Below are 72,089 nucleotides of genomic sequence, written 5' to 3'. Positions count from 1 at the left end.
TGGGATACTACATACCTATTTTGTCCTTTATTCACTGTGATCAGTTTTGTACCTCACATTTCCACTCAAATCATCTTTATTAAGTAAATTGACCTCCAATTTGTTAAGTTTACCTTAAAAAAAAAATACACCTGCATACATATGGAGACAAAGGGTTAATATTGGGTGTATTCTTCGGTTGCACGCTACTCTTTCGGAGACAGAATCTCACTGAACCTAGAATTCATCCATTATGCTACACCTGGTTGCTACGAAGATCTGGGAATCTTCTTATCTCTGAATTAAATCTGAGTTTGGTCTTTGTAAAATGCTCACCAATACACCAACTTTTTGTTGTTGTTGTTGTTGTTGTGTTGGTGGTGGCTTTTTTTAGTTTTGCTAGTTTGTTGTTTTTGGTGATGGTGGTGGTGGTGGTGGTGGTGGTGTGTGCATGCATGCTGATCAGCGAATATAAGCTCGGGTCTCCATGCCTACACAGGAGAAAAATTACCAACTAAACCATCTTCCAGCCCTGAAAATCAATCTTATTTTGCCCATTTGCAGAATATGACACAGTTAGTGATCTTTTCTTCTTCAAAATTTTCCTTCACTCATGGTAGTTTTCTTTCTACCAATTGTTCTCTTCCATTAATGGCTCCCACTCACCAGCTGCCTCATGCAGATTTACAAATATTGAAGTACTCTGAGGGGCTGTCTTTAGACTCCTCATTTACATGGATGATCACTCATCCTTGAAATTTCATCCCGAGGTCAATGTTTAAAAATTGCCTTCAATTGGAGTATTTATTTATTTATTTGTTTGTTTGTTTGTTTATTTATTTATTTATTTATTTAGTTTTTAGTTCCCATCTCTTTCCTGAACTGACTCATAATGGTACATTCATCAATGCCTTCGGAGGCAAGAATTGTTTTACTGTTCATTTCCAATTGAATACTTTCCAAACTATTAACCAATCAAGTAAAAAATAAAATTAGTTAATAAGATCATCGTTGTCTCAGATCTTACTTGGAAACCATGTGATGACTGCAGTTATTGGTACAGTAAAGGAGAGATGATATAAAATGTTTTGGTGATATTCTTCCAAAGGAATATTCTGCCAGGACTGTTGAGAAAGGTTGTTTCCATCCACTGTTGTTACTAAATTTGTACTAAGTTTAAGATTGTAAGAATGTATTTGCCAATTTGAGTTGGTGTTCTAATATTAACAAAAGAGTCCAGATGACATCAGTAAATAAGCTTTCTCTCTCCTTTCAGCTCTGGTGTATTGTGCTTCATTTTGTAGACACTGGTAATCCTCTCTTCATCTTTCTGCAAATGTCTGCCTCTTGAAAATTTATGATCTGGTCTACCATAAAACGCCTAGTGTTTTTCATTGATATAGTATGTGATCAGTGGCTTACATCTCAGTAGGACTACAACAGAGCCAAGTATAGATAGATAGTGAAACTTAATTTAGTTTCATGTGCCCAAATCAAGGCTTGTTTCTCCATTCCTACTTGATACTTAGTTATACTAGGTTAAATATAAAGTTAGTTATGGTACCAACCGCTGATTTTCTTTTTCTTCATTGAATTTCTATACATCCATATCAGACTTCTGAAATGTAGTTATATACTGATCACATATTTTTTTATTGATGTTCTTCCTGTAAAGCACAGTAATGAAAGCAGTCATATTTCATACCAATATGAAAAAGAACACTCAAAACAAATTAAATTGATCATTTCATATTATAAAGAGAAAAATAAGAGTATAAAATTATCTAATGGGAAATCATTATAGATTTTTTCCCATAACATATTATGAGAGAAGTATTCTTTTATATTTTACCTTTTCAAAATTAAATTAGTTTGTGTGTGTATATATAAATATAAATATATATAAATAAAAATAAATATAAATGTAAAAATATGAATATGAATACGAATATAACTATAAATATAACTATGAATATAATGATAAATAAAAATGAATATAAATATAAATCATATATATATATGAGAAATAATTATATTTCACAGTGTTTTTTCATTATTTCCTACCAAATATAAGGTCTAATTTATTTTTCATATATTGCCTCTGTTAAGACATAGTGTAAAACATAAGTCAATTAAAATATAGATAATGCCCACATATGTAACTGTAGTTGTTGTTTTTCCATATTGTTAAGCATAATAATCCATAAATTACATTTCTAAGACTATGTGCAGGACTTCTGTATTTCCACAATGAATGTAAATTAAATTTAAAATCTCATTAACAGATACTTAAAGAAGAAAATAAAATTTTCACAGATTTCTAAGAATTTGATTTAGTTTCCTTGAAGGCATTAAGTTATAGGGTTAACTGTTTAGACAAAATCAAAGCCACATATTTTTACTAAAGGATCAGACGTGATATATTTTTTTAAACTTCAGCCATATATAATTTTTAAAATGATACACATGTGGTCCTACAAATCTAACAACTCTACCCCTTTCGATTTTTCTTTTTGCAAAGCCTTTCTAATTTCTGGTTGCTGCCATTGAAAGAATCTTTCATATACATTTCCATTCATTTTTTCTTTATGTGAAGCTTCTTATAAATGTCACCTATATTAAAAATTAAGGGTCATTTTGAAGAAACTTTAGTGATTCCATGTATTCATAAAAATAGATATAGATAATAGATAAAATCCATTCAATAATGCCAAGAAAACTTAAAATTAAATGAAAGATATCACCAACATGCTTCATACTTTAGAATACTTTAGGGTTTTGTATGTTCAGATGAAGGATGTTCAACCAGTAAAGTCTACAGAAATATTCCACAACACAGAAAAAAAAAAAAAAAAAAAACACTCCATGTATTTTAGACAAGAAATATCTGATCTTATCTGAATTTTAATTTCTGTAAGTAAAATAATTTTAAGCTTCAAGAACAGTTTCCAAAGAACAAATGGACGAAACAAAGGATAAAAGGTGGGCTTTAATTCTTCATAGGGAAACATTTTTAATACAGGCTAATTCTTTTCTAAATCTACAAAAGATAATGCAACTGAAAGAACAAACTTGACTGTGGAATTGTTAGACACATTATTTAAAATATTCAATTTCAAATAAGATGGCAGCCAGGCATATTGGTTCCATTTTAATCCTAGTACTTGGAGGCAAAAACAGGCAGATCTTTGTGAGTTCCAGGTTAACCTGGTCGACATAGTGAGTTCCAGGACAGCCTGAGCTACAAAATGAGACCCTGTCACAATCAAACCTCAGTTTGAATCCTAGCACCTACATGATGTGCACAAATATCTCCAACTCCAGTTCCAGAGGATGTGATGCCCTGTTCTAAATTCTGCATGCACCATAAAAACCAATGAGAGTATTGGAAAGATAATTCAGTAGTTAAGAACACTGGATCCCTTCCAGAGATCTGAGATTGGATTCCCTGCACCCACAAGGTGGCTCACAGCATATAACTTCAGATGCAGGGGATTCAATGGTTTCATCAAGACTCCACAGGTACCAGACACACATGTTGTACACATACACACGTGAGAGCAAAACAACCATACCTATAAAATAAAATGTAAAAAAAATTATAAGGGTGACTTTAAAGAATTCAGTTTTCCACTGTGCCATATAAAGAAAGAAGCATAGAGGCATCCTAGAAAAGGAACTGACTAAATATAAAATTAAAACTGGGTCAATGAAAATATGTTTCATGTACAGAATTTTGTATACATATCACTTAAGTTTAAGTACATGGAACTGTAAAAGTGTTTACATCAATTTTTTCCTCTTAAAATCCCTTCAAAGAAGTTATGAAGATGCCTCAAAACTTGAGGGCCTACTGTGAAAAGAGGAAGTTCACAAATTAGAATCTAGTACCCATCTACAAAACCAACCATGGATGGTTGTTTCTACAAGAACAGCACTGTAGTTGACAGAGTGAGAATTGCTAGGTCTTGCTGGATGCTTGTCTACCTGCATGTTTGGTGAAAGACCTGTCTTAAGGAAATAAGATGAAAAGTAATAGAGCATCACCCAACATCCTCCTCTGCCCTCCACATGTGTATATATGTACCACAGACAAGAACATACAAAAAATAAAAATTAAGTTTCATTAATGTCACACCAAAGCACCATTTTCATTTTCTGTATCACAGGAAAAAATTATTCCACGATGCTAAATCAAAAATATTTGCAAGAGTCTTTGTCATGAGTAGACCTTGGGATCTGACTCTGCACCTAATCCCACAAGAGCCAGAGGAAACTCAACTTCCAGGTGCTCTACCACTCGCAGGATCATAGTAAAGGCCCCCACATCAGGTGTAACTGAGTCCCAAAAGATCTAGGGACAGAGGAAATCCTGCCAGGCCAGTGGCCTGGATTTCTTCCTGACTGAACCTGTACATAGGGCAGACCTGAGATCCTGGCTCAGAAACCACTCTTAAGACATCCAGAGGGAGTCCCACTCCAATGTACTTGAAGTGCCCAAGATCACATGATCACAAAGGAAGCTTGACTCTCAAGAGATGTGAAAACACACCCAGGAACACTGGAGTTCTGACAGACGATCACAGCTGAGGACTCAGCATCTTTTGCAGCACCCTGTGTAACTAGGACCACCACAAGATCCAGGGCAACAAAAACAACCTCCCAGACAGAGGCATGGGTTCCTTGTGGCTTGCATCTCTGTCCAGAGAAAACCTCGGGATCTGGCACCCCACCAAACCTTGCAACACACAGAGAAAGCTAAACTCCCAAGAGCTCTGACACAGCAGGATCTCAGGAGATTTTTCACACCAGGATTTCAGGATTCAAGAGGCAACTTGAGGCCAGCACCTGGGCACTTAGGCATGGAATCTGCAGACACCACCAAGGTTCCCACAGGACTCTCCACAGAATCTTAGAACCTCTGGTGAATTGAACACAACTTCTGCTCCAATCCAATCTCGAAGGACCTGAGACAGCATTAAGGAGGGAAGCAGAAAACCCGGCCTGACCAGAGTCACAAATCCCTTCCAGTTGGCACTAGCACTGGGGCAACATGGGCTCCGAGTCTACGGACACCCCCAAAGTCCCCAGAGAACTTTCCATGGGATCTTAGGCCCTCTGGTGAGTGGAACACAACTTCTGCTAGGAGGCAGATTTGAACACCACATATCTGGGCACCTTCCCTGCAAGAGGAGAGCTTGCCTGCAGAGAGTACTCTGACGACTAAAACTCAGGAGAGAGCTAGACACCCAGGTTTTCTGATAGAGGCTAACATAATAACCTGAGGAACAAGCTCTAACCAGAGACAGCTATAACAACTCACTCCAGAGATTACCAGATCGAAAAAGGCAAACATAAGAATTTTTTAACAGAAACCAAGACCACTCACCATCATCAGCACGCAGTACTCCCACCCTACACAATCCTGGGCACCCCAAAAAACCCAAAAAGATAGACCGGAATTTAAAAGCATATCTCATGATGATGGTAGAGGACATCAAGAAGAACTTTAATAACTCACTTAAAGATATATAGAAGAACACTGCTAAACAGGTTGAAGACCAAAAAAAAAAAAAAAAAAAAAAAAAATCCCTTAAAAAATTGCAGGAAAACACGACCAAACAGGTGATGGAATAAATAACATCATCCAAGACCTTAAAAGAGAAGTAGACACAATTAAAAAAAAAAAAAAAAAACAAAGTGAGGCAACGCTGAAGATAGAAACCCTAGGAAAGAAATCTGGAACCATAGACTTGAGCATCAGCAACATAATACAAGAGATGGAAGAGAGAATCTCAGGTGCAGAAGATTCCATAGAGAACATTGGCACAACAATCAAAGAAAATACAAAATGCAAAAAGATCCTAACTCAAAACATCCAGGAAATCCAGAACACAATGAGAAGACAAAAACTATGGATAATAGGAGTAGATGAGAATGAAGATTTTCAACTTAAAGGGCCAGCAAATATGTTCAATAAAATTATAGAAGATAACTTACCAAACCTAAAGAAAGGCATGCACATGAACATACAAGAAGCCTACAGAACTACAAATAGACTGGACCAGAAAAGTAATTCCTCTTGACACATAATAATCAAAACAAAAAATAAAGAGAGAATATTAAAAGCAGTAAGGGAAAAAGGTCAAGTAACATATAAAGGCAGGCCTATCAGAAAAACACCAGACTTTTCACCAGAGACTATGAAAGCCAGACGATCCTGGACAGATGTTATACAGACACTAAGTTAACACAAATGCCAGCCTAGGATACTATAACCAGCCAAACACTCAATTACCATTGATGGAGAAACCAAAGTATTCCATGACAAAACTAAATTCACACATTATCTTTCCACCAGTCCAGCCCTTCAAAGGATAATAGCAGGAAAAAACAAAACTAAAAAACAAACAAAACAAAATAATACAAGAACAGAAACCACGCCCTAGAAAAAGCAACAAAGTAATTCTTCAACTAACCAAAAAGAAGGAAGACACAAGAACAAAATGCCAACTCTAACAACAAAAATATTAGGAAGCAACATTTACTTTTCCTTAATGTCTCTTAATATCACTGGACTCAATTCCCCAATAAAGAGACATAGACTAACAGACTGGCTATAAAAACAGGACACAATATTTTGCTGTTTAGAGGAAACCCATCTTAAGGAAAAAGACAAACACTACCTCAGAGTGAAAGTCTGGAAAACAATTTTCCAAGCAAATGGTCTGTAGAAACAAGTTGGAGTAACCATTCTAATATCGAATAAAATCAACTTCCAACCCAAAGTTATCATAAATGACAAGGTGGAACACTTCATACTCATCAAAGGTAAAATTCTCCTAGAGGAACCCTCAATTCTGAATATCTATGCTCAAATACAAGGGCAGTCAAATTCATTAAATAAACTTTAGTAAAGCTCAAAGCACACATTGCATAGTGTGAGACTTCAACACACTTTCATCAATAGACAGATTGTGGAAACAGAAACTAAACAGGGACACAATGAAACTTACAGAAGTTATGAAACAAATAAACTTAACAGATATCTACAGAAGATTGTATCCTAAAACAGAAGGATATACCTTCTTCTCAGCACCTCATGGTATCTTCTCCAAAACTGACCATATAATTTGTCACAAAACAGTATTCAACAGATACAAAAATATTGCAATTGCCCCATTGCATTCTATCAGACCACCATGGACTATGGATGATCGTCAATAACAACATTAATAAAGGAAAGCCAACATTCATGTGGAAACTGAACAACATTCTTCTCAATGATACCTTCGTCAATGAAGGAATAGAGAAAGAAATACAAGACATTTTAGAGTTTAATGAAAATGAAGCCACAACATACCCAAACTTCTGGGACACAGTGAAAGCATATCTAAGAGGGAAACTCATAGCTCTGAGTGCCTCAAAAAGAAACTAGAGAGAGCACACACTAGTAGTTTACAACACAAATAAAAGTTCCAGGACAAAAGGAAGCAAATTCACCGAAGAGGAGTAGAAGGCAGGAAATAATTTAACTCAGGAGTGAAATCAACCAAGTGGAAACAAGAACTATTCAAAGAATCAATCAAAGGAGGATCTGGTTCTTTGAGATAATCAACAAGATAGATAAACACTTAGCCAGACTCACTAGAGGGGACATGGACAGCATCCTAATTGACAAAATCAGAAATGAAAAGGGAGACATAACAACAGATCCTTAAGAAATCCAAAACTCCATCAGATCCTTCTACAAAAGGTTATACTCTGGAAAACATGGACAAAATGGACACATTTCTAGACAGATAGAAGGTACCAAAGTTAAACCAGAATCAAGTTAATGATCTAAACAATCCCATATCCCCTAAAGGAATAGAAGAAGTCATTATTAGTCTCCCAACCAAAAATAGCCCAGGACCAGATGGGTTTTGTGGAGAGTTCTATCAGACCTTTAAAGACGATCTAATTCCAGTTCTTCACTAACAATTCCACAAAATAGAAGCAGAATGTACTCTACCCAACTCAATCTGTGAAGCAACAATTACTTTGATACCTAAACCACAGAAAGATCTAACAAAGATGGATTACTTAAGACCAAATTCTCTTATGAATATCGATGCAAAAATATTCAATAAAATTCTTGCTAACTGATTCCAAGAACACATTAAAATAATCATCCATCATGACCAAGTAGGTTTAATTTCAGGGATGCAGGGATGGTTTAATATATGTAAATCCATCAATGTAATCCATTATATAAACAAACTCAAAGACAAAAACCACATGATCATCTGCTTAGATGCAGAGAAATCATTGACAAAATCCAACACCGATTCCTGTTAATTGTCTTGGAAAGATTAGGCATTCAAGGCCCAAACCGAAACATGATAAAAGCAATCTACAGAAAACCAGTAGCCAACGTCAAAATAAATGGGGAAAAACTGGAAGCAAACCCACTAAAATCAGAGACTAGACAAGGCTGCCCACTTTCTTCCCTCCTATTCAATATTGTACTTGACATCTTAGCCAGAGCAGTTCGACAACAAAAGGAAATCAAGGGGACACAAATTGGCAAGGAAGAAGTCAAAATATCTATTTTTGCAGAGGATATGATGGTATATATAAGTGACCCTAAAAATTATACCAGACAACTCCTAAACATGATAAACAGTTTCGGTGAAGTAGCTGGATTTAAAATTAACTCAAACAAGTCAATGGCCTTTCTCTACACAAAGAATAAACAGGCTGAGAAAGGAATTAGGTAACAACACCCTTCTTAATAGTCACAAATAATAAAAAATACCTTGGCGTGACTCTAACTTCTGGGATCAAATTAAATGGAGAGAAACTTGATGCAATCCCACTAAAATAAGACAAGACAGGACTAGACAAGGATTCTCAGTCTCTCCCTACTTGTTCACTATAGTACTAGAAGTTCTACCCAGAGCAAATAGACAACAAGAGACGTCAAAGGAATAAAAAATTGGAAAGGAAGAAGTCAAAATATCACTATTAGAAGATGATAAAATAGTATATTTAAGTGACCCCAAAAATTCCACCAGAGAACCTGTAAACCTTAAAAACAACTTCATCAAAATGGCTAGATATACAATTAACTGAAACAAATCAGTAGCTTTCCTCTACTCAAAGGATAAACAGGCTGAAAAGAAATTATGGAAACAACACCTATCAAAAGTCACAAATTATAATACCTTGGTGTGACTCAAACCAAGCAAGTGAAAGATCTCCATGACAAGAACTTCAATTCTCTGAAGAAAGAAATTACAAATCTCAGAAGATGGAAAGATCTCACATGCTTCATAGATTGGTGACCCGATTAATTTAGTAAAAGTGGATGTCTTGCCAAAAGCAATCTACAGATTCCATGCACTCTCCATCAAAATTCAAATTCAATTCTTCATAGCGATAGAAACAGCAATATGCAAAATCATTCGGAATATCAAAACCCCAGAATATCGAAAAACATATCTCAACAATAAAAGAACTTCAGGGGGAATCATCCGTGACCTCAATCTGTATTATACAAAAATAGTGATTAAAAAAAAAGTGTATGGTAATGGTACAGAGACAATGGCTTTATGAAATTCACAGGCAAATGGATGGATCTAAATTATATCATCCTATATGAGGTAACAAAACCCCAAAGTAAAAAACATGGTATGCACTCACTGATAATTGGGTATTAGCCTAAAATCTCAGAATACCCAAAATGTAATTCACAGTCCACATGAAGCTCAAGTAGAAGGAAGACAAAAGTGAGGGTGTTTCGGGCCTTAGAATGGGGAACAAAATACTACTGGGAGGAAATATTGAGACAAAGTTCAGGGCACAGACTGAAGGAATGACCACACAGAATCTGCACAACCTGTGGAACCATCTCATATACAGACCCATTACAGACACCAGACCCAGTCACCATTGTAGATACCAACAAGTACTTGCTGACAGTAGCCTAATAAGGCTGTCTCCTGAGAGGCTCTGCCAGAGCTTTGTAGGAACAGAGACTGAATCTCACAGCCAGCAATCAGACTGATCATGGGGTTCCCAGTGGAGGAGTTAGAGGAAGGACTGAAGGAGCTGAAGGGGTTTGCAACCTTATAGGAAGAATATCAATACGAACCAAACAGACCATCCAGGGTCTGCCCAACATATGGATCCATCCCATACACAGACAGCAGACACATTCACTATTGTCGATACCATGTGCTTGCTGACAGGAGCTGAATATGACTGTCTTATAAGAGGCACTGCCAGAGCTTGGCAAGAACAGAGGTTGATGGTCACAGCCTGATCATGGGGTCCCCAGTGGAGGGGATGAGGAAGGACTGAAGGAGCTGAAGGGGTTTGCAACCTTACAGGAAGAACATCAATATGAAACAAGTAACCCCCCAGAGCACCCAGGGACTATGCCACCAAACAAAGAGGGGGACCCATGATTCCAGCTACATATATATTAGAGGATGGCATTGTCAGACATCAGTGAGAGAAGAGGTCCTTGGTCCTGTGATCCTGTGAAGGCTGTATGCCCCAGTGCAGGCAACTGCCACAGTAGAAATGTGGGAGTGGGTGGTTGGGAGAACATGCTCATAGAAGCATAGAAGGGTAGAATGGAATAGAAACTTTCTGGGGTGAAATCAGCAAAAGGCTAATATTTGAAATGTAAATAAACACAGACACACACACACACACACACACACACACTCACAATGATGGCTTTAAGTGTGACTTCAAGTAGGTTTATATGTAATCTCAGGATGATATAAATTTTGGTACCATTCCTGCTAAGTTTTTGATAAATTAGAGTAAATGTCTCTGCATCTCAGTCTCCAAATGAAATCATGGTTGCTTTTATCACAACCAAGCTCCTCAATCTGTTTCATCACAATACAAACCTAAAGCAGATCTAAAATATAAAGTTCTTCCTGGTTGGACAAATATTTTACTGCTACAGCAAGAAGTACTGGTTTCAAACTTCAACAATGAAAAAAAAAAAGGATAAAAAAAATTAAATATAAAAAAATAAAATATACATGTTTCCTCAGGTCCAGGTACATTTGTAAGGATGAGGACTTTAGGTTCAAGGCTAGTCCAAGCTGCAATTGAGGATTCAGACAATCCTGAGATATAGAGTTACAGCTTACTTCCCTAAACCAAAACAACATATAAATAAAGACTGCCGGGCCTAAATTATGTCTGAAGTCCCAGTACTTCTGAGGCTGAGAGCAGCCTCTGTATTTTGAGGCAGTTTGGAGACTATATATAGAAATTTCAGCAATCTGGCATTTTAACAACATGTAGAAGAAAATGAAGACCGGTCTTTAGTTTATTTATAATGAATTCCTGTTGGGCAGCAGCAGCAAAAAGAAGGTTTTAGTCTGTTGGTGTCACTAACTGACATCCAGTTTACTCACACCTCACATCTCCAGGCCCCAAGAAGACTTTCAGGGTCTGCAATACCCTGGCATTCCTGCTTTCTGCTAGGAGCTATTCTGTGCAAACTCCTGCCCTTAGTGAAGTTCTCTGTTTTTCTCAGCAGATGCCGATGGGAAAGTCAATTGTGAACTTGGAAGTAGTACCTTCCTGAGTCCAGTGAGAGTCACCTCCTCTCCTTACTCTTTTTTTTTTTTTTTTGGTTTTTCGAGACAGGGTTTCTCTGTATAGCCCTGGCTGTCCTGGCACTCACTTTGTAGACCAGGCTGGCCTCGAACTCAGAAATCCGCCTGCCTCTATCTCCCGAGTGCTGGGATTAAAGGCGTGCGCCACCACGCCCGGCTCTCCTTACTCTTGAAGTAACACGTCCACCCTTCCACCTTCATCCCAACACAGACCTCCAGCTCAAACAGGATTAACCATCTTTCAACAGAAAATTGACTACCTCCACTGAGACTTCTCCCTACCATGCTTCCTCACGCACATTTCTTCCTCAAGAACTGGGCTTCCATGACCACTACAAAGCATACTGGTTAACAGGGTTTGGATAGCAGGAAAGCAATCTCAGCACAGCCCCTTGCTGATCGGTGTTTTCACATGTGTACTAAGGGCGAGTTAGGCTTTATCACTCATCTGTCATCCAAGCAGCAAAAGGGAGGTAGTATTTTAGCTGCTACTAATACCCAGAGGCTTTCCATTTTCCAAATTTGCAATACTAACTTGAAAGTTAAAATAAATGAACCCCTAAAAAGACTCTCCTACTTTTTTTTTCAGATGAAGGGCCTCTTGATTGTAATTTAAATTGTTTTATTTTTTATGTAATGTGTTTTTGCATGTTTGTATTTATACAACCTGCATGTATGTTGTTCATAGAAACTAGAAGAGAACTCCAAAACCCCTGGATATAGAATTAAAAATGGTTGTGAGCCATTATGTGGGTTCTAGGAACTAAAACTTGGTTCTGTCCAAGAACAACAAGTGCTCTTAATTTCTAAGCCATCTTTCCATCCCTGTCCTTTGCATGTTTTAAGGTGTGCTGGATCATGTCTCTCGATAGATGTTCATTTTTACTATACAGGAGAGATCATAAAATTATGACACTTTCTTAATATTATCTATTTCAAGAAAGAAAAAAAAAACGCCATAATTTTACTGGATTGTGTAAATCTTAAAAAGAGTTTCAGCAAAAAAAATGATGTGTATATATTTCAGTATGAGTGTACACAAGAAAGCCACAAATAGACATCTACTGCATTCTAATCATATTCCAACTTACTTTAATTTTATTTTTTTATTCATGACAGGGTTTCTCTGTATAGCCTTGGTTGTCCTGGAACTCACCCTGTATACCAAGCTGGCCTCAAACTCAGAAATCTCCCTGCCTCTGCCTCCCAATTGCTGGAATTAAGGCATGTGACATCACTAGCTGACCAAACTTACAACTTGAGACATGGTCTCTCAGAATCTGCAGCTCACCAATGCCACTAGCCTTGCTAGCCAGCAAGGTGTCTCCACCTACTCAACACTGGGTTGCAGCCTGCATTTTTTAAGTGGATTCTATGTCCCCACCTTAACTCCATATACTTTCAAGGCAAGCATTTTACCAAAACAGCTTGTAGCCACTCTCTTCATTTTTCCCTCTCTCTCTCTAATCATGCCTAAGTTTAGGCTCCTAAAATGCTTAATGCCGGTTTTGCTCGTTTCCTTACAACAAATTGGGTTTCTTGTTCACTTTACAATCTGAAGTTGATTTGGAAAACTGCACAAACTAACATTTCATTGGAGAGGCTTATTGCAGTGTTTTGTTTGTTTGGTAGTTTTTTTTTGTTAATTTGGTGGGTTGGTTGGGTTTTGTTTTGTTTTGTTTTGTTTTTTCTTTTTTTGTTTTGCCCACTGAAGATGAAACTCATAACTTTTACATGGTATTTTACCACTGAGCTACACCTTCAGCTAATCATTCATTCTGAATGTTGGTTGAGAAGTCATCTCATATGGGTTTTAAAGAGAACTACAATTACTGTGAAATCTAAAATTATCCCCTATGGTATAGGGGTTATAGAGATCTGATTCCCTCTTCTGACCTCTTCAAAAATCAGGCAAAAACCTCCAAAAACACATACCTCCAGATTTATCCAACATACTGTCTAGTTCACCTCTGTTAAGAAAGGAATATAAAAATTAATGTAAGACATATCGTGAACTGGTAGGATATTTTTCTTCCCCACAGAAAACTTTAAACAGAACCTTTTTTTAATTATTTATAATAAATATATGTTTGGTTCGGAACAAATGACATATACATATAAAATACATGGTGGACTACCAAAGTGAACTTGTATGATTTACTTTTTACAATTCATACATTTACACCCCACAGTAGTTTATTCATACCTCTACGACTCCTGCTGAGACCATTCTTCTTCCCAGATGGCCCCCCTCTTATTCTTTTGATGTTTTTCCTTTTCTTTTTGTGTATACCTGGGAAGATCTCATGCAGGTGGTCCTACTGTATGAGTTGCTATGTGTTTGTGATCACAATGTCTCAAGGACCTCAATCTGGGCTTGAACACAACATATAGTAGTGTCTGACTTTGAATTGTTCATCTTCCTGAATCTACTTCTCCAGTGAAGGGATCACAAACACTACTTATGAAGTACTCTATTGAACTCTATTGAAATACTCTATTGAAAATTTTACCCCATATCTCCATCCTTTTTTATGTGAGTCGATATATTCTCATCTTTGTCAAATGCTGGGCTCTTCTTTACTGTATTGACAAGAGAAAATAGAAACATTTGAATGGATGCTATATAAGTAATAGATAATAAAGTACTAAAGATTTGAATTTCTCTCAAGAAACTGCCCATGTGAGTTTTTGAAGAGATTTTAGAAAGGAAATAATTACATCGATGAAATCCAGGACACAAAGAGATGACGAAACTTAAGGATAATAGGTATCGATGAAAAGTAATTTTTCCAAACTATAGGGACAGTGAGTATATTCAACAAAATTATAGAAGAAAATTTCCCTAACCTAAAAAAAGTGTTTCCCGTGAATATACAAGAAGCCTACAAAACTCCAAATAGTTTAGACCAGAAGAGAAATTCCTGCCATCATATAATAATCCAAACATCAAATGCAAAAAAAAAAAAAGGAAAAAGAAAAAAGAACAGAATGAAAGAAAGAATATTAAAAGCAATATGGGAAATTTCAAGTAACTTATAAAGTAAGACTTATCAGAACTATACCTAACTTAACCTCTGAGACTATGAAAGCCATAAGATCCTGGGCATATATCATACAGAAATGCCAGCCAAGGCTATAATAAACAGCAAAAATATCTTACCATAGTTTGAGAAAAGAAGGTATTCCATAAAAAAACAATATTTACACAATATTTTTGAACAAATCCAGCCCTCCAAGGGATAATAAAGGGAAAACTCCAATATAAGGAGGGAAATTACACCCTCGAAAAAGCAAGACATTTATCTTGAAGCAAACATAAAAGAAGATAGCTACATGAAAAAATTCCACCAAAATATCAGGAAGCAACAAAGACTTTTCCTTAGTATCTCTTAATATGAGGGGATTCAATTCACCAATAAAAAGACATAGACTAACAGACTGGATTTGTAAGCAAGACCCATCATACCAGAAACAAACCTCAGGGACAAAGACAGATATTACTTCAGAGTAAAAGGCTGGAAAACAATTTTCCAAGATAATGTTCCAAAGAAACAAGCTTGAGTAGCAATTCTAATATCAAATAAATTTGACTTTCAACCCAAAGTTATCAAAAAAGACAAAAAGGGACACTTCATATTCATCAAAGTTAAAATTTACCAAGATGAACTCTCAATTCTGAACATTTATACATCAAATGCAATGGCATTCACATTCCTATAAGAAACTTTAGTAGAGCTCAAATCACACATTGTACCCAAGACAATAATAGCAGAACTCCACTCCCTCATTAATAGACAGATACTGGAATCAAAACTTAAAAAGGGACTCAGCCAACCTAACAGAAGTTATGAAACAAATAGATTAGTTGATATCTATAGAACATTTTACCCTAAAACAAAATGATGCCCATTCTTCTCAGCACCTCATGATGCCTTCTCCATATAATCAGTCCCAAAACATGCCTTAACAGATATAAAAATGTTGTAATAATCCCATGCATCCTACCTGATTACCAAGGACTAAGGTTGATTTTCAATAATGTTATAAATAATTGAAAACACACATAAACATAGTAGGTGAACAACAATATAGTGAGTGATAACTTGGGCAAGGAGGAAATAGAAATAAATTTAAGACTTTTTAGAGTTTAATGAAAATGAATCTGCAACATACCAAAAGTTATGGGACATAATGAAAGCAGTTCTAAGAATGAAACTCATAGCTATGAATGCCTCCAAATAAAAATTGGACAGAGGATATAGGAGTAGGTTGACAGCACACCTAAACATTCTAGAACCAAAGGAAGTAAATTCACTCAAGAGGAGTAGAAGGCAGGAAATAATCAATCTCAGGGTTGAAATCAACCAAATGGAAACAAAGGAATTCTACACACACACACACACACACACACACACACACACACACACACACAAATCAAACAAATTAGGAGCTGATTCTTTGAGAAAATCAAGAAGATAGATAAAATATTAGCCAGACTAACTACAGGGCAAAGGGACAGTAACCAAATTCACAAAACCAAAATTGAAAAGGGAGCCATAACAACAGAAACTTAGGAAATCCAGATCAGATCTTATAAAACAAGCATGTATTCAAAAAAAAAAATGAAAATAACGAAATAAGGAAAAAATGCACACTTATCTAGAGAGATAATAGGTACGAAATTGAAATCAGTATCAGATAAATCCTGTAATTACTCCCATAACCCCTAAAGAAATAGAAGCAGTCATTAATAGTCTCCCAACCAAAAAAAGCCCAGGATCTGATGAACCCATCAGATTTCTATCAGATCTTCATGTGTGAGACCTCCACTTAGAGCGTTTCTCCCTGGAAGGTAAAGCCCCTGGACTTTCCCCAAGCTTGTTTTCCCTAATCTCTAAACATACAGCTAGAAAGAAGCTCTTTGTTCACTATAGCCTGCAAAAAGCCTTTTTTGTTTCTGAGCCTTACAGCCAGAGATGTGATAATTGTAATTTTACCAAAGACATCTGGGCAGAGAAGAACACTCCTCCCAACTCTTCCCATCTCCTCCCAACTGCACCCAGTTCCTTCCAACTCCTCCCAACTCCTCCCAACTCTACCCACCTCCTCCTAGCTATCCTCCCAACTCTTCCCAATTCCTCAGCTAGCTGTTAAAAGCCCCCCACTGTCACCACTCGGGGTTGAAATCCCCACCCTGTACGCTAGAAGGACTTCATTCTCAGCTAGCTGATAATAAAACGTCTTGTAGTTTGCATCAGGTGTGATTATCTCTCGAGTTTGCTGTCCAGCTCATTCCGGCACATGAGTGGAAGCCCAACTTCGGGAGTCTTACATGTGCGTTCTCATACACCAGGAGGCCTACCCCAGTTCTCAGAGACCCCACTTGGAGGTAGGATCCTGTCTTTGCTATGTCTTTGTCTGTCGGCTGTGTTTGAATTCAGCATTATGGTTTGCAGTTGTCTGCACTCCTGAGAGCAACGACTGTTCTGGATGGAGGGCAGGGATACTGACAGACATGTTAGTCGTAACCACTTGCTGCACTGGGAGACATCCCAGAAGGTCTGAGGGAGCTCCAGGGATGCATGGAGATCTCCAATCGAGGTGCCAAATGAGAGTGTGCTCACTTGGCTGTCTGTTTCTGTTACTGGGTGCCAAGTGAGCATGTGCTCACTCAGCTGTCTGTTTCTGTTTATATATATATATATATATATATATATATATATATATATATATATATATATATATATATATATATATAGTGTTTGTCTCCCTGTATGTGACTCTGATGATGGGACAGACTATTAGCACTACTCTTGGACTGACTCTTGAAAATTGAACTGAAATTACTACTAGGATTCACAGTCTGTTTGTAGATGTCAGAAAGAAATTTTGGAGAACTTTCTTCTCAACGAAATGGCCGGCTTTTTGTGTTACTTGGCCAACAGAGGGCACTATTGAACTGATTGTGATTTCTGCAGTTAAAGATGTTGTTGCACAGAAGAGACTAGGGTCTCAACCAGAACAAGCACCCTACATTGACATCTCGGAAATTTCCGCGCAGGAAGCTCACCTGACCCCATCCTGGTTGAAGTCTTGGGTTCAGAAAAACAAGCTTTCCACCACTCACCAAAAACAAAACAAAACAAAACAAAACAAAACAAAACAAAACAAAACAAAACAAAAAACTCTAAGATAAATATGTTGGGGGGTGAACTGCAACCCTTGGCTCCTCCCAAGATCTATCCAGAGATAGAAGAACCTCCAGAATATTGTAACACCACACCCTCATAACACTAAACGGTCTCTCCCAGATACCTCACCAGGGTACCACTGGAGACACGGGGGAGGGTCCAGCTGCTGGAACACAAGATAAATGAGCATGGAGCCCAGAGAGACTAGACTCAACAACCTTGCTGGCTTTAGGTACTTATGGCCTACTCCAGCAGACCTCGGAACTGCAGCCTCTTCATTACTGGTCTTTTTCCTTCTCTGATCTTTATAATTGGAAGGCAAATCACGCCGCCTTCTCTGAAAACCCCTCTACCCTTACAAATCTATTGGAATCTCTCATGTTCTCTCATCAGACCACTTGGGATGACTGTCAACAGATTTTAAGGGTTATTTTTATCACACAGGAGAAGAAAAGGATTCTGCTGGAGGTAAGAATGAATGTGCTGGGGGCAAATGGATGGCTGACACAACTTCCAAATGAAATAGATGCATGCTTCCCCCTCTGACACATAGTGACTGGTACCCTAACAGGCCTGAAGGTAGTGAGCAGTTGACATTTTGGAGCAGGGATACATTACCAGGAATGAGAGGAGCTGACAGACAACCCAGCAATGTGGCCAAGGTAAGAGGGATCCTACAAGAGGAAAAGGAGCAGAGTTTCTAGAGTGCCTCTTAGAAGCATACAGGCATTACACTCCCTGTGTCAGAGAGCCAGCAGGCCGCTCTGGCCATGGCTTTCATTGGGCAGTCTGCTTCTGCCATTAGGAGAATGTTACAGTGTCTAGAGAGTCTGTAAACACTATCTTTGCAAGATCTGGTTAAGGAGGCAGAGAGTGTACCATAAGAGAGAGACTAAAAAGAAATAGGAGAAAGAGAATAGAGAGCAGCTGAGGCAAGAGAAAGTAGATGAGATGGAAGGCAGGCAAGAATTTTAAATAGGATTTTGGATACATTTGCAAGTGATAAGGAAGTTTATAAAAAAAGTTGGAGGGAGAAGGCAGACAGGGTACCTGGGCAACACAGGGCCAAAAAGACCTCAGAACTCCATAGGACCTTTACGACCACCTCTACATAAGGACCAATGTGGGTACTGTAAAGAAAAGGGACACTGGGCAAGAGACTGTGCCATGAAAGAGACAGATATCAGAACAACTAAGTCCTTACTCCAGAGGATGATGACTAATGGATATGCGGCACAGACCCATTCCCTGAGACTAGTGTAAACCTAACTGTGGAAGAGACCCCTACGACTTCCCTTCTTGGTATCAGAACAGTTTTTTCAGTCCTGACAAAGTCACTAGAGAAATTGAGTAATCAGAAAAACGAAGTAATTGGGGCTACTGTTCAGAAACCATTCTCACCTTGCGTGGTAGCACACGCCTTTAATCCCAGCTCTCCGGAGGCAGAGGCAGGCGAATTTCTGAGTTTGAGGCCAGCCTAGTCTACAGAGTGAGTTCCAGGACAGCCAAGGCAACACAGAGAAACCCTGTCTAGAAAACACACACACACACACAAAAGACAAAAAACATAATCTTGGACCACTGATATGAAAATTAATCTAGGAGTAAGCCAAGTAACTGATTCCTTCCTCATCATTACTGAATGCCCCTCCACATTGTTGAGAAGAGACATAGTAGCAAATTTAAAAGTCCAAATAAGCTTTTCTTTTGAAGGAACTTCAATCCCTTGGCAAGCCTCTATCTCTATAATTTGAACTTTAAAATTAGAAGAAGAATATAGATTACATGAGCCTCAATCCCTGTCAAGAAAAGTATTAGAAGGGACCAGGTAAGGGAGATATCCTAAATGCTGGGCAGAGACGTGGGATATAAGAGAGGCAAAGAGGGTGCACCCCATCATTGTGACACTGAAAACTGATACAATACTCCATGAGCAAAGAGGCCCAAGAGGGCATCAGACCTCACATTCATAGTCTCTTAGAACTTGGTGTTTTGGTCCCTTGTCAGTCTTCCTGGAATACTCTGTTGCTACCAGTTAAAAAGCCAGGCTTTGCCACCCTGGCACTCTCTACCATACCCCCTTACTAAAGAGACTGTGACTTTCTCATGGACCCCCAAAGACCGGAAGCCTATAAAGAGATTAAAAAATCTTGCTTAGTGCATCAGCTCTAGTCCTTCAAGACCTGACCTAGCCTTTCATTCTCTATGTAGACAAAACAGCAGAAATAGTGAGATGTGTCCTGACCCAAGATCTGTGGAAATAGAAACGACCTGTGGCCCAATTGTTAAAAAAAAAAAAAAAAAAAATTAGACACAGTGGCCAGTAGATGACCATCTTGCTTAAAAGTTATCGCTGCTGCTGTGTCAGTATTTTTCAAAGAGGCTGACAAACTGACTCTAGGTCAATGAACTATAGTAGTAGCCCCTATATCCCCATGCCTTAGAAAGCATCATTAGACAGCTACCTGATTGCTGGATGACTATTGCTCACAGGACCCATTAACAGAGCCTTTTACTGACTGAAAGAGTATAGTTTGCACCCCCTCCTATCCTGAATACTGCCACCTTTCTGCCGGAAGCCTACGACTTCCTACAAGTACACCAAGGTATAGACATCCTGGCAGAAAAAAAACTGAAATTAAGAAAGACCTCACTGACCAGCCATTGCCAGGCTGCCCTAACTGGTACACAGATGGTATCCGCTTTTTGGTTGAAGGTAAAAGAAAAGCAGGGACAGCAGTGGTCAATGGAAAAAAAAACCATTGGGGACAGCAGCTTGCCTGAAGGCATGACAGCCCAGAGAGAAGAGCTAATCACACTCACCCAAGCCTTGCAGCTGGCCAAAGAGAAAAACATCAATATCTGCAGAGACAGCAAGTATGCTTTCACCACTGCTCACATACATGGGGCGATCTATAGAAAACAGGAGTTACTCACATCTGATGGGAAAGATATTAAAAATAAAAAAGAAATCTTGAACCTATTAGAAGCCAAACACTTTCGAAAAAAACCTAACTGGCCATCATACATTGCACCCATCTCCAAATAGGTCATGATGCCATAGTGAAGGGAAATCAGATGGCTGACCTTGCTGCCAAACCTGCAGCCCTAGGGGAAAAAAAATAAAGAACTTAAAAACCATTATAAACTCAAAGACGCAGGCTTGGACTACAGTCTAGAAGATCAAGAACAGAAAAAAAAATACCTCAGATATGTGTATATACTACCCAAGGAGTGGCTAAGACCCAAGATGGTCACTGGATCCTGCCCACCAGAGAAGGGTTACAATATGTAGCCAATCTACACAGGCTCCCCCACTTGGAAACTAAGAAGCTAAAGAAATTGTTAAGAGCTCAAACTACTATGTTACTAGATTGCCAGATGTTGCCCAGGAGTTTTTTAATGAATGCCAAGCCTGTGCCCTCACCAATGTCAGCCACCAGAATAATGCTCCCCAGAGGGGGGTTAAGAGGTGACGGCCTGGTACATTCTGAAAAGTAGATTTCACTGAAGTTAATTTCGCCAAGTACAGTAATAAATATCTATTACTTTTTATAGACACCTTTTTAGGCTTGGTCGAAGCCTTCCCCACTAAGAAGGAGACCAACAATGTTGTGGCAAAGAAGATCTTAGAGGAAATGTCCCTATCATTTGGCATCCCTAAGGTACTTTCATCAATCAAGTGCCCCTTCTTCTTTGCCCAGGTAAGCCAAGGGTTAGCCAGAAAATTGGGGATCGATTGGAAGTTACATTGTCCCTATAGACCCCAGACATCTGAACAGGTAGAGCAGATGAATAGAGAATTAAAAGAAACCTTGACTAAATCGGCTTTAGAGACATGCAGAAAAGATTATGAAGCTCTCCTTCACTTCACCTTATTGTGAGTATGGAACACCACAGAAAAATTTAAACTTACACCCTTTCAACTCCTCAATTGGGGACCACCTTCCTTAACAGAAGCAGGGGGAATGTTTGACCCTGATGTTCCTTTATTTGAACCCCTGCTAGCTCGCTTAAAGACCCTAGAACTGGTCAGAAAAATGCCTTGGAATTGCTGAAAAATAAAACAAAAAAAAAAAAAAGCAAAAAACAAACAAACAAACCAAAAAAACAAAAACAAACAAACAAACAAAAAACACCTACCTGCTGCTTTTGGCAAGCCCCACCACCGCTACTCCAGCAGGTGCTGGGCTCCTGCACCCAGCCCACCATGGCTCACTGGCCCAGTGCTGCTCATATTCACCAGGCAGTGCACAGGAACCTCCTCCCTCCCTTGTACCACGGCAAGAGAAACTTTTGTCTCATTCAAGTGCATTTTGAGGCTCTCAAGGTTACAAATCCTAGAGCTGTGACCTCATGTTGGCTTTGTTTGGCAGCTGGGCTAGCGGTTATTTTTCCTAGTTTCAAGACTAGAACTATGTAGAAGAAGTAGTGGGGAATGTGAGACTCCAACTTAGAGCGGTTCTCCCTGGAAGGTAAAGCCCCTGGATATTCCCCAAGCTTCTTGTCCCTGATCTCTACAAATGCAGTCAGAAAGAAGCTCTTTGTTATTTATAGCCTGCAAAAAGCCTTTTTGTTTCTGAGCCTTACAGCCTGAGATGTGATAATTGTAACTTTACAAAAGACATCCAGGCAGAGAACCACATTCCTCCCAACTCTTTCCAACTCCTCCCAACTCTTCTCCCAACTCCTCCCATCTGTTCCCAACTCCTCTGAACTTTCATCCCAATTCCTCAGCCAGCTGTTAAAAGCCCCCTTCTGTCACAGCTCAGGGTCAAACTCCCCTGCCCTGCACGATGGGAGGAGTTTGTCCTCAGCTAGCTGATAATAAAACCTCTTTCTGTTTGCATCAGGTATAGTTTTCTCTTGAGTCATTGTGGTGCTGGCCAGCTCATTCCAGGACTTGAATGGGCTTCAGTGGAGGTCCAGTTTCGGGGGTCTTACACATGGAGACCTAATACCAATATTCTTCAAACTATTATGCAAAATCAAAAGAGAGGAATACTATTGAGTTTATTCTATGAAGCCAGATTACAATTATATTCAAATGATACAAAGACCCAATGAAGAAAGGAAACTTCAGACCATTTTCCTGTATGAATATCAAAGCAAAAATAAAATCCTTGCAAACTGAATCAAAGAATACATCAAAACGATCATCCATCATGGTCAAGTAGGCTTCATCACTGGGATGGTTTAATATATGGAAATCCATCAAATTAATCCACTATAGAAATAAACTCAAAGACAAAAACAACATGCTCAACTCATTAGATGCTGAGAAAGTATTTGACAAAATGCACACCCATTTATAATGAAAGTCAAAGAAAGATAAGGAATATAAGGCCCGTATCTAAACATAAAAAAAAAAAAAAAAAAAAAAAAACAATGGACAGCAAACCAGTAGCCAGCATTAAACTAAATGGTGAGAAACTTGAAACAATCCCACTATATCAGGGACTAGACAAGTCTGCCCACTTTCTCCCTACCTATTCAATATAGTAGTTGAAGACCTATCCAGAGTAATTAGACAACAAAAGGAGAACAAATGAATAAAAATTGGAAAGGAAGAAGTCAAAATATCACTATTTCCAGATGATATGATAGCATGTATCAGTGACCCAAAAATTTGCCAGAGAAATCCTAAACCTGATACACAACTTCAGTGCTGTAGTTGAATATAAAATTAACTCAAACAAGTCAATGGCCTTTTTCTACACAAAGGAAAAGCAGGATGAAAAACAAACTAAACAAAAAACAAACAAACAAACAAACAAAAAAACACCCTTCACAATAGTCACAAATAATATAAAATACCTTGGTGTTAATCTAACTTATGAAGAGAAAAATACATATGATAAAAACTTCAAATCTCTGAAGAAAGAAATCAAAAAAGATCTCAGAAGATGGAAAGATACCCCATGCACATGGTTTGGAAGGATTAATAAAGTAAAAATGGCTGTCCTACCAAAAGGAATCTATAGATTCAATGCAATCCCCATCAAAATACCAACTTAATTCTTCACTGAGTTAGAAAGGGCAATTTGCAAATTCACCTGAAATTAAACAAACAAACAAAAAAAAACCAAACAAACAAAAACAAAAACAAAACAAGACAAAAAAGATAGGAAAAACTATCCCCAACAATAAAAGAACCTTTTGTGGAATAACCATGCGTGAACTCAAGCTGTACTACAGAGCAATTGTGATAAAAATGGCATGGTACAGGTAGAGTGATGATAGACAAGTAGATAAATGAAATAGAACTGAAGAGAGAGAAATAAACCCACACACATATGGACACTTGATCTTTGACAAAGGAGCTAAAACAATCCAGTGGAACGAAGACAGCATTTTCAAACAGTGGTGCTGGTTCAATCGGCAATTAGCATGTAGAAGAAGGCATATTGATCTATTCTCATCCCTTGTACAATGCTCAAGTCTAAGTGGATCAAGGAACTGTACATAAAACCAGACACACTGAAACTTATAGAGAAGAAAGTGGGGAAGAACATGGAACATGGGAAAAGGGGGAAAATTCTTGATGAAAAGAAAAAAAAAGAGCAGCAATGGCTTGTGCTGCAAGATTAAACAAGGAAAAATTGAACCTCATAAAATTGCTAAGCTTCTGTAAGGTCAAGGACACTATCAATAGGACAAAACTGCATCCAACAGATTGGGAAAAAACAATCTTTCCTAATCCTAAATAAGATAGGGGTCTAATATCTAATACATATAAAGAGATGAAAAATCTGGACTCCAGAAAATCAATTTTCTCTATTTTTAAAAATTGGGACAGAGCTAAACAAATAATTCCCAACTAAGGAATACCGAATGATTTAGAAGCACCTAAAAAATATTCAACATCCTTAATCATCAGGGAAATGTAAGTCAAAATAACCCAGAGATTCCACCTCACACCTGTCAGAATGGCTAAGATGTAAAATTCAGATAACAGCAGATGCTGGCAAGAATGTGTTGAAATATGAACACTCCATTGCTGGTGGATTTGCAAGCTGTTACAACCAGTTTGGAAATCAGACTGGTGGTTCCTCAGAAAATTGGACATAATTCTACTAGAAGATCCAACAATAGTCCTCCTGGGCATATACCCAGAAGATATTCCATCTTGTAATAAGGACACATGCTTCACTATGTTTATAGCAGCCTTATGTATAATAACAAGAATCTGAAAAGAAATCAGGTGACTCTCTTTAGAAGAATCAATATAGAACATCTGGTAATTTTTCTATAATGTATTACTACACAGCTATTAAAAGCAATGATTTAATGAAATTCTTAGACAAATGGATGGCTCTGGATGATATCTTCCTAAGTGAGATAACCCAATCACAAAAGAACACACATAATATGCAATCATTGATAAATGGATATTATCCCTGAATCCCAGAATGACCAAGGTAAAATTTGCAAAACCCATGAAACTCAAGAAGAAAGACCAAAGTGTGATTATGTTGTTCCTTCTTAGAATGGGGAACAAAATACCCATGGGAGGAGTTACAGAGACAAAGTTTGGAGCTTAGAGTGAACGAATCCATACACTGCCTCACTTGGGGATCCATCCCATAAACAGCCACCAAACCCAGATACTATTGAAGATGCACCAAGAGCTTGGGGACAGGAGACTGATATAGTTGTCTCCTGAGAGGAACTGCCAGTGCCTGACAATTAAAGAAGTGGATGTTCACTGACATCCATTGGACTGAGCACAGGGTCCCCAAATATGGAGCTAGAGAAAGTACCCAAGGAGTTTAAGGAGTTTGCAGGAACTTAGGAGGAAAAAATAAACATAAACTAACAAGTACCCCCACAATTCTCTGGAACTAAACCACCAATCAAAGAAAAGAAATAGTGGGGCATATGGACCCAGCTGCATATGTAGCAGAGGATGGACTAGTTGGTCATCAATGGGAGGAGAGACACTTGTTCCTATAAAGGTCCTATGCCCCAGTATTGGGAAATGCTTGGGCTAGGAATTGGGAGTGGGTGTGTTGGGGAGCAGGGGGAGAGGGGAGAGCAGGGGATTTTTGGAAAAGAAAGTAGAAAAGTTGATAACATGTGAAATGTAAATAAAGTAAGTATATAATAGAAAAAGAAATGAAATAATTTATTTGCAGGTTTTATGAAATAAATTCATGTATGGCAAAGATATTATAGGAACTATGTCAGGTTTTTCCTGGGGCAAAATCATAGCAAGTTATTGTTTCTCAACATATTGTGACTATAGTTTCAAGAGTAGGTATATGTGCTACTAAAACTTGTGTATAAAATAGATAAATATAGGGAAAATTAGAAATGAAGTCTATGAAAACTCTTAACAAAGATTTCTTCCATTTTAGGAGACTAGGTAAAGGTCTAATGAAATGCAGGACACAATTAATGCCCAACACTGGATATACCTTTAGTAAGAGATTCCTCTGAAACACTTATGTCATCTTCTTCATCATCACAGTCCAAAAGTAATAAGTAACCTTCCTTTGGTATCACCATCATTTTCTTAAGCGCCATTCTTCTCTTAAGAACTTAATAGTCCTCTTAGTTTAAAAAAAAATTAAATAAAAATTAAAAGGAAAAAAAAGAACTTAGTTATCTGAATAAAAGGTATCATTTAAATAATTAAAATACAAAAAGTCAAATAATTATCTTAGCTCAATGAAAGATCATTTCTTTTGTTTTTTAACATATAGTATTTTTAATCATTTGTCTTTATCAGAGAGTTCTGTATACATATTCAATATGGTGATGCATATATATGTGTGTGTGTATATATACACAAATATACACATACACACACACACACACACACATACACACATATACCCATACACACACACACACATATATATGTGTGTGTATATATATATATATATATATATATATATATATATATATATATATATATATATATAGTTCCCAGGAACATTTTCTCCATGTATCCTATTTATCATGTCCCTTTTCCTCACAACTTGTTTCAAAAACTTCTTTACCTTATTTAAAAAAAAAAAAAAAAAAACTCCTTCAGAACCAAAGTTAACAATCTGCCATTTCTCAGTTTAAAAAAGACATAACCTGGCCACACTTCAATATGTGATTCCTCCCCTCCTTCCAGAAAACGATGAGCAAAATTTGTTCGCCTGTAATCTTTGAGGCATCTGAATTTTGGTCGAATCTCCCATACATTCTTTTTAAACAAAACATAAGCAATTCTTTTTATCAGTTTATCTCAGTCTAAGGTAAACTCACAGTTCTATCCAGAAAGATAACGAACATGGTAACTTTATGTTCATATCAAAAAGACCCAACACTTATTCTACAAGAAACACTCATCACCACCACCCAAACATAAAGGCCTTATATTGGAGAAAATGGGGATTTGGGGAAGCCGAGGATTTCAAACATCTGAAGATTGTAAGTTCGAGGCCAGCCCAAGACAGGAAAGCCGGAACTACAAAGATAGATCCCATCCTACAGAAATAAAATTGAGAGAAAAAGCTGAACATGGTAGGGCAAGTCTTTAATCCCAATAAATGGGCAATTGAGATGGAAGGATCCGTGGTCAGAATCCATCTCAGTTGACTTATGAATCTCTTGCAATATCTCCTCTTCTTCTTTTCATTCATTCTTCTTATACAACTCTACTGTCTGCAATGTCCATAAAGTGTATATCAAAGGAACACACCGTAGACAAGACAACGAGGAGGGAGGAATCCTCAGTGTGTTTCTAATGGATCCTGAACAGCACACAGGACAAGCGCCAAGGCTTCTCACCCATGGCTCCCTGGCCCCCGACCCCTAGTCCTGCAGCCGGCTCTCTGATCCTATCCCAAGGCCCCAAGCTTTTCTCTTCAAAGGGTTCCCAATCCTCTATGCCCCTGACCTGTTCAATCCTCTTCCATGAATACGGTCCTCCACCTTCCATTCACCCTCAGATCCCAGAGGAAATGACTATCAGGAGCCTTTTCCTCACATAATGGCCACCTGGGCCTGAGATGCCCCACCCGGTAACACCTCGATTAACTGTCCAACAACCATGATCAGAGCCAACTATCACTTACAGATCATCTAAGAGATGAACACCTTCCAACCGCACCCTTCCGTGCTCAGATCCTCAAAGGAAAAAAAAAAAAAAACTGTTGTCAGGAGCCAGGCCGGGATAGAGTTCTCTAAGTACCCTTAGTGATGCCAAATGTACAAAAAAGTTCTCACCCAAGGCCTGCGTTGAATGGCTGAATATACACTACGCATGCGTACATGGAGTACCATGTACCATCACTTTGAAGTGAGTTTTCAGGAGGTGAGAATAAGCTACTGGCTTTAAGACATATGATTTCCTGTTTATAGGTTGATAAGCCCTTACAAACTTGAAAAACTTGAACAAATGTGTAACATATGAAACACTGCAAATGACACTAGTTAATTTCAACTGTAGAGGCTCTTGTAAGCATTTTTGGATTTTATTTATTTATGTGCGTAAGCATTTATTGTTGTGGATTGCTGCATGTACATACGCAAACCAGAAGAGTCTATGCTGTCCTAAGAGTTCAGAAAGGAGCATCCAGAATCCCTACAACCTCTGGTACCCTCCTGTCTCCACCTTCCTAGTATTGAGCTGGATTAGAAGAGTGTGCTAGGCAGTGCAGGCCCTCTCTCTCACTTATGTGCTTAGCCTCTCTGGCCCTCTCTCTCACTTATGTGCTAGGCAGCCCAGGCCCTCTCTCTCACTCATCCTACACAGGACCAAGGGACTCCCCTCCCTCAGATAAAGCCATTTTGTGCAAGATATGTATCTAGAGCCATGGGTCACTCCACTCTTTGGCTGGTGGTTTATTCTCTGGGGGCTCTGAGTGGTCCAATTAGTTGATACTGTTCATCCTTTGAGGTTACAATTCCCTTCAACTGCTTCAGTCCTTCCATTATCTACACTGTTATAGTTCCTGGATTCAGCCAGATGTGAATACCTGCATTTGTATTGGTCAGGTGCTGGTAGAAGCTCTCATGGAACAGCCATTTGTAGCTACTGTCAGCAAGTGTTTCTTGGAATTAGAACTAGTGAGGGGTTTTGATGTCTGCAAAACAGATGGGATGGGTACCTATGTGAGATGGTCTCTGGATGATCTTCCCTTCAATCTCTGTTCCCTTTTTTCGTCATTATCTTTACTTTGGAAAGAAGGAATAAACTGTTTTAGTGGAGCCTACAGTTAAGAGACTTTTAATTGCAAAAATACTTTGGATTTTAAAAGAGATGGATATTTTAAAGAGATTGAAATTTTAGGTTTGAAGTTCTGGTCGTACAGATATTTCATTTACTTGGTGTGTCAGAAATTTGGACCTTGGAGCAGCCTGTTCTCTCAAAACTAGTCAGAGAGTGCTTATCACTGTGAGCCCAATCCTTACTTTTTATTCTGAGAGTGGAGGGAAACTGGTCTTTCTTGTAAGGGTTTTGCAATTAGATATTCTGGTATCAGCAGGGCTTACTTGTCCCCTATTTAGGTTGCTCATCTGTAATAGCAAGGGAAGTGGGGGAGGAGGATCAGTACACTGGTGGCTCAAAAGAAGTCTAGAACACACTGAATTCTGTCCCCTTGTGGGTGCCATCCCTGTCACATTTTGAAGAGAAACAGTGCTCCTCTAGGAAGCTCCAGGTAATTGGACTGCATTGCTCTGGATGCTGTCAGACCCAGCCTCAAGGTCTGGACTGACTATCCTTAAGGACAGTCATTATCCTCCAGGCCCCTGTCCCTGCTTCTCTCTCAGTTCTCCACAAAACAAGAGACTTTCTTTATCTCATATGCTGAGTGATGTCAGTCCTGCTTCGCATATACTGATTAGATTAGTTGGGCCTTAGAAGAATTTCTTTCTCTCAACTGTTTACCAGGAAAACTGTCAGTGAGAATGGCTCAGACATCTAGTCTTAGCGTGGTTCCTATAATTAAGGGCAGGGAATATGAAGATAAGGCAGACTTATCAATATATTTCAAAAGTCTAGCTTTAAATGACATCTCTAACGCTTTGCACAAGAAACAGGAAAGTGTAGGTTGACTTCAAAGAGTAACATATGCGGTCCATGTGAAAATCAGGAGATTTCTATTGAGAAATGTGCTGGACTTTAAAGAATTTCTTCCACCATGTCAGTCCCACTATGTTCCCATCTTAACAAGTACATTGTGAAGGCAGAGGTGGTATAAGAGTGTTCTCATCAGCATCTTGATCTCCAAGGATGCTTGTCCACTCTGTGACTTCAAGATATCTGTGTCACAGTGGTAACTGGTTAGCAATGAAGTCTTTGTAGTACCACAGAGCAGGAAGTAGTGGCTCAAAGCAGGGAGTAGGAAGGATGACCATGGCCGTCCTTTCAGGATTTACACTTTAAAGCTGAGACACACTGTAAAAACTCATGTCTTTCTGACATTTAACCAATGGAATGTACAGAGATTATCTTAGTCCCTTAGTGTGATGGTTTTAGACGTGACAGGAAATGCTTTATGTTAATCTGATTGTGCTAGTAATCTTATGCCAACTAGTCAAAAACGTATAGTCACTTATGAAGAGGAAACATCAAATAGGATCTGCCTACATTAGATGGGTCTATAGGAATGCTTGTTGGGATTTAAAAAAAAATCATTTAAATTTTGTTCATATAATATGGTTTTAACAAATTCTTTCCCTTCTTTACCTCCCTACCGTTCAACTCAGAGACACAGTGAAACTTATAGAAGTTATGAAACAAATGAATTTAACAGATACCTATAGAACATCTCACCCTAAAACAAGACTACAAATGATATGCACTCACTGTTAAGTAGATATTAGATAAAGAACATGGAATACCCATGATACAACTCATTGGTACTATCCATCACCTACACCTCTGATCAGGATTGTCTTTCTGACTCATCTTTGCATAGATTCTTGAACCTTGAAAGGGAGAGCTTGATGAAGAAATCCTCTTTAAGCCCTAACATTCCAAGTATCTCACTCTCTGTGGATTTTCAAGTTGTGGCTATCTTTGTTTATTACCACCTTCTGTAGAAGAGTCACCTCCGATGAAGGCTGAGTAATATACATAAACATATGGGTAGAGCAATTAGGATTCATTAGAAGTCATTATACTGATGTGTTCATTTAGCACAATTAAAAATAGCAAACTTTCAACTAGGGTTTTATGAACTGTCTACTGTCAGATGCTTGCCTGAGATTCACTCCCAAATTAACCCTTCTTTAGTAGTTTCTTTTTTATTCTTTATACCACTGTACTCTCTTTCCCTTTCCTTAGAAGAGCTCCTCCTCCTTCATGTTCCCATACTAGATAGCTCATCTCTCTTACTCTAAATGAAACACACACATGAATAAAACTTACAAGCTAATTCCATGCATAAGTGAAAGCAGGCATTTTGTGTCTTTCTGGGTCTGTTTTGCCTATTGGACATTTTCCTGATTAACAGTTGATGGGAGAGGATCTAGTATACAGTGAGTGGCGCTATCCCTTCAAAGATGTTGATAAAATAAATAAGAAAGCAAGCTGAGGGTGGGGCTTGAAAGATGACTCAGTGTTTAAGAGCACTGGCTGCTCTTTTAGAAGGCCAGGGTTTGAATCCCAGAACTCAGGTGGCAGCTCATATGTAGCTCCAGTATCAAAGGACCATGTTCCCTATACTGGTCTGTGAATCCTGGACAAACAAGGCCCACAGATATCCACCCAAGCAACACACTCTAATAATGTATATGTACATTAATGTATATATAATGTTATTAAAATAAAAGTTAAAAGTAGCTTATATATTTTGTAAGAAGAAAAGCTGAGAAAACTGTGCTGAGAAAGCCAGCAAATAAGTAGTCTTTATCCATTTGCCCTTCCTATTGTCCGACATGAGTTCCTGCCTTGATTTCTCTCAGTGATGGAGTGCAATGTAGAAGATTATCACAAACTAAGCCTTTTTTCAAAGGGAAAAAAGGAAAGAGTGGATGGGATGGGGATTGGCTGAAGGCAACCTGGGAATTGAGCTATCATATAAAATGTAAATAAATCCCAAAATTAATGAAAAAAAATTAGTCCTGTGCAGAAAAACAATGTGCAGAACACATGAAATTGCTTACCTACAATCTCCTAAACTCACAAGTGTGGAGCTTGGGCATGCATGTTTTCCATCTGTACCTGTAGGCCACCGAAATCCTCATCAACCCTGTGGAGTTCAACCCTGACTTTCTGGCACAGATGCTCCTCAAAGTGAAGTGGGCAGTGCTTGTGCAGGCAGCAGACACCTCAGTATTGGCCTGGCCGAGGTACTAAAGAGCCAGCTGACAGCTATGAACCTGACAAGATGTTTTTGAGGAAGATGTACCCACATGTGACTTGAAATCGATGTCCTGGAGGGTGCCCCGCAATGCCCAGAATCTGGACATCTTTTCCCCATCAGCCGCAGGATCTGCAATATGATGTTGAATGATGAGGAGACAGAGAAGTAACCTTGCTAACCACCACACTGATAGATGGGAGTGGGTGCGCAGGTGGAGGAACATGTTCATGGAATCAGGGGCACAGGGGATGTGACAGGGGGTTTCTGGGAAAGTGGGAAACTGGGGAAGAGGTCAACATTTGAAATGTAAATTAAAAAATATCCAATTAAAAAAAAAAGACCAACCAAATAATTCACAGGGAGGGGCCCATGGCTGCAGTGGCATATGTATGGGAGGATGGCCTAGTTGGACACTAGTGGGAGAATAGAAGCATGGCCCTGGAAGACCCCATGCCACAGTGTAAGGGAATGCCAGGACAGGAAAGCAGGAGTGGTTATATTGGTGAGTAGGGGGAGGTGGGATGGGATAGTGGGTTTTCGAAGGGGAAACCAGGAAAGGATTTGAAATGTAAAAATAGAAAATATTTAAGAAAAGAAAAGAAAAGAAAAGAAGAGAAGAGAAGAGAAGAGAAGAGAAGAGAAGAGAAGAGAAGAGAAGAGAAGAGAGGAGAGGAGGGGAGGGGAGGGGAGGGGAGGGGAGGGGAGGGGAGGGGAGGGGAGGGGAGGGGAGGGGAGGCAGGGGAGGGGAGGGGAGGGATGGGGAGGGATGGGGAGGGATGGGGAGGGGAGGGGAGGGGAGGGGAGGGGAGAAGAGAAGAGAAGAGAAGAGAAGAGAAGAGAAGAGAAGAGAAGAGAAGAGAAGAGAAGAGAAGAGAAGAGAAGAAGAGAGTAAAATAAAACAATGAAATTAAATAAACCACATTGGGAACAATAAGTTAATACCAGAATAAAAAAATCAAAGACGCTGTGTGTGGTGATACAAGCCTTAATCCCTGCACTTGGTAGGCAGAGACAGGCGAATTTATGAGTTCCAGGTTAGCCTGATCTTCAGAATGAGTTCCATGACAGAGCGCTACACAGAGAAACCCTGCCTCAAAAAAAAAAAAAAAAAAAACAGAAAAAAAGAAAGAAAAGAAAAAAGAAAGAAAAAAAGAAAGAAAGAAAGAAAGGAAGGAAGGAAGAAAGGAAGGAAGGAAGGAAGGAAGGAAGGAAGGAAGGAAGGAAGAAAGAAAGAAGGAAGGAAGGAAGGAAGGAAGGAAGGAAGGAAGGAAGGAAGGAAGGAAGGAAGGAAGGAAAGAAAGAAAGAAAGAAAGAAAGAAAGAAAGAAAGAAAGAAAGAAAGAAAGAAAGAAAGAAAGAAAGAAAGAAAGAAAGAAAGAAAGAGAGCAAAGCACTAAAGCACTCACATGCATGCAGAGAAGCACTGGTTCCAAAGACAGCCCTGTCCTAATGATACTATGGCACATGGTTTCACAAGATGGATTCTTATCATGTTCTCAGATAGGGCATTTTACTATACTATCTAGGTTATCCCCACATGGTCACAAGAAACAAAAGGAAGCCAAGATCAGAGTCAGAAGCAGGTCTTATACTGATGCCAAGCGCAGGCTGTGAGGCACACCATGCTTTCTGTTTTCAAGCTTCCAGAGAATGTTTCTCAAACTTCCTAATGCTGTAGTTCCTTCACATATATACTTCCTTAAGCTATGGTGAGCCCCTCAATATAATTTTTTTTGCTACTTCATAACTATAATTTCCTACTTTTATAAATCCTAACATAAATATCTGACATAAAGATAGTTTTAGACAACTCCCATGAAAGTGTCACAAGGACTCACAACCTACAGGTTGCCATTCAAGGTGCCAGGCACAAGTAAAACTAGCCAGTCCCTAGATTTTCACACTTTCTGCCTTCCGGAACTGTACTAGGATAGATGTGCTCTATTTTAGTTGTCTAAGAATGTGATCATCTGTAACGCTATCTGGAAACACACATGCCCAAGTGGATGAGGGAGTCTCTTTTCCTGTCCTGGAAACTTGGCAGTGTTGAGTCAGTTCTAATCAAATAGAAGAAAAAGGATACTGGATGAATTCCTACTCAAAGGCTTTGGAGACAACAGCGATTCTGTTTTGTTCTTCAGGAGAATGGGAGAGGATTTGTGCTCCATGAAAATGGTCCATACATTCACTAATTTGATGCCTACCTGTCTATTTGTGTGTGCTTTGTACTTTTGTCTGCTGTGTGTCATGCTCTGTGTTCTTGATTATTAACTCTAGGGTCCTCACAATACCTTCAAAATGAAACTCTTCTCAGTATGAAAAACTTTCATACTTGTCCTCTGTTTACAATATGATTCTTTAAAAAATAAGTTTCTAAGCCCTTTGTACAAACAATGAGATCAACATTTCTGTAAAGACACTTTTAATTGAAAATACATCTTTTCATTCAATACATTCTGATTACAGTGCCCCCAAATCTTTCTACATCCTCTCCATTTCTCCTCTCACCCAAATTCACAGCTCTTTCTTTCTCCCTTTATTAAAATACAAGCAGGCATCTAAATAATAATGATACTAGTAATGATAATAATAACAACAATAATGATAATTAAGATACAATAATAAAAAAAAGGACAAGAATAGAAGAAAGCAAACAGAATAAAACTAGTCAAAGAAAAAGCACAAGAAATACACATGTAGACACAGAGATATACATGTTCACAAACACTCTGAAATCCCATAAAAAGATAAAACTGGAAACCATAATATATAAACAAGTGGCCCTTAATGTTTTCTTTAAAGAACCCTGCCAATACTTTATTACATAAAGAACCTCAAAGATTGTCATTAAGTTTGATTTGAATTTTCCAGGTAATGCTGAACTAGAGGCTTAGATTTAAGCATGGTTTGCATACCCAGTGATACCCTATCACTGGATATGCAAAAAAAATGGAAAAAAAATGGAAGAACATTTTCTTTTTCCTTTCCAAGCTACAGACTGGAAATAATTTCTGAATTAAAGGTAGGGGCATTTATCCCCTTTCCTCTCATTGCTTGGACTCTTTTTGTCGGAGACTTTGCAGGAACTGTGCATGCAGATGCTGCTACAGTCTCTTTGAGTTCAATGCACCTGTGCTTAGAAGGCCTTGGGGTGAGAGTTTTAACCACATCCATCTATGAAAGTAACTGGATGATAATAAATATCAATGGTTCATTGAAACTTTGGTTGCTTAATTTTCTATTCTCATGCTGGCTTGCAGCATGACCACCTTCATAGTCTCTGTGAGTTTTGACATGATGAATGAACAGGTAATCTTCAGAGAATATATAGAAGTAAAGCTCAAGGAATGTATGAGATGGATCACTGTGTAAGGGTGAGTGACTGAACTTCATCTCTGAAACATAGACATGATAGAAGAAGAGGATTGTTTTTTCCACATTTTCCTGAAATCTCTACATATATGCAGTGGTATGTGCACAGTTACATTCATATGTACACACTCAAACAGGTGTACACACAATGAGAATACATTAAAATGTATAAAATAATATAAAAACAAGCAGACCTCCAACCGGAAGTTTCAGAGCGACTATAGATATTGGAATTAGAGGGTGTTTGTTTCCCACAAACCTCCATGCAGACGGGAGGTTTTACACCTACTTTCCCACAAGTAAGACTTGCCTTGAAGCACTTGCTTGAGATTCCTAAGAGTTCGTTTTTCTCGCCACATCTGCAGAAGCCTCTGTATATTCTGAGTGCCCTAGATGCTGGAGAATCAGGAAAATGCACATGCAACATAGACTTCCCACAACTGCTGAAGGCAGGACATCCTTTCTGTCTTTTACTGAAGAAGTGTCTTTTCCATTTTCTGAACAACAGACAGTAGTAGTTTCCTTGCTAATGAACATGGCTCTGGTTTAGTTAAATAGATTTATTAGTTTCTTCTTCTTCTTCTTCTTCTTCTTCTTCTTCTTCTTCTTCTTCTTCTTCTTCTTCTTCTTCTTCTTCTTCTTCTTCTTCTTCTTCTTCTTCTTCTTCTTCTTCTTCTTCTTCTTCTTCTTCTTCTTCTTTTTCTTCTTCTTCTTCTTCTTCTTCTTCTTCTTCTTCTTCTTTTCTTCTTCTTCTTCTTCTTCTTCTTCTTCTTCTTCTTCTTCTTCTTCTTCTTCTTCTTCTTCTTCTTCTTCTCTTCTCCTTCTCCTTCTCCTTCTCCTTCTCCTTCTCCTTCTCCTTCTCCTTCTCCTTCTTCATCTTCATCTTTTTCTTTTTGTTATTAAATATTTTAAACTTAAAATTTATTAAATTTCAGTAGATGACATTCAAGAAATGTATAAAACTTTTCATATTCCACAGGGACAAATGTCTCTGCTCTAAAGCACCAGCTCTTTTTTTTCCATTTTTTTCATTATTTTATTTATTACCATCCACAGAAACTGTGACTAGGTACTGTGTTTTTACTTTATTCCTCACGATGAAGGAACAGCTGAAATCAAGAAACTGATGCTCTAAAGGGCTTACCAAGATACCTCTCTAGGCAATACTGTTATGAAAAAGTTTAAATTAACTAAAAGAGCACTGTTTCAACCAGGCTTGGAAGATGTAGACACTTTAATTAGATTAAAGAGAAAAATGTAAAGCTGTACTTGAAATATAATTATGAGTGTATGGTTACCGAGGGTAAATTTTTGTTAAGATTTGTTCACCTAGCCTGCCTTCCACTGTGTTCTATTTCCATAGCAAATGGGATGCAATTCTGCCAGGCCTTGTCTATCAGCAATAGGAGAGGATTAGTAGTCTTACTGCAACTACAATTGCCAAGACTGCGTGTTACTATGGGAGATCTACTCTTTTCTGAAGAGAAAACGAGGAAGAGTGTATTGGGGTAGCAGGAGGGGAGGAGATAACAGGGAACAGAGAAGAGAAGGAAAACTAGGTTTGGGATGTTAATTGGTTAATTAATTTAAAAAATTCAGCTCCAGAACAGATTTTTTTTCTGCTATTAGTGAAAACTCATCTCACACAATTATTAATAAAGGAGCTTATTATTCTCTGAGTTCCTGGAGTGAATTCACACTAGTGTGTGTGTGTGTGTGTGTGTGTGTGTGTGTGTGTGTGTTTGTGTGTGTTTGTGTGTTTGTGTCTGTGTGTGTGTCTGTGTTTCTGTGTGTCTGTGTGTCTGAGTGTGTGTGTCTGTGTATGTGATTTTGTGTTTGTCTGTGAGTCTCTGTGTGTGAACCTACCTTGTCACTTAAAGTATCTAGCACAATATAATCCATCTTTCATGAACTCACAAGCCTGGATTCACTTCCCTGACTCCTTGGCAATCTTTTGAACAATCCTCCTGGCCAAGCAGTTACTATTTTATCATAAACCTGGGATTCGATCTACCCTATTTCTAATGGGGATCATAAGTATAAGCTACATATGTTTCTTTACCAGACTAGTAGTGGATGAGCCCTTCTAGTGTCAGATGCATAACATGTTGGAGAGGGTACATAAGCTCCCATGCATTGCCCTTATCAGTAAATTAAATGCTAAAACTTTTCTATAGACAAACCTACTATTCTCCTATAGAATGAAGAAATCACAAAGTGGATATCCCATTAGTAAAGGGAGTGGTATGCACCTGTTTAAAAATTTTCATTGTGTGTATTAAAAGTCAAAATTTTCAATGTAACTTTACTGCTTTCTTGTTTTTCCACACAGATGGATAACTAGTATTGACAGAACTGCAAGTGGACTTCAAATGCTTACAAGTTTCTTAGGTTTGTGTTGGCTTTCAGGTCTTCTTGTGTTCCTCAAGCTTCCTTGAAAATAATCAATGTCACAGGAAAAACTCTGGGTAACAACTACAGTGGTAACACTCAAGGAAGACACAGTCTTCTCATTTTGTACATAAAGTTACCCGATTCTTTGTTTTGGTCTACTATGGCAATCAAAATTATAGCCACTGAAACTAGGCAATGAATACTAATTCTTTCTGAATTCAAAGGCCCTTCTGAGAAAGAGTGTAGAATGATACCTGACACCAGAGGATAGGGTCTTAGAAAAGCATAGCTATGGACACAGATGTCAAACAAAAACATAACTATGGACACAGATGTCAAACAAATACCCATTTCTTTTATTCCTAACAGAAACAAAAATTGTGTAGATAACACTGAAAATGAAAGACAGTAGGAAGCAGCATAGATTTTCTATCATATCATTTTTATGATATGAAATATAACTCTTCCAAATTTTCTAGACTTTTAACTTTCTTTACATTCTGCAATATGCTAATCTTCCTTAGCCTGGGAATTCTGTCTGAGTTTTCTGACTATGTATGTTCATAGTGAGAAGGGTCCATCATCTGTTACATGTATTCTCACACAGGTTACATGTATAGGGACTGTCAGCAAAGTGGGTCAGCTGGTGTTTATTGAGGTGTCATTTCTGAAGGAATAGTCTCCCACATTCAATACAGTTAAAAGGCTTCTTTCCTGTATGAAATCATTGGTGTTTTACTAAGTTTGTATTATGACTAAAGGTTTTCTGGCAGTAGGAACACTGATGTATTTTTATTTATTGGTGAGTCAGGTAATGCATTTTAAAATCTGAATTGTGTTCTTCTGCATGTGTGTGTGTGTGTGTATGTGTGTGTGTGTGTGTGTGTGTTTGAAATGTGTGCACAGCCCAAGGAGAACAGAAGACCTGGAGATACAAGTGGTTTTTATGTCTTTGTTTTTCGTCTGTTTGTTTGGTTTCGTTTGTTTTTTTCTAGACGAGGCTTGTTTGTTTACCCCTGGCTGTCCTAAATCTCACTCTGTAGACCAGGGTGGCCTCAAACTCAGAAATCTCCCTGCCTCTGCCCTCAACAATTCCTGGGATTGAAGGCATGTGTCACCACTGCCTAGCATCAGGCAGTTTTATTTTATTTTATTTTTTTAATCTATATTTGGGGCTATAAAAAGAACAGGAAATTTAACATGTATTGTTGACCATTGAGCCATCTCTCCCATCACAATGCAAAAAATAACAAGGATGAATCAGGTAGAAAAATTATGTATAATGGATATGAGCACTTATCAATAATTGTATAAGAGTTCAATAATCACAACAAAAAGTAAAACATCTTAGTCTAGACATATATATACAAGATGCCAAGTAACTTTCAACAACACACAAGAAATTCAATGAAGGAAGGCTAGAAATTTCAATAAATGATGCGGCACCAATTGGAAACGGGGATGAGTGTTCTTGGTTTTGAACTTGACTACATCTAGAATTAACTAAAACCCAAGTGACTGGGCAAGACTGTAAAGGAATTTCTTCTTTATAATTTGAAATGGTAAGATCCACTTTGAATCTGTATTTTTCAAATGGGAAAAGTCACCTTCAACCTGGCACACAGCTATATAAAAGTTCTGCAGCCTATGTAAAAGACATGGAAAAAGAAAGTTATTTTGTTGTTGTTGTTGTTGTTGTTGTTTTTGTTTTTTGTTTTTTTTCTATTTTGTTTTGTTTTGATTTTTTTTTTTTTTGCCTGTTTGCCCTCATTGGCAAGTCCATTCCTTCCCTGGTATTACAGGCCATTTTTCAGAATTACAGAAGACACTGAACATGACCTGAGACATCCAGCCTCATTGATTGAACAACTATTAGATTCTTTGAAGATCTGTTGGTAGAAAGCAATTGTTGATTCACATCATGTAACTTTAAAGTATATTTAAAGTATATGTAAAGTATATTATATAACAAAATATTACAAATGGTAGAAAATATTACATACCTCTAAAATGCTCAGCATCCTTAATCATCTGAGAAATGCAAATCAAAACAAGCCTGAGATTCCATATCACACCAGTCAGAATGGCTAAGATTAAAAATTCAGGTGACAGCAGATGCTGGCAAGGATGTGGAAAATCTGGAAAGAACTCATATGCAAGAACTCATATGGATACAAACAATGTGCTACATTTACACAATGGTGTATTCAGCGATTAAAAAGAATGAATTTACGAAATTCCTAGGTAAATGGTTGGACTTGGAGGGCATCATCCTGAGTCAGGTAACCCAATCACAAAAAACTCACACAATATATACTCACTGATAAGTGGATATTAGCCCAGAAACTTAGTATACCCCAGATATAAGAGACAATTTGTAAAACACATGAAACTAAAGAAGAACGAATACCAAAGTGTGGACACTTTGTCCCTTCTTAGAATCGGGAACAATCACCCATGGAAGGAGTTACAGAGACAAGGTTTGGAGCTGAGACAAAAGGATGGACAATATAAAGAGTGCCATATCCAGAGATCCATCCCATAATTAGCCTCCAAACGATGACACCATTGCATACACTAGCAAGTGTTTGCTGAAAGGACCCTTATATAGCTGTCTCTTGTGACACTAGGACGAGGCCTAGCAAACACATAAGTGGATGCTCACAGTCAGCTATTGGATGGATCACAGGGCCTACAGTGGAGGAACTAGAGAAAGCATCCAAGTTGCTAAAGAGATCTGCAACCATGTAGGTGCAAAAACATTATCAACTAACCAGTACCCCGGAGTTCTTACTCTAGCAGCATATGTATCAAAAGATGACCTAGAAGGCCGTCACTGGAAAGAGAAGCCCATTGGACAAACAAACTTTATATGTCCTAGTACAGGGGATGCCAGGGCCAAAAAGTGGGAATGGGAGGGTAGGGGAGTGGGGCAGAGGACATGGGGGAATTTTGGGATAGCATTGGAATTGGAATTGAGGAAAATATGTAATAAAAAAAAGAAAACAAAACTGCCAGTTGAGGTTGAGCATCTATTTAATATCATCTCAAGAGAACTCTACAGAGGAAAATTAAAAATTAAAAATAAATAAATAAATAATATATAATATATACATCATAGTTTTATAAAATCATATATATATATATATAATTTTTTATAATCAAATTCAGGGGTGAAATCAACCAAGTTGAAACAAGAAGAACAATTCAAAGAATCAACCAATCGAGGAGCTGGTTCTTTGAGAAAATCAACAAGATAGATAAACCCTTAGCCAGAGGCACTAGAGGGCATAGGGAAATTATTCTAATTAACAAAATCAGAAATAAAAAGGGAGACATAACAACAGACCCTGAAGAATCCCAAATCACCATAAGATCCTTTTACAAAAGGCTATAGTGAACAAAATTGGAGAACCTGGATGAAATGGAAACGTTTCAAGACAGATACCAGGTACCAAAGTTAAGTCAAGATCAGGTTAATGATCTAAACAGTCCCATATCCCCTAAAGAAATAAGAAGCAGTCATTAATAGTCTCTCAACCAAAAAAAGCCCAGGACCAGATGGGTTTAGTGCAGAGTTCTAACAAACCTTCAAAGAAGATCTAATCCCAGTTCTTCAAAAACTATTCCACAAAATAGAATCAGAAGGTACTCTACCCAACTCATTTCTATGAAGCCATAATTACTCTGATACCTAAACCACATAAAGACCCAACAAAGATAGAGAATTTCAGACCAATTTCCCTTATGAATATTGATGCAAAAATCCTCAATAAAGTTCTCCCTAACTGAATTCAAGAACACATCAAAACAATCATCCATCCTGACCAAGTAGGTTTCATCCCAGGGATGCAAGGATGGTTCAATATACGAAAATCCATCAATGTAACCCATTATATAAACAAACTCAAAGACAAAAACCACATGATCATCTCGTTAGATGCTGAAAAAGCATTTGACAAAATCCAACACCCATTCATGATAAAAGTCTTGGAAAGATCAGGAATTCAAGGCCCATACATAACCATGGTAAAAGCAATATACAGCAAACCAGTAGCCAACATCTAAGTAAATGGTGAGAAGCTGGAAGAAATCCCACTAAAATCAGGGATTAGACAAGGCTGCTCACTCTCTCCCTACCTATTCAACATTGTACTTGAAGTCCTAGCCAGAGCAATTAGACAACAAAAGGAGATCAAGGGGATACCAATCGGAAAAGAAGAAGTCAAAATATCGCTTTTTGCAGATGATATGATAGTGTACATGAGTGACCCTAAAAATTCCACCAAAGATCTCCTAAGCCTGATAAATAGCTTCGGTGAAGTAGCTGGATACAAAATTAACTCAAGCAAGTCAATGGCCTTTCTGTACACAAAGGATAAACAGGCAGAGAAGGAAATTAGGGAAACAACACCTTTCTCAATAGTCACAAACAATATAAAATACCTTGGCGTGACTCTAACAAAGGAAGTGAAAGATCTGTATGACAAGAACTTCAAGTCCCTGAAGAAAGAAATTAAAGAAGATCTCAGAAGATGGAAAGACCTCCCATGCTCATGGATTGGCAGGATCAACATTGTAAAAATGGCTATCTTACCAAAAGCAATCTACAGATCCAATGCAATCCCCATCAAAATTCCAACTCAATTTTTCAACGAACTAGAAAGGGCAATTTGCAAATTCATCTGGAACAACAAAAAACCTAGGATAGCAAAAACTCTTCTCAAGGATAAAATAACCTCTGGTGGAATCACCATCCCTGACCTAAAGATGTACTACAGAGCAATTGTGATAAAAACTGCATGTTACTGGTATAACGACAGACAAGTAGACCAATGGAACAGAATTGAAGACCCTGAGATCAACCCACATACCTATGGTCACTTGATCTTTGACAAGGGAGCAAAAACCATCCAGTGGAAAAAAGACAGCATTTTCAACAAATGGTGCTGGCACAACTGGCGGTTATCATGTAGAAGAATGAGAATTGATCCATTCCTATCTCTTTGTACTAAGGTCAAATCTAAGTGGATTAAGGAACTCCACATAAAACAAGAGACACTGAAACTTATAGAGGAGAAAGTAGGGAAAAGCCTCGAAGATATGGTCACAGGGGAAAAATTCCTGAATAGAACAGCAAAGGCTTGTGCTGTAAGATTGAGAATTGATAAATGGGACCTCATATAGTTGCAAAGCTTCTGCAAGGCAAAAGACACTGTCAAGAAGACAAAAAGACCACCAACAGATTGGGAAAGGATCTTTACCTATCCTAAATCATATAGGGGACTAATATCCAATATATATAAGGAACTCAAGAAGGTGGACTCCAGAAAATCAAATAACCCCGTTAAAAAATGGGGCTCAGAACTGAACAAAGAATTCTCACCTGAGGAATAACGAATGGCAGAGAAGCACCTGAAAAAATGTTCAACATCCTTAATCATCAGAGAAATGCAAATCAAAACAACCCTGAGAGTCCACCTCACACCAGTCAGAATGGCTAAGATCAAAAATTCAGGTGACAGCAGATGCTGGCGAGGATGTGGAGAAAGAGGAACACTCCTTCATTGTTGGTGGGATCGCAAGCTGGTACAACCACTCTGGAAATCAGTTTGGTGGTTCCTCAGAAAATTGAACATAATACTACCAGAGGATCCAGCAATACCTCTCCTGGGCATGTATCCAGAAGATGTTCCAACCAGTAAGAAGGACACATGCTCCACTATGTTCATAGAAGCCTTATTTATAATAGCCAGAAGCTGGAAAGAACCCAGATGCCCCTCAACAGAGGAATGGATACAGAAAATGTGGTACATTTACACAATGGAGTACTACTCAGCTATTAAAAGGAATGAATTTATAAAATTCCTAGGCAAATGGATGGATCTGGAGGGCATCATCCTGAGTGAGGTAACATATTCACAAAGGAACTCACACAATATGTACTCTCTGAGAAGTGGATATTAGCCCAAAAACTTAGGATACCCAAGATATAAGATACAATTTGCTAAACACATGAAACTCAAGAAGAACGAAGACCAAAGTGTGGACACTGTGCTCCTTCTTGGAATTGGGAACAAATCACCAATGGAAAGAGTTACAGAGACAAAGTTTGGAGCTGTGAAGAAAGGATGGACCATCTAAAGGCTGCTATATCCAGGGATCCATCCCATAATCAACTTCCAAACGCTGACACCATTACATACACTAGCAAGATTTTGCTGAAAGGACCCAGATATAGCTGTCTCTTGTGAGACAATGCAGGGGCCTAGCAAACACAGAAGTGGATGCTCACAGTCAGCTATTGCATGGATCAAAGGGCCCCCAATGGAGGAGCTAGAGAATGTACCCAAGGAGCTAAAGGGAACTGCAACCCCATAGGTGGAACATTATTATGAACTAACCAGTACCCCAGAGCTCTTGACTCTAGCTGCATTTGTATCAAAAGATGGCCTAGTCGGCCATCACTGGAAAGAGAGGCCCATTGCACTTGCCAACTTTATATGCCCCAGTACAGGGGAATGCCAGGGCCAAGGGGTGGGGGTGGGTTGGTGGGGGACTGGTGGTGGAGTGTATTGGGGACTTTTTGGATAGCATTGGAAATGTAATTGAGGAAAATACCTAATAAAAATAAATAAATAAATAAATAAACCAACAAACAAATAAATAAATAATATATAATATATACATATACATCATAGTTTTATAAAATCATGCATTATATATTTATATATATATATAATTTTTATTTTTTTATTTATTTACTTAATTATTTTTGCTGTACGTTTTGTTTCCCTAGAGAGCCATGACACATAATAGGTAAAAGAATCAGCCTCAATCTCAACTTCAAACTGTTTTTAAATTAATTCACAAGGGCATGGATTTAAATGTAAGAACAAAATAAAAGATTTAGGAAAACTGGAAGATATCTATGACTAAGTGAATTAAGAGTTCTAGATTTCATGGAAGAAATATTCATTCTAAAAAAAGAATAATTGATCCTCATTAAAACTAAGAACTTTTATGCTGAGCTGGATCATGGTGGTGGTGGTGGTTGTGGTGGTGGTGGTGGTGGTGGTGGTGGTGGTGGTGGTGGTGGTAGTACATGTTTTAAACTCAGATCTTGGAAGGCAAAGGCAGGTGAGTTTGTGGTCAGGCCTGTGTACAGAGTTATCTTGAAGATGGCCAGGGTTATGCAGAGAAAATATATCTTGAAAAACAAACAACCCCAAAAACAAAAAATAACATAGAAAAGAAATACTTTTCTGTAGCAGTTCCTGATTCAACAGTGAAGAAGCAATCTAAATCAATTATAACCCAAAACGTAATTTCTCCCAAGGTGTATTTTTCATGAGCACAGTCCAGGTTACACAGTGCATACACAAAGGAAAGGAGTTATTTTTACCTACAGAGGTGGTTAGCTTGTAGATGTCCAGCATTAAAGCACTGTATAGTGCCTCCTTAGATGGGTTAAGTATAGCCCATTCTTCCTCAGATAAATGCATTTGTATACCTTCAAATGTTAACAAGTCCTAAAGAAAAGAAAGGACTTGAATTTCGTACTGAAGCAGAAGCAGTTCTAGTACCTGCCTGTGAATCATGTCATAGGCTGCATGCTGAAGAAATTATCAGTAAAGGATTTAGGTGGAGAAATTGAGATGAACAGAGGTAGGCAAGTGGACAAGTTAATTGGTTGTAAAATACCCAGTTTCCACTCTGATCCTGCCAAGTATAGTCCCATGGAGATCAGTAAGGACGAATGTACCCGATAACATTTGGTGTCTTAGCAGCAGGGAAGTTACATTGTCCCTATAGACCCCCGACATCAGAACAGGTAGAGCAGATGAATAGAGAATTAAAAGAAACCTTGACTAAATCGGCTTTAGAGACATGCAGAAAAGATTATGAAGCTCTCCTTCATTTCACCTTATTGTGAGTATGGAACACTACAGGAAAATTTAAACTTACACCCTTCCAACTCCTCAGTTGGGGACCACCTTCCTTAACAGAAGCAAGGGGAATGTTTGACCCTGATGTTCCTTTTTCTGAACCCCTGCTAGCTCGCTTAAAGACCCTAGAACTGGTCAGAAAAATGCCTTGGAATTGCTGAAAAATAAAACAAAAACAAAAAAACAAAAAACAAACAAACAAACCAACCAACCAACCAACAAACAAACAAAAAAACACCTACCTGCTGCTTTTGGCAAGCCCCACCACTGCTACTCCAGCATGTGCTAGGCTCCTGCACCCAGCCCACCATGGCTCACTGGCCCAGTGCTGCTCACATTCACCAAGCAGTGAACAGGAACCTCCTCCCTCCCTTGTACCATGGCAAGAGAAACTTTTGTCTCATTCAAGTGCATTTTGAGGCTCTCAAGGTTACAAATCCTAGAGCTGTGACCTCATGTTGGCTTTGTTTGGCAGCTGGGTTATTTTTCCTAGTTTTAAGACTAGAACTATGTAGAAGAAGTAGTGGGGAATGTGAGACTCCAACTTAGAGTGGTTCTCCCTGGAAGGTAAAGCCCCTGGATATTCCCCAAGCTTGTTGTCCCTGATCTCTACAAATGCAGTCAGAAAGAAGCTCTTTGTTATTATAGCCTGCAAAAAGCCTTTTTGTTTCTGAGCCTTACAGCCAGAGATGTTATAATTATAACTTTACGAAAGACATCCGGGCAGAGAACAACATTCCTCCCAACTCTTTCCAACTCCTCCCAACTCTTCTTCCAACTCCTCCCATCTGTTCCCAACTCCTCTGAACTTTCATCCCAATTCCTCAGCCAGCTGTTAAAAGCCCCCTTCTGTCACAGCTCAGGGTCAAAATCCCCTGCCCTGCACGGTGGAAGGAGTTTGTCCTCAGCTAGCTGAAAATAAAACCTCTTTCTGTTTGTATCAGGTATAGTTTTCTCTTGAGTCATTGGGGTGCTGGACACCTCATTCCAGGACTTGAATGGGCTTCAGTGGAGGTCCAGTTTCGGGGGTCTTACACATGGAGAACTATTACCAATATTCTTCAAACTATTATGCAAAATCAAAAGAGAAGGAATACTATTGAGTTTATTATATGAAGCGAGATTACAATTATATTCAAATGATACAAAGACCCAATGAAGAAAGGAAACTTCAGACCATTTTCCCGTATGAATATCAAAGCAAAAATACTCAATAAAATCCTTGCAAACCAAATCAAAGAATACATCAAAACGATCATCCATCATGGTCAAGTAGGCTTCATCCCTGGGATGGTTTAATATATGGAAATCCATCAAATTAATCCACTATAGAAATAAACTCAAAGACAAAAACAACATGCTCAACTCATTAGATGCTGAGAAAGTATTTGACAAAATGCATACCCATTTATAATGAAAATCCAAGAAAGATCAGGAATGCAAGGCCCATATCTAAACATAAAAAAAACAATGGACAGCAAACCAGTAGCCAGCATTAAACTAAATGGTGAGAAACTTGAAACAATCCCACTATATCAGGGACTAGACAAGTCTGCCCACTTTCTCCCTACCTATTCAATATAGTAGTTGAAGACCTATCCAGAGTAATTAGACAACAAAAGGAGAACAAATGAATAAAAATTGGATAGGAAGAAGTCAAAATATCACTATTTCCAGATGATATGATAGCATGTATCAGTGACCCAAAAATTTGCCAGAGAAATCCTAAACCTGATACACAACTTCAGTGCTGTAGTTGAATATAAAATTAACGCAAACAAGTCAATGGCCTTTTTCTACACAAAGGAAAAGCAGGATGAAAAACAAACTAAACAAAAAACAAACAAACAAACAAACGAAAAAACACCCTTCACAATAGTCACAAATAATATAAAATACCTTGGTGTGAATCTAACTTATGAAGAGAAAAATACATATGGTAAAAACTTCAAATCTCTGAAGAAAGAAATCCAAAAGGATCTCAGAAAATGGAAAGATATCCCATGCACATGGATTGGAAGGATTAATAGAGTAAAAATGGGTGTCCTACCAAAAGGAATCTATAGATTCAATGCAATCCCCATCAAAATACCAACTTAATTCTTCACTGAGTTAGAAAGGGCAATTTGCAAATTCACCTGAAATTCACAAACAAACAAAAAAAACAAACAAACAAAAACAAAAACAAAACAAGACAAAAAACAACCCTAAGATAGGAAAACTATCCCCAACAATAAAAGAACCTTTTGTGGAATAACCATGTGTGAACTCAAGCTGTACTACAAAGCAATTGTGATAAAAATGGCATGGTACAGGTAGAGTGATAGACAAGTAGATAAATGAAATAGAACTGAAGACAGAGAAATAAACCCACACACATATGGAAACTTGATCTTTGACAAAGGAGCTAAAACAATCCAGTGGAATGAAGACAGCATTTTCAAACAGTGGTGCTGGCTCAATCGGCAGTTAGCATGTAGAAGAAGGCATATTGATCTATTCTCATCCCTTGTACAATGCTCAAGTTAAGTGGATCAAGGAACTGTACATAAAACCAGAGACACTGAAACTTATAGAGAAGAAAGTGGGGAAGAACATGGAACATGGGAAAAGGGGGAAAATTCTTGATGAAAAGAAAAAAAAAAAAAGACCAGCAATGGCTTGTACTGCAAGATTAAACATGGAAAAATGGAACCTCATAAAATTGCTAAGCTTCTGTAAGGTCAAGGACACTATCAATAGGACAAAACTGCATCCAACAGATTGGGAAAAAAAATCTTTACCAATCCTAAATAAGATAGGGGTCTAATATCTAATACATATAAAGAGATCAAAAATCTGGACTCCAGAAAATCAATTTTCTCTATTTTTAAAAATTGGGACAGAGCTAAACAAATAATTCCCAACTAAGGAATACCGAATGATTTAGAAGCACCTAAAAAATATTCAACATCCTTAATCATCAGGGAAATTTAAGTCAAAATAACCCAGAGATTCCACCTCACACCTGTCAGAATGGCTAAGATGTAAAATTCAGATAACAGCGGATGCTGGCGAGAATGTGTTGAAATATGAACACTCCATTGCTGGTGGATTTGCAAACTGTTACAACCAGTTTGGAAATCAGTCTGGTGGTTCCTCAGGAAATTGGACATAATTCTACTAGAAGATCCAGCAATAGTCCTCCTGGGCATATACCCAGAAGATGTTCCAATTTGTAATAAGGACACATGCTTCACTATGTTTATAGCAGCCTTATGTATAATAACAAGAATCTGAAAAGAAATCAGGTGACTCTCTTTAGAAGAATCAATATAGAAAATATGGTACTTTTTCTATAATGAATTACTACACAGCTATTAAAAGCAATGATTTAATGAAATTCTTAGACAAATGGATGGATCTGGATGATATCTTCCTAAGTGAGATAACCCAATCACAAAAGAACACACATAATATGCAATCATTGATAAATGGATATTATCCCTGAATCCCAGAATGACCAAGGTAAAATTTGCAAAACCCATGAAACTCAAGAAGAAAGACCAAAGTGTGATTATGTTGTTCCTTCTTAGAATGGGGAACAAAATACCCATGGGAGGTGACAGAGATAAAGTTTGGAGCTTAGACTGAACGAATCCATACACTGCCTCACTTGGGGATCCATCCCATAAACAGCCACCAAACCCAGATATTATTGAAGATGCACCAAGAGCTTGGGGACAGGAGACTGATATAGTTGTCTCCTGAGAGGAACTGCCAGTGCCTGACAAATAAAGAAGTGGATGTTCACTGACATCCATTGGACTGAGCACAGGATCCCCAAATATGGAGCTAGAGAAAGTACCCAAGGAGCTTAAGGAGTTTGCAGGAACTTAGGAGGAAAAAAAAACAAAAAACTAACAAGTACCCCCAAAATTCTCTGGGACTAAACCACCAATCAAAGAAAAGAAATAATGGGGCATATGGACCCAGCTGCATATGTAGCAGAGGATGGACTAGTTGGTCATCAATGGGAGGAGAGCCACTTGTTCCTATAAAGGTCCTATGCCCCAGTATTGGGAAATGCCTGGGCTAGGAATTGGGAGTGGGTGTGTTGGGGAGCAGGGGGAGAGGGGAGAGGACAGGGGATTTTTGGAAGGGAAAGTAGAAAAGGGGATAACATGTGAAATGTAAATAAAGTAAGTATATAATAGAAAAAGAAATCAAATAATTTATTTGCAGGTATTATGAAATAAATTCATGTATGGCAAACATATTATAGGAACTATGTTCAGGTTTTTTCCTGGGGCAAAATCATAGCAAGTTATTGTTTCTCAACATATTGTGACTATAGTTTCAAGAGTAGGTATATGTGTTGCTAAAACTCATGTATAAGAATAGATAAATATAGGTAAAATTAGAAATGAAGTCTATGAAAACTCTTAACAAAGATTTCTTCCATTTTAGGAGACTAGGTAAAGGTCTAATGAAATGCAGGACACAATTAATGCCCAACACTGGATATGCTATACCTTTAGTAAGAGACTCCTCTGAAACACTTATGTCATCTTCTTCATCATCACAGTCCAAAAGTAATAAGTAACCTTCCTTTGGTATCACCATCATTTTCTTAAGTGCCATTCTTCTCTTAAGAACTTAATAGTCCTCTTAGTTTAAAAAAAAAAAATTAAAAGAAAAAAAAGAACTTAGTTATCTGAATAAAAGGTATCATTTAAATAATTAAAATGACAAAAAATCAAATAATTATCTTAGCTCAATGAAAGATCATTTCTTTTGTTTTTTAACATATAGTATTTTTAATCATTTGTCTTTATCAGAGACTTCTGTATACATATTCAATATGGTGATGCATATATATGTGTGTGTGTATATATACACAAATATACACATACACACACACATACATACACACATATACCCATACACTCACACACACACACACACACACACACACACACACACACACACACACACACACACACACACACACATATATATATATACTTCCCAGGAACATTTTCTCCATGTATCCTATTTATCATGTCCCTTTCCCTCACAACTTGTTTCAAAAACTTCTTTAACTTATTTAAAAAAAAAAAAAAAACCTCCTTCAGAACCAAAGTTAACAATCTGCCATTTCTCAGTTTAAAAAAGACATAACCTTGCCACACTTCAATATGTGATTCCTCCCCTCCTTCCAGAAAACGATGAGCAAAATTTGTTCGCCTGTAATCTTTGAGGCATCTGAATTTTGGTCGTATCTCCCATACATTCTTTTTAAATGAAACATAGCAATTCTGTTTATCAGTTTATCTCAGTCTAAGGTAAACTCATAGTTCTATCTAGAAAGATAACGAACATGGTAACTGTATGTTCATATTAAAAAGACCCAACGCTTAGTCTACAAGAAACACTCACCACCACCACCCACACATAAAGGCCTTATATTGGAGAAAATGGGGATTTGGGGAAGCCGAGGATTTCAAACATCTGAAGATTGTAAGTTCGAGGTCAGCCCAAGACAGGGCAGCCGGAACTACAAAGATAGATCCCATCCTACAGAAATAAAATTGAGAGAAAAAGCTGAACATGGTAGTGCAAGTCTTTAATCCCAATAAATGGGCAATTGAGATGGAAGGATCCGTGGTCAGAATCCATCCCAGTTGACTTATGAATCTCTTGCAATATCTCCTCTTCTTCTTTTCATTCATTCTTCTTATACAACTCTACTGTCTGCAATGTCCATAAAGTGTATATCAAAGGAACACACCGTAGAGAAGACAACGAGGAGGGAGGAATCCTCAGTGTGTTTCTAATGGATCCTGAACAGCACACAGGACAAGCGCAAAGGCTTCTCACCCATGGCTCCCTGGCCCCCGACCCCTAGTCCTGCAGCCTGCTCTCTGATCCTATCCCAAGGCCCCAAGCTTTTCTCTTCAAAGGGTTCCCAATCCTCTATGCCCCTGACCTGTTCAATCCTCTTCCATGAATACGGTCCTCCACCTTCCATTCACCCTCAGATGCCAGAGGAAATGACTATGAGGAGCCTTTTCCTCACATAATGGCCACCTGGGCCTGAGATGCCCCACCCCGTAACACCTCGATTAACTGTCCAACAACCATGATCAGAGCCAACTATCACTTACAGATCATCTAAGAGATGAACACCTTCCAACCGCACCCTTCCGTGATCAGAGCCTCAAAGGAAAAAAACCGTTGTCAGGAGCCAGGCCCGGATGGAGGTCTCTAAGGACCCTTTGTGATGCCAAATGGACAAAAAAGGTCTCACCCAAGGCCTGCTCTGATTGGCTGAATATACCCTGCGCATGCGTACATTGAGTACCAGGTACCATCATTTTGAAGGGAGTTTTCAGGAGGTGGGAATAAGCTGCTGGCTTTAAGACAAATGATTTCCTGTTTATAGGTTGATAAGCCCTTACAAACTTGAAAAACTTGAACAAATGTGTAACATATGAAACACTGCAAATGACACTAGTTATTTTCAACTGTAGAGGCTCTTGTAAGCATTTTTGGATTTTATTTATTTATGTGCGAAAGCATTTAATGTTGTGGACTTCTGCATGTACATACGCAAACCAGAAGAGTCTATGCTGTCCTAAGAGTTCAGAAAGGAGCATCCAGAATCCCTACAACCTCTGGTACCCTCCTGTCTCCACCTTCCTAGTATTGAGCTGTATTAGAAGAGTGTGCTAGGCAGTGCCGGCCCTCTCTCTCACTTATGTGCTTAGCCTCTCAGGCCCTCTCTCTCACTCATACATTAGGCCTTGCAGGCCCTCTCTTTCACTTATGTGCTTGACTGGGCAGTCCCTCTCTCTCACTTATACCTCTGTTGCATACAGAGGCTGGAAGAGAGCACTGATTCTCTGAAAACGTGACTGTGCACAAATTGTGAGCCACTATGTGGGTGCTTTGTGCCCTGTCCTCTGCATAGAACAGGTGCTTTTTTTGTTTGTTTGTTTGTTTTTGTTTTTTGTTTTATTTATTATTATTATTTTTTTTCTAAACCGGGTTTCTCTCTGTAGCCCTGATTTTCCTGGAACTTACAACAGGCTGTCCTTGAATTCAGAAATCTTTGGCTTCTGCCTCCCAAATGCAGGCATGAACCACTACTGCCGAAACAACAGTTGCTCTTAATAGCTAGTTTTTCTTTTCTTTTTTTCAACTAGACTAGTGTGTATTTCATGCATCCTAGGGCATTCTGCCCATTTACTTTCAATCTTTTCCTACTTGTATATTAGTTTTTCAAAAAGGCTATAACTTTAAAAAAGACGAAAGAGGGATATATGGGGTGGTTTGGTGGAAAGAAATGGAAGGAAGAAGTTAGGCATAATAATAATAATAATAATAATAATAATAAAACAATAATAGAAAAATTTTAAAGTTTTTAAGTCTATCATTATTAAAATGTGTGAGTACTCTCTTTATGTGGTCACCTACATGACAGAAGGCTGCATCAGATCACTTTATAAACGGTAGTAAGCCACCATGTTTTTGCTGAGAAATGAACCCAGGATCTGTAAAATATTAGCCAGTGCTCCTAACTGCTGAGCAATCCCACCAGTTCTAGAAATAGTTTTGATTTAAGTTTTAATGCATTATGATAAGAAAATATACATAATTTCAATTTATCTGAATTTGTTAACATCTAAAAGCATATTTTAAGTAAACAGACTTACATCACATTCTTATTTTTCTTTTGTACCACAACTCCTCTAGCTGATGCCCACTCAAAACCTATTAAACCTTTCATTTTTTATCATATTCCTTAATATTTATAAAATATTGTAACAATAAAATGAATATTATAAAGTTTTTTTTATATAAAACAACAATCAATTGAATAGTCTTATGTAGATGTTTGTCTGCAGCAATACTGAAAATACATTTTTCTCAATATAAATTATAAGTAACTCCAAATATATTAACTGTATTATATTTTTAAATAATATATAACTATTGGTTTTTTTAATGAACATAAATAGTATTTTTTTTGTTTTTTTTGTTTGTTTGTTTGTTTGTTTTGTTTTTAGTTGAGCTTAAAAATCTTGACATACAGATTATGCTAAGAGGACTCTGAAGCTGTCTTGTGTGAGGCTAGTCCAGTGGCTGGCAAATATAGAAGTAGATGCTCACAGTCACCTATTGAGTGGAACACATGGCCTGCAATGGAGGAGCTAGAGAAAGTACACAAGGAGCTGAGGGGATTTGAAACCCTAAATAAGGAACAAATTATGAACTAACCAGTACCTCCAGAGCTTGTGTCTGTAGTTGAATATGTAGCAGGGGATAGCCTGGTAGGCCATCTGTGGGTGGAGAGGCCCTTGGTTTTGAGAAGGTTATATGCCTCAGTACAGAGTACTGCCAAGGACAGGAGTTGGGAGTAGGTGGGCTGGGGAGCAAGGACGTGGAAGGGTGTAGGGGAATATTGGAATGTAAATGAAGAAAATATCTAACAAAAAATGAAATTAAAAAAAAAATCTTGGCTTACTGTGATTCAAACAAAATAAGAACAGTTTATGAACACTGGATTTCATTGTAATAAGGATCTACTTGAATTTCCCTCACATCACCAAAGAATTTTACCTCCATAGTAGCTAAGATAAGAGTTCACAATTCTGCTGCACCAAGGAATGAATTGAAGGCATGATTTTGGATACTAATTTCCTGCTATGGTCAAAGCTATTTGACTTGAGTGATTGTTGTCATTCTCAGAATACATGTTACAGGGTACATTCACTTAAGGAATGGTGTGTGTATTAAGATGGTCTATCCCTGAAGTCATTCATCAACTGTTTCAATGAAGAATGGTTCTGCTTGGAGGGTGTCACAGAAGTTAGTTGAGGGTAGGATTCAGTTTCATTGGATGTGATTTGTTTTCAAAAGCATTCATCTCAGAATAGTAGTAACTTATAAAGTCCTCTTCTTCAGAATTGATACAATAATAATAAATATCAAGCAAAACCTTCAGTCTCACTCTTTGTTTTTCTCTTATAAGCCACCTCCCAAATTAATTGTCTACATTAATTTTGGTTTATAAACAGTTTTGAAATATATAACCTGTTTTGAAAACCATAGTATAGTGTAAAAACAACAGATAAACAATCCTACAAATAGAGAGGCTGAGATAGGAGAAGTATAATTTCAAGACCATTATGTGGCACACAGCAAGACTGTGTTATGTACAAAAAAGCAGAAAGACTATATGGATTGTACAACATTGGACCTATTAATCCCATTTTCCAAATTAGGGACAACAGAATGACACACGGCTAATTTCTAAATACTCACATTTATGAATTTCAATTAATTAGGTTATGTTGGTAATATTAATTTTCATATTAACAGATATTAAGGTATATGATTACTTCATATTAATTTTCTTGTTAGAGGTGGAAGTATGTTTATGTGGATTTGTTGAAAGATTACTTTCTTGCTTCTTCTAGGGTGTAGTTTCACTCCTTCAGTGGGTGTTTTCCATCTATTATTCTTTCTGGGGCTGGATTTATGGAAACGTTATGTGTAAAATTGGTTTTGTCATGGAATATATTATTTTCTCTGTCTATGGTGATTGAGAGTTTTTTTCAGTATAGGAGCATGGGCTAGGATTTATGTTCTCTAGAGGCAGAACTGATACTGGGATTCGTATGCTTTTATGAAAATACATCCATGAGTTGAGAGAGGAGGACTTCCACTGGCCTGTGTACCCTAGTGCCATGTTCTAGGTGCTGCTAGTGATGGAGGAACTAAGTGACAACAGAAACCACCTCTTTCATAAACTAACCTAAGAATGTCAGGCGGAGTTTATTTTGGCTGACTCATGGTAACCGGATCTTATAGAGAGAGGTTGGGACTCATGTATCACTTCAGATAGTGCTTTTAAGTTCAGTCTTTTATATTTTACAGAGAAGGAAAAGAGAGATATCACTTCATGAAGGATAACACCCAAGAAAGCAAATGATCAGGGCAGCTTTATGGCAACACAACAATGTGCCCAACACTAGTATTTCCTAGTGGTTTGGTGGTGTTAAGTAGCCATGAAGGCTACTGGACCTTAGAGGGGCTGGAGAAAGTCAGATTGCTTTTTGTTATTGTTTTCTTTTATTTTAACATTTCCCTTTTTCAGGCAGTCTCATTTAGTTTTTCCCTGCTGCTAAGACACCAAATGTTATCGGGTACATTCGACCTTACTGATCTCCATGGGACTATACTTGGCAGGATCAGAGTGGAAACTGGGTATTTTACAACCAATTAACTTCTCCACTTGCCTACCTCTGGTCATCTCAATTTCTCCACCTAAATCCTTTACTGATAATTTCTTCAGCATGCAGCCTATGACATGATTCACAGGCAGGTACTAGAACTGCTTCTGCTTCAGTACGAAATTCAAGTCCTTTCTTTTCTTTAGGACTTGTTAACATTTGAAGGTATACAAATGCATTTATCTGAGGAAGAATGGGCTATACTTAACTCATCCAAGGAGGCACTATACAGTGCTTTAATGCTGGACATCTACAAGCTAACCACCTCTGTAGGTAAAAATAACTCCTTTCCTTTGTGTATGCACTGTGTAACCTGGACTGTGCTCATGAAAAATACACCTTGGGAGAAATTACCTTTTGGGTTATAATTGATTTAGATTGCTTCTTCACTGTTGAATCAGGAACTGCTACAGAAAAAATATTTCTTTTCTATGTTATTTTTTTGGGGGGGGTTGTTTGTTTTTCTAGATATATTTTCTCTGCATAACCCTGGCCATCTTCAAGATAACTCTGTACATAGGCATGACTACAAACTCACCTGCCTTTGCCTCTCAAGTTCTGAGTTTAAAACATGTAATACCACCACCACCACCACCACCACCACCACCACCACCACCACCACCACCACCACCACAACCACCACCACGACGATCCAGCTCAGCATAAAAGTTCTTAGTTTTAATGAGGATAAATTATTCCTTTTAGAATGAATATTTCTTCCATGAAATCTAGAACTCTTAATTCACTTAGTCATAGATATCTTCCAGTTTTCCTAAATCTTTTATTTTGTTCTTACATTTAAATACATGCCCTTGTGAATTAATTTACAAACAGTATGAAGATGAGATTGAGGCTGATTCTTTTACCTATTATGTGTCATGGCTCTCTAGGAAAACAAAACGTACAGCAAAAATAATTAAGTAAATAAATAAAAAATAAAAATTATATATATATATAATGCATGATTTTATAAAACTATGATGTATATGTATATATTATATATTATTTATTTATTTATTTATTTTTATTAGCTATTTTCCTCAATTACATTTACAATCCTATCCAAAAAGTCCCCAATACAATCCACCACCAGTCTCACACCCACACACCCCCACCCCTTGGCCCTGGCATTCCCCTGTACTGGGGCATATAAAGTTGGCAAGTCCAATGGGCCTCTCTTTCCAGTGATGGCCGACTAGGCCATCTTTTGATACAAATGCAGCTAGAGTCAAGAGCTCTGGGGTACTGGTTAGTTCATAATAAAGTTCCACCTATGGGGTTGCAGTTCCCTTTAGCTCCTTGGGTACTTTCTCTAGCTCCTCCATTGGGGGCCCTGTGATCCATCCAATAACTGACTGTGAGCATCCACTTCTGTGTTTGCTAGGCCCGGCATTGTCTCACAAGAGACAGCTATATCTGGGTCCTTTCAGCAAAATCTTGCTAGTGTATGCAATGGTGTCAGCGTTTGGAAGTTGATTATGGGATGGATCCCTGGATATAGCAGCCTTTAGATGGTCCATCCTTTCTTCACAGCTCCAAACTTTATCTCTGTAATTCTTTCCATGGGTGTTTTGTTCCCAATTCCAAGAAGGGGCACAGTGTCCACACTTTGGTCTTCGTTCTTCTTGAGTTTCATGCCTTTAACAAATTGTATCTTATATCTTGGGTATCCTACGTTTTGGGGCTAATATCCACTTATCAGTGAGTACATATTGTGTAGTTCCTTTGTGAATATGTTACCTCACTCAGGATGATGCCATCCAGATCTATCCATTTGCCTAGGAATTTCATAAATTCATTCCTTTTAATAGCTGAGTAGTACTCCATTGTGTAAATGTACAATATTTTCTGTATCCATTCTTCTGTTGAGGGGCATCTGGGTTCTTTCCAGCTTCTGGCTATTATAAATAAGGCTTCTATGAACATAGTGGAGCATGTGTCCTTCTTACCGGTTGGAACATTTTCTGGATATATGCCCAGGAGAGGTATTGCTGGATCCTCTAGTAGTATTATGTTCAATTTTCTGAGGAACCGCCAAACTGATTTCCAGAGTGGTTGTAACAGCTTGCAATCCCACCAACAATGAAGGAGTGTTCCTCTTTCTCCACATCCTCGACAGCCATCTGCTGTCAACTGAATTTTTGATCTTAGCCATTCTGACTGGTGTGAGGTGGAATCTCAGAGTTGTTTTGAGTTGCATTTCCGTGATGATTAAGGATGTTGAACATTTTTTCAGGTGCTTCTCTGCCATTCGTTATTCCTCAGGTGAGAATTCTTTGTTCAGTTCTGAGCCCCATTTTTTAACGGGGTTATTTGATTTTCTGCAGTCCACCTTCTTGAGTTCTTTATATATATTGGATATTAGTCCCCTATCTGATTTAGGATAGGTAAAGATCCTTTTCCAATCTGTTGGTGGTCTTTTTGTCTTATTGACGGTGTCTTTTACCTTGCAGAAGCTTTGCAACTTTATGAGGTCCCATTTATCAATTCTCGATCTTACAGCACAAGCCTTTCCTCTTCTATTCAGGAATTTTTCCCCTGTACCCATATCTTCTAGGCTTTTCCCTACTTTCTCCTCTATAAGTTTCAGTGTCTCTGGTTTTATGTGGAGTTCCTTAATCCACTTATATTTGACCTTAGTACAAAGAGATAGGAATGGATCAATTCGCATTCTTCTACATGATAACCACCAGTTGTGCCAGTACCATTTTTTGAAAATGATGTCTTTTTTCCACTGGATGGTTTTTGCTCCCTTGTCAAAGATCAAGTGACCATAGGTATGTGGGTTGATCTCAGGGTCTTCAATTCTGTTCCATTGGTCTACTTGTCTGTCGTTATACCAGTAACATGCAGTTTTTTTTTTATCACAATTGCTCTGTAGTACAGCTTTAGGTCAGGCAAGGTGATTCCACAAGAGGTTCTTTTATCCTTGAGAAGATTTTTTGCTATCCTAGGTTTTTTGTTGTTCCAGATGAATTTGCAGATTGCCCTTTCTAATTCGTTGCACAATTGAGTTGGAATTTTGATGGGGATTGCATTGGATCTGTAGATTGCTTTTGGTAAGATAGCCATTTTTACAATGTTGATCCTGCCAATCCATGTGCATGGGAGGTCTTTCCATCTTCTGAGATCTTCTTTAATTTCTTTCTTCAGGGACTTGAAGTTCTTGTCATACAGATCTTTCACTTTCTTAGTTAGAGTCACGCCAAGGTATTTTATATTGTTTGTGACTATTGAGAAAGGTGTTGTTTCCCTAATTTCCTTCTCTGCCTGTTTATCCTTTGTGTACAGAAAGGCCATTGACTTGCTTGAGTTAATTTTATATCCAGCTACTTCACCGAAGCTATTTATCAGGCTTAGGAGTTCTCTGGTGGAATTTTTAGGGCCACTTATGTGTACTATCATATCATCTGCAAAAAGCGACATTTTGACTTCTTCTTTTCCAATTTGTATCCCATTGATCTCCTTTTGTTGTCTAATTGCTCTGGTTAGGACTTCAAGTACAATGTTGAATAGGTAGGGAGAGAGTGGGCAGCCTTGTCTAATCCCTGATTTTAGTGGGATTTCTTCGAGGTTCTCACCATTTACTTTGATGTTGGCTACTGGTTTGCTGTATATTGCTTTTACCATGGTTAGGTATGGGCCTTGAATTCCTGATCTTTCCAAGACTTTTATCATGAATGGGTGTTAGATTTTATCAAATGCTTTTTCAGTATCTAACGAGATGATCATGTGGTTTTTGTCTTTGAATTTGTTTATATAATGGATTACATAGATGGATTTTCGTATATTAAACCATCCTTGCATCCCTGGGATGAAAACTACTTGGTCAGGATGGATGATTGTTTTGATGTGTTCTTCAATTTGGTTAGCGAGAACTTTATTGAGGATTTTTGCATAAATATTCATAAGGGAAATTGGTCTGAAGTTCTCTATCTTTGTTGGGTCTTTTTGTGGTTTAGGTATCAGAGTAATTGTGGCTTCATAGAAAGAGTTGGGTAGAGTACCTTCTGATTCAATTTTGTGGAATAGTTTGTGAAGAACTGGGATTAGATCTTCTTTGAAGGTTTGATAGAATTCTGCACTAAACCCATCTGGTCCTTGGCTTTTTTTGGTTGAGAGACTATTAATGATTGCTTCTTATTTCTTTAGGGGATATGGGACTGTTTAGATCATTAACCTGATCTTGACTTAACTTTGGTACCTGGTATATGTCTAGAAACTTGTCCATTTCATCCAGGTTCTCCAGTTTTGTTGACTATAGCCTTTTGTAGAAGAATCTGATGGTGTTTTGGGTTTCTTCAGGGTCTGTTGTTATGTTTCCCATTTCATTTCTGATTTTGTTAATTAGAATAATTTCCCTATGCCCCCTAGTGAGTCTGGCTAAGGGTTTATCTATCTTGTTTATTTTCTCAAAGAACAAGCTCCTCGATTGGTTGATTCTTTGAATTGTTCTTCTTGTTTCCACTTGGTTGATTTAACCCCTGAGTTTGATTATAAAAAATAAAAATTATATATATATATATATATATATATATATATATATATATATATATATATAGTATGTATATATATATGTATGGTTTTATAAAACTATGATGTATATATTATATATTACTTATTTATTTATTCATTTATTTATTTATTTATTTATTTTTAATTTTCCTCTGTAGAGTTCTCTTGAGATAATATTAAATAGATGCTCAACCTCAACTGGCAGTTTTGTTTTCTTTTTTTTTTTTTATTACATATTTTCCTCAATTCCAATTCCAATGCTATTTCAAAAGTCCCCCATGCCCTATGCGCCACTCCCCTACCCTCCCATTCCCACTCTTTGGCCCTGGCATCCCCTGTACTAGGACATATAAAGTTTGTTTGTTCAATGGGCCTCTCTTTCCAGTGATGGCCTTCTAGGTCATCTTTTCATACATATGCTGCTAGAGTAAGAACTCCGGGGTACTGGTTAGTTGATAATGTTGTTGCACCTACATGGTTTCAGATCTCTTTAGCAACTTGGATACTTTCTCTAGCTCCTCCACTGGGGGCCCTGTGATCCATTCAATTTTTGACTGTAAGCATCCACTTATGTGTTTGCTAGGCCTCGGCCTAGTGTTACAAGTGACAGCTATATCAGGGTCCTTTCAGCAAACACTTGCTAATGTATGGAATGGTTTCATCGTTTGGAGGCTAATTATGGGATGGATCTCTGGATATGGCACTCTTTAGATGGTCCATCCTTTTGTCTCAGCTCCAAACCTTGTCTCTGTAACTCCTTCCATGGGTGATTGTTCCCAATTCTAAGAAGGGACAAAGTGTCCACACTTTGGTGTTCGTTCTTCTTCAGTTTCATGTGTTTTACAAATTGTCTCTTATATCTGGGGTATACTAAGTTTCTGGGTTAATATCCACTTATCAGTGAGTAAATATTGTGTGAGTTCTTTTGTGATTGGGTTACCTGACTCAGGATGATGCCCTCCAGGTCCAACCATTTACCTAGGAATTTCGTAAATTCATTCTTTTTAATCGCTGAGTACTCCATTGTGTAAATGTAGCACATTGTTTGTATCCATTCCTCTGTTGAGGTGCATATGAGTTCTTTCCAGATTTTCCACATCCTTACCAGCTTCTGCTGTCACCTGAATTTTTAATCTTAGCCATTCTGACTGGTGTGATATGGAATCTCAGGCTTGTTTTGATTTGCATTTCTCAGATGATTAAGGATGCTGAGCATTTTAGAGGTATGTAATATTTTCTACCATTTGTAATATTTTGTTATATAATATACTTTACATATACTTTAAATATACTTTAAAGTTACATGATGTGAATCAACAATTGCTTTCTACCAAATGATGTTCAAAAAATCTAATAGTTGTTCAGTCAATGAGGCTGGATGTCTCAGGTCATGTTCAGTGTCTTCTGTAATTCTGAAAAATGGCCTGTAATACCATGGAAGAAATGGACTTGCCAATGAGGGCAAACAAGCAAAAAAAAAAAAAAATAAATAAAAAAAAAAATAAAAAAAAAACAAAACAGAAAAAAAAATAACCAAAAACAACAACAACAACAACAAAATAATTTTCTTTTTCCATGTCTTTTATATAGGCTGCAGGACTTTTATATAGCTGTGTGCCAGGTTGAAGGTAACTTTTCCCATTTGAAAAATACAGATTCAAAGTGGATCTTACCATTTCAAATTATAAAGAAGAAATTCCTTTACCGTCTTGCCCAGTCAGTTGGGTTTTAGTTAATTCTAGATGTAGTCAAGTTCAAAACCAAGAACATTCATCCCCGTTTCCAATTGGCGCCTCATCATTTATTGAAATTTCTAGCCTTCCTTCATTGAATTTCTTGTGTGTTTTGTTGAAAGTTACTTGGCATCTTGTATATATATGTCTAGACTAAGATGTTTTACTTTTTGTTGTGATTATAGAACTCTTATACAATTATTTATATGCCCTCATATCCATTATACATAATTTTTCTACCTGATTCATCCTTGTTATTTTTTTGCATTGTGATGGGAGAGACGGCTCAATGGTCAACAGTACATGTTAAATTTCCTGTTCTTTTTATAGCCCCAAATATAGTTAAAAATAAATAAAATAAAACTACCTGATGCTAGGCAGTGGTTACACATGCCTTCAATCCCAGGAATTGTTGAGGGCAGAGGCAGGGAGATTTCTGAGTTTGAGGCCACCCTGGTTTACAGAGTGAGTTTTAGGACAACCAGGGGTAAACAAACAAGCCTCGTCTAGAAAAAAATAAGCGAAACCAAACAAACAGACGAAAAACAAAGACATAAAAACCACTTGTATCTCCAGATCTTCTGTTCTCCTTGGGCCGTGCACACATATTAAACACACACACACACACACACACACACACACACACACACACACACACACACACATACACACATGCAGAAGAACACAATACAGATTTTAAAATGAATTACCTGACTCACCAATAAATAAAAATACATCAGTGTTCTTACTGCCCAGAAAACCTTTAGTCATAATACAAACTTAGTAAAACACCAATGATTCCATACAGGAAAGAAGCCTTTTAACAGTATTGAATGTGGGAGACTCTTCCTTCAGAAATGACACCTCAATAAACACCAGCTGACCCACATTGCTGACAGTCCCTATACATGTAACCTGTGTGAGAATACATTTAACAGATGATGGACCCTTCTCACTATGAACATACATAGTCAGAAAACTCAGAATTCCCAGACTAAGGAAAATTAGCATATTGCAGGGACAGAATGTAAAGAAAGTTAAAAGTCTAGAAAATTTGGAAGAGTTATAATTCATATCATAAAAATGATATGATAGAAAATCTATGCTGCTTCCCACTGTCTTTCATTTTCAGTGTTATCTACACAATTTTTGTTTGTGTTAGGAATAAAAGAAATGGGTTTTTGTTTGACATCTGTGTCCATAGTTATGTTTTTGTTTGACATCTGTGTCCATAGCTATGCTTTTCTAAGACCCTATCCTCTGGTGTTATGTTTTTGTTTGAAATCTGTGTCCATATCTATGCTTTTCTAAGACCCTATCTTCTGGTGTCAGGTATCATTCTACACTCTTTCTCAGAAGGGCCCTTGAATTCAGAAAGAATTAGTATTTATTGCATAGTTTCAGTGGCTATAATTTTGATTGCCATAGAAGACCAAAACAAAGAATTGGGTAACTTTATTCACAAAATGAGAAGACTTTGTCTTCCTTGAGTGTTACCACTGTAGTTGTTAACCAGAGTTTTTCCTGTGACATTGATTATTTTCAAGGAAGCTTGAGGAACACAAGAAGATCTGAAAGCCAACACAAACGTAAGAAACATGTAAGCATTTGAAGTCTACTTGCAGTTCTGTCAACACTAGTTATCCATGTGTGTGGAAAAACAAGAAAGCAGTAAAGTTACTTTGAAAATTTTGACCTTTAATACAAACAATGAAAAATTTTAAACATGTGCATACCACTCCTGTTACTAATGGGATATCCACTTTGTGATTTCTTCATTCTATAGGAGAATAGTAGGTTTGTCTATAGAAAAGTTTTAGCATTTAATTTACTGATAAGGGCAATGCATGGGAGCTTATGTACCCTCTCCAACATGTTATGCATCTGACACTAGAAGGGCTCATCCACAAGTAGTCTGGTAGAAAAACACATGTAGCTTATACTTATGATCCCCATTAGAAATAGGGTAGATCGAATCCCAGGTTTATGATAAAATAGTAACTGCTTGGCCAGGAGGATTGTTCAAAAGATTGCCATGGAGTCAGGGAAGTGAATCCAGGCTTGTGAGTTCATGAAAGATGAATTATATTGTGCTAGATACTTTAAGTGACAGGGTAGGTTCACACACACAGACTCACAGACACACACAACATCACATACACAGACACACACACACAGACACACAGACACACAGAAACACAGACACACAGAGACACTCAAACACACACACACACACACACACACACACACACACACACACACACACACACACACACTATTGTGAATTCACTCCAGGAACTCAGAGAATAATAAGCTCCTTTATTAATAATTGTGTGAGATGAGTTTTCTCTAACAGCAGAAAAAAAATCTGTTCTGGAGCTGAATTTTTTAAATTAATTATCCAATTAACATCCCAAACCTAGTTTTCCTTCTCTTCTCTGCTCCCTGTTATCTCCTCCCCTCCTGCTACCCCAATCCACTCTTCCTCGTTTTCTCTTCAGAAAAGAGTAGATCTCCCATAGTAACACCCAGTCTTGGCAATTGTAGTTGCAGTAAGACTACTCATCCTCTCCTATTGATGATAGAAAAGGCCTGGCAGAATTGCATCACATTTGCTATGGAAATAGAACACAGTGGAACGCAGGCTAGGTGAACAAATCTTAACAAAAATTTACCCTCGGTAACCATACACTCATAATTATATTTCAAGGACAGCTTTACATTTTTCTCTTTAATCTAATTAAAGTTTCTACATCTTCCAAGCCTGGTTGAAACAGTGCTCTTTAATTAAATTAAACTTTTTCATAACAGTATTGCCCAGAGAGGTATCTTGGTAAGCCCTTTAGATCATCAGTTTCTTAATTTCAGCTGTTCCTTCATCGTGAGTAATAAAGTAAAAACACAGTACCTAGTCACAGTTTCTGTGGATGGTAATAAATAAAATAATGAAAAAAAATGGAAAAAAAAAAGAGCTGGTGCTTTAGAGGAGAGACATTTGTCCCTGTGGAATATGAAAAGTTTTATATATTTCTTGAATGTCATCTACTGAAATTTAATAAATTTTAAGTTTAAATTATTTAATAAAAAAAGAAAAAGATGAAGATGAAGATGAAGAAGAAGAAGGAGAAGGAGAAGGAGAAGGAGAAGGGGAAGGGGAAGGGGAAGGGGAAGGGGAAGGGGAAGGGGAAGGGGAAGGGGAAGAAGAAGAAGAGGAAGAGGAAGAGGAAGAGGAAGAGGAAGAGGAAGAGGAAGAGGAAGAGGAAGAGGAAGAGGAAGAGGAAGAGGAAGAGGAAGAGGAAGAGGAAGAGGAAGAGGAAGAGGAAGAGGAAGAGGAAGAGGAAGAGGAAGAAGAAGAAAGAAGAAGAAAAGAAGAGCAAGAGCAAGAAAAACAAGAAGAAGAAGAACAACAACAACAATAACAATAACAACAGCAACAGCAACAACAACAATAACAACAACAACAATAACAATAACAATAACAATAACAATAACAATAACAATAACAATAACAATAACAATAACAATAACAATAACAATAACAATAACAATAACAATAACAATAACAATAACAATAACAATAACAATAACAATAACAATAACAATAACAATAACAATAACAATAACAATAACAATAACAATAACAAAACAATAATAATAATAATACAGTGAGACTGATAAGCCAGCAGTGACAGGAATTTAGCTCCCGTGACAGAATTTGAGTCAGGCATTGTGTACTCACCCATAATTTAATTATGAGGATCTTGCTTAATTTTGTTTATATATAAGTGCATTATCACATGGATGTTTTCGCCCTCTTAAATTCTGAGTGTGTCAAGAAAACTGATGTTTCTCTTACTTATACTATTAAGCAGATTGCATAAAAGCTTGTTTATCTTTTACCATTTCTAAATAAGCATTTTATTTCAATTTGTTTCCATATTGTCTGTTTGATAGTTGTCTGTTATTTTTTGGTTGATCTTACATAAAAAGTCAATTTGACAAAAAATTTGGTATGGAATACTATGTATTTTATAATTTTAAAATATTTTCCACTCACCTCAAAGTGCTCTGTGGTTATAAATTGGCATCTAAGTTAGCAATAAACAACACAAATTCTATTCCACTTAACCCTTCTGGAAATAAACTTGTATGGTATTATCTGATTTGAAACTAATAAATCTATTTAACTAAACCAGAGCCATGTTCATTAGCAAGGAAACTACTACAGTCTGTTGTTCAGAAAATGGAAAAGACACTTCTTCAGTAAAAGAAAGAAAGGAGGTCCTGCCTTCAGCAGTTGTGGGAAGTCTATGTTGCATGTGCATTTTCCTGATTCTCCAGCATCTAGGGCACTCAGAATATACAGAGTCTTCTGCAGATGTGGCGAGAAAAACGAACTCTTAGGAATCTCAAGCAAGTGCTTCAAGGCAAGTCTTACTTGTGGGAAAGTAGGTGTAAAACCTCCCGTCTGCATGGAGGCTTGTGGGAAACAAACACCCTCTAATTCCAATATCTATAGTCGCTCTGAAACTTCCGGTTGGAGGTCTGCTTGTTTTTATATTATTTTATACATTTTAATGTATTCTCATTGTGTGTACACCTGTTTGAGTGTGTACATATGTATGTAACTGTGCACACACCACTGCATATTTGTAGAGATTTCAGGAAAATGTGGAAAAACCAATCCTCTTCTTCTACCATGTCTATGTTTCAAAGATGAAGTTCAGGCACTCACAGTGATCCATCTCATACATTCCTTGAGCTTTACTTCTATATATTCTCTGAAGATTACCTGTTCATTCATCATGTCAAAACTCACAGAGACTATGAAGGTGGTCATGCTGCAAGCCAGCATGAGAATAGAAAATGAAACAACCAAAGTTTCAATGAACCATTGATATTTCTTATCATCCTGTTACTTTCATAGATGGATGTGGTTAAAACTCTCACCCCAAGGCCTTCTAAGCACAGGTGCATTGAACTCAAAGAGACTGTAGCAGCATCTGCATGCACAGTGCCTGCAAGGTCTCCGACAGAAAGAGTCCAAGCAATGAGAGGGAAGGGGATAAATGCCCCTACCTTTAATTCAGAAATTATTTCCAGTCTGTAGCTTGGAAAGGAAAAAAAAATTTTCTTCCATTTTTTTTCCCCATTTTTTGCATATTCAGTGATAGGGTATCACTGGGTATGCAAACCATGCTTAAATCTAAGCCTCTAGTTCAGCATTACCTGTCAAATGCAAATCAAACTTAATGACAATCTTGGAGTTCTTTATGTAATAAAGTATTGGCAGGGTTCTTTAAAGAAAACATTAAGGGCCACTTGTTTATATATTATGGTTACCAGTTTTATCTTTTTATGGGATTTCAGAGTGTTTGTGAACATGTATATCTCTGTGTCTACATGTGTATTTCTTGTGCTTTTTCTTTGGCTAGTTTTATTCTGTTTGCTTTCTTCTATTCTGGTTCTTTTTTTATTATTGTATCTTAATCATCATTATTGTTGTTATTATTATCATTACTAGTATCATTATTATTTAGATGCCTGCTTGTATTTTAATAAAGGGAGAAAGAAAAAGCTGTGAATTTGGGTGAGAGAAGAAATGGAGAGGATGTAGAAGGATTTGGGGGCACTGTAATCAGAATGTATTGAATGAAAAGATGTATTTTCAATTAAAAGCGTCTTCACAGAAATGTTGATCTTATTGTTTGTACAAAGGACATAGAAACTTATTTTTTAAAGAGTCATATTGTAAACAGAGGACAAGTATGAAAGTTTTTCATACTGAGAAGAGTTTCATTTTGAAGGTATTGTGAGGACCCTAGAGTTAATAATCAAGAACACAGAGCATGACACACAGCAGACAAAAGTACAAAGCACACACAAATAGACAGGTAGGCATCAAATTAGTGAATGTATGGACCATTTTCATGGAGCAGAAATCCTCTTCCATTCTCCTTAAGAACAAAACTGAATCGCTGTTGTCTCCAAAGCCTTTGAGTAGGAATTCATCCAGTATCCTTTTTCTTCTATTTGATTAGAACTGACTCAACACTGCCAAGATTCCAGGACAGGAAAAGAGACTCCCTCATCCACTTGGGCATGTGTGCTTCCAGGTAGTGTTACAGATGATCACATTCTTAGACAACTAAAATAGAGCACATCTATCCTAGTACAGTTCCGGAAGGCAGAAAGTGTGAAAATCTAGGGACTGGCTAGTTTTACTTGTGCCTGGCACCTGGAATGGCAACCTGTAGGTTGTGAGTCCTTGTGACACTTTCATGGGAGTTGTCTAAAACTATCTTTATGTCAGATATTTATGTTAGGATTTATAACAGTAGGAAATTATAGTTATAAAGTAGCAAAAAAAATTATATTGAGGGACTCACCATAGCTTAAGGAAGTATATATGTGAAGGAACTACAGCATTAGGAAGGTTGAGAACCATTCTCTGGAAGCTTGAAAACAGAAAGCATGGTGTGCCTCACAGCCTGCGCTTGGCATCAGTATAAGGCCTGCTTCTGACTCTGATCTTGGCTTCCTTTTGTTTCTTGTGACCATGTGGGGATAACCTAGATAGTATAGTAAAATGCCCTATCTGAGAACATGATCAGAATCCATCTTGTGAAACCATGTGCTATAGTATCATTAGGACAGGGCTGTCTTTGGAACCAGTGCTACTCTGCATGCATGTGAGTGCTTTGGTGCTTTGCTCTCTTTCTTTTTCTTTCTTTCTTTCTTTCTTTCTTTCTTTCTTTCTTTCTTTCTTTCTTTCTTAATTTTTATTTTCTTTCTTTTTTTTCTGAGGCAGGGTTTCTCTGTGTAGCGCTCTGTCATGGAACTCATTCTGAAGATCAGGCTAACCTGGAACTCATAAATTCGCCTGTCTCTGCCTACCAAGTACAGGGATTAAGGCTTATATCACCACACCCAGCGTCTTTGATTTTTTATTTTGTTATTAACTTATTGTTCCCAAGGTGGTTTATTTAATTTCATTGTTTTATTTTACTCTTTTCTTTTCTTTTCCTTTCTTTTCTTTTCTTTTCATTCCTTTTCTTTTCTTTTCTCTTCTCTTCTCTTCTCCTCTCCTCTCCTCTCCTCTCCTCTCCTCTCCTCTCCTCTCCTCTCCTCTCCTCTCCTCTCCTCTCCTCTCCTCTCCTCTCCTCTCCTCTCCTCTCCTCTCCTCTCCTCTCCACTCCTCTCCTCTCCTCTCCTCTCCTCTCCCCTCCCCTCCCCTCCCCTCCCCTTCCCTTCCCTTCCCTTCCCTTCCCTTCCCTTCCCTTCCCTTCCCTTCCCTTCCCTTCCCTTCCCTCCCCTTCCCTCCCCTTCCCTCCCCTCCCCTCCCCTCCCCTCCCCTCCCCTCCCCTCCCCTCCCCTCCCCTCCCCCTCCCCTCCCCTTCCCTTCCCTTCCCTTCCCTTCCCTTCCCCTCCCCTCCCCTCCCCTCCCCTCCCCTCCCCTCCCCTCCCCTCCCCTCCCCTCCCCTCCCCTCCCCTCCCCTCCCCTCCCCTCCCCTCCCCTCCCCTCCCCTCCCCTCCCCTCCCCTCCCCTCTCCTCTCCTCTCCTCTCCTCTTTTCTTTTCTTTTCTTTTCTTTTCTTTTCTTTTCTTTTCTTTTCTTAAATATTTTCTATTTTTACATTTCAAATCCTTTCCTGGTTTCCCCTTCGAAAACCCACTATCCCATCCCACCTCCCCCTACTCACCAATATAACCACTCCTGCTTTCCTGTCCTGGCATTCCCTTACACTGTGGCATGGGGTCTTCCAGGGCCATACTTCTATTCTCCTGCTAGTGTCCAACTAGGCCATCCTCCAATACATATGCGGCTGCAGCCATGGGCCCCTCCCTGTGTATTATTTGGTTGGTCTTTTTTATTAATTGTATATATTTTTTTTAATTTACATTTCAAATGTTGACCTCTTCCCCAGTTTCCCACTTTCCCAGAAACCCCCTGTCACATCCCCTGTGCCTCTGATTCCATGAGCGTGTTCCTCCACCTGCGCACCCATTCCCACCTATCAGTGTGGTGGTTAGCAAGGTTACTTCTCTGTCTCCTCATCATTCAACATATTGCAGATCCTGCGGCTGATGGGGAAAAGATGTCCAGATTCTGGGCATTGCGAGGCACCCTCCAGGACATCAATTTCAAGTCACATGTGGGTACACCTTCCTCAAAAACATCTTGTCCGTTTCATAGCTGTCAGCTGGCTCTTTAGTACCTCGGCCAATACTGAGGTGTCTGCTGTCTGCACAAGCACTGCCCACTTCACTTTGAGGAGCATCTGTGCCAGAAAGTCAGGGTTGAACTCCACAGGGTTGATGAGGATTTCGGTGGCCTACAGGTACAGATGGAAAACATGCATGCCCAAGCTCCACACATGTGAGTTTAGGAGTTTGTAGGTAAGCAATTTCATGTGTTCTGCACCTTGGTTTTCTGCACAGGACTAATTTTTTTCATTAATTTTGGAATTTATTTACATTTTATATGATAGCTCAATTCCCAGGTTGCCTTCAACAAATCCCCATCCCATCCACCCTTTCCTCCCTTCCCTTTGAAAAAAGGCTTAGTTTGTGTTAATCTTCTACATTGCACTCCATCACTAAGAGAAATCAAGGCAGGAACTCATGTCGGACAATAGGAAGGGCAAATGAATAAAGGCTACTTTTTTGCTGGCTTTCTCAGCACAGTTTTCTCAGCTTTTCTTCTTACAAAATATATAAGCTACTTTTAACTTTTATTTTAATAACATTATATATACATTAATATACATATACATTATTAGAGTGTTTTGCTAGGGTGGATATCTGTGGGCCTTGTTTGTCCAGGGTTCACAGACCAGTATAGGGAACACGGTCCTTTGATACAGGAGCTACACATGAGCTGCCACCTGAGTTCTGGGATTCAAACCCTGGCCTTCTTAAAGAGCAGCCAGTGCTCTTAAACACTGAGTCATCTTTCAAGCCCCACCCTCAGCTTGCTTTCTTATTTATTTTATCAACATCTTTGAAGAGATAGCGCCACTCACTGTATAATGGATCCTCTCCCATCAACTGTTAATCAGGAAAATGTCCAATAGGCAAACCAGACCCAGAAAGGCACAAAATGCCTGCTTTCACTTATGTATGGAATTAGCTTGTAAGCTTTATTTATGTGTGTGTTTCATTTAGAGTAAGAGAGATGAGCTATCTAGTATGGGAACATGAAGGAGGAGGAGCTCTTCTAAGGAAAGGGAAATAGAGTACAGTGGTATAAAGAATAAAAAAGAAACTACTAAAGAAGGGTTAATTTGGGAGTGAATCTCAGGCAAGCCTCTGACACTAGACAGTTCATAAAACCCTAGTTGAAATTTTGCTATTTTTAATTGTGCTAAATGAACACATCAGTATAATGACTTCTAATGAATCCTAATTGCTCTACCCATATGTTTATGTATATTACTCAGCCTTCATCGGAGGTGACTCTTCTACAGAAGGTGGCAATAAACACAGATAGCCACAACTTGACAATCCACAGAGAGTGAGATACTTGGAATGTTAGGGCTTAAAAAGGATTTCTTCATCAAGCTCTCCCTTTCAAGGTTCAAGAATCTATGCAAAGATGAGTCAGAAAGACAATCCTGATCAGAGTTGTAGGTGATGGATAGTACCAATGAGTTGTATCATGGGTATTCCATGTTCTTTATCTAATATCTACTTAACAGTGAGTGCATATCATTTGTAATCT

At 38.1% G+C, this 72,089-nt stretch overlaps 1 long non-coding RNA gene across 1 annotated transcript; it reads right to left on the bottom strand.

The window, feature by feature from the left end:
- Positions 1–14,137: 14,137 nt before the first annotated feature.
- On the bottom strand, positions 14,138–27,945 carry LOC147000063 (uncharacterized). Its single transcript, XR_015046265.1, has 3 exons — positions 27,883–27,945; positions 26,227–26,361; positions 14,138–14,195 (listed from the first exon to the last, which is right to left on the bottom strand). It is a non-coding gene; the product is annotated as an uncharacterized LOC147000063 (long non-coding RNA).
- Between the last annotated feature and the right edge of the window lie 44,144 nt (positions 27,946–72,089).

The sequence above is a fragment of the Mus caroli genome, unplaced genomic scaffold, assembly GCF_978045245.1.
Source record: "Mus caroli unplaced genomic scaffold, Mus_caroli_1 scaffold_22, whole genome shotgun sequence".
Lineage (NCBI taxonomy): Eukaryota > Metazoa > Chordata > Mammalia > Rodentia > Muridae > Mus > Mus caroli.
This window is presented reverse-complemented; position numbering and strand designations above follow the sequence as displayed.